General features: G+C 44.6%; 1 protein-coding gene and 1 pseudogene across 2 annotated transcripts; one reads left to right on the top strand and one right to left on the bottom strand.

Moving 5' to 3' along the window:
• Positions 1-338: 338 nt before the first annotated feature.
• On the top strand, positions 339-53606 carry LOC146204968 (long-chain-fatty-acid--CoA ligase 4-like). Of its 2 annotated transcripts, none has more exons than XM_084586737.1 (17): positions 339-440; positions 1348-1485; positions 4502-4702; positions 10128-10305; positions 13199-13305; positions 21096-21231; positions 21949-22026; positions 23471-23540; positions 23639-23697; positions 26393-26457; positions 26564-26635; positions 30672-30811; positions 32048-32220; positions 34826-34900; positions 38002-38190; positions 43670-43948; positions 52305-53606. In XM_084586737.1, exons 2-17 carry the CDS (start codon positions 1369-1371, stop codon positions 53225-53227), a joined length of 2862 nt encoding a protein of 953 aa, XP_084442863.1. In that variant the 5' UTR covers positions 339-440; positions 1348-1368; the 3' UTR covers positions 53228-53606. The 2 variants fall into 2 exon arrangements, with proteins under 2 accessions (XP_084442863.1, XP_084442867.1); XM_084586741.1 differs by having other exon boundaries at positions 23642-23697.
• Positions 2010-2858, bottom strand: LOC146204969 (uncharacterized; annotated as a pseudogene).
• Positions 53607-58069: the final 4463 nt, after the last annotated feature.

The following is a 58069-nucleotide window of genomic DNA, read 5'->3' on the forward strand; positions in this document are numbered from 1 at the left end:
CCTCTGCAATACAGTACCGCGGGAAATGAACTGTATTCGGGTAAAAACATGAACGCGCCAAGAAATCTCTTACAGTGCTGTTGTTGTTGTCCTTTTTTGGACAGGTATATACCCACAACGAGGATTGGCCTGTTATAGTTCTTCATCCTTCAGTCGGCGCGGCAAGGCTACGCGCGGTCATTTTTATTGGCCAGTCACAGTGCTGTCATCATCAGCTTGCCGGCAGAGCGGATTGGGCAAACGCAAACGAGGACGACGAAGACGGCACCGGCTGTTTCCAGTCTGCGATGGCACGTCGCGACACTTGCCGGGTCTCTTGTACGGCGTCGTAAGGGATGCCGTCAAAATTGGAACTGGGGCCCAGTGTCTCAGCATGCTTTTGGCGTGACTGAAGCCGGTGACGATCCCGCCTGCCCCGTGGGAGCGTCTGTCTTCAAGCAGTGAGTCCTAAATTCGCCTTCACTTCAAGCATTAAAATGGAGGACAGGTCGGGTGAGAACGCGAGGGTACCCGTACCTGTCGCGAATCTCGTACTTAGAGCTCAGTTTCCAACAGTCGTCCAAGATTCTGGAAAGTTCCATTGGCTGTAGAAGCAGGTGTCAAACGCCCGCATTTCGAACCTTTTCCAATAGGTGCAGACAGCTAACGCTGTAACTTATGCCGTGCGTGGTGCAAACATTAATTCAACACTCAACATGACGCCGTCCAGGGAGATTTTTTTGGAAAGGTCAGATTCCAACTGAGCGCCTTTCTGTTGGCGAACTGCGTTGTTCCACACCCTTGTACTAAGAAACTGCAAGTGGAGCATGTCAACTCAGTCGCTGCATGGCCGAGCCGATAAACACAGCTGTCTCACGAAGATGCAGAGCTATCGGTTATCGCTGCAAAGCTACTTCACACGCGAGCGTGTCACCCCCATGGCAACTTTCAAGTAGAACGAATGCAACCGAAAGTAGGTGCGATGCCAGCCGTGGTGCATGCATGCCTCGTTTTTTTCCGAACACTAGCTTACGGCTGGAATCATGGTACACCTTAGAAAACGCTAGTTGCATGACATGAGATGGCAGTGCTGGGGACGAAATTGTGAATTATCGAAAATGATTTCATATGGCTCCTATTGTATTACAATGACTGAGGTAGTGCTCTGTTGTGGACTGTACATACCTCGCAATTTTCATTGTTCTCGAAATGATTTGATGCGTGTTCAAGAACGCGTCAATTTGTAATTCGTTGCTTGAAACACGAACGTTGAAGAAGCGTCGTTGAGCGGGACATATTTAAAAGTTTTATACACTGTGCCTTTTGTTGCCTTTTATTGAACTGCATGCGCCATTTTTGCAGGCGCAGGGCTTCCAAAAGTCTAGAGCGATGGTGCTAGACTTCGTTCTTCGGCTTATTGTCACTATCTATGACGTCATCACCTTACCAGCTTACATCGCCGTACAGAAACCATGGATCCGTGTCCGCAGACAGGCCATTACGTGGGTGAGTAGCGGTTTTGGCTTTTTTTTTTCTTTTTTTTGCACAGTATAGGTAAAATCACGGAGGTTTAACCCTACATAAACCTGATTATAACGATCGAAACCATCCGTCGCGTTATCTGCATGTTGCTTCGCAGATATCGGTTGGACGGGGTATTAGTCTCGGAAGCCGGCGTACATGCGCAGTCAAGACCGAGAGGGCTCCGCTGCCGCGCGGCGTAGCCAGTTTGTGGAGACGCAAACGTTAGACGATGTTAGATGATCCTGCTAGGCTCTGAACCTTTGGATTAGTACTTTCGCACCAGTAGACTGCAACATGTATCTTTTTAATTAGTTCGCAGGAAGGGAAAGGCGCAGTATCTGTCTCACTTGTTTCTGTGGGCACCTGAACCGTGCCCTAGGGGAAGGAGGGAGTGAAAGTGGAAAGAGATATAGAGGATAATGATGATGATGATGAAAAACATTTATTTTTTTTTTTATACAGGAAGGGTACGACAGTGGTCCTTAAGAGGCCGTCTCTTACAATTACTAGGTGGGCTCCCTCTTACGGAGCCCATTGGCGTCGGCCGCGGCCCGCTCGACCAAGGCTTATTGCGCCGTCAGGTCAGTGCAGCCGAGCAGGGCCGACTCCCAGTCTTCCCAGAAAGGGCTGGGCAAGGGGTAGATTGGTTTTTTTTTCACATGCCCACACCATGTGGAAAATGTCCGAGGACTTTTCCTCACAATGCGGACATTTCCCCGTGCAAGCGGGGTCAGTATTTTAATACTGCTGGGCAGAGTAAAGTTTTGGTGTAAAGGCGAAAGAGAATGCACTCCTCCGCCTTTGCGAGGCCCTTGAATGGCTTAGGATATATTGAATGGCTGTATTGATAGAATTTAATCATTTCTTTGAAAGTGTAGGAGGGATTGTGCTCGGAGTCCGGATCGGTGGTATACGATGTTGGTGCCCGGAGAGTGAGCGCGCGGACGGCGGCATCGGCCGTTTCATTTCGCTCGAGGCCAGTGTGAGCCGGAGCTCAGATAATCGTTCGATGCGTGGGGGCACCGAGATATTCGCTGTTTTGTAAAATTTTGTTGGCAAAGTAGGATATGCACACCTGCTCGATATTGTGACAGGTACCCCTCGAGTCGGTCATGATGACCCGTGAGTCCTGATCTGCGGCGGCTAGTGCGATGGCAACCTCTTCCGCGTGTGTTGCATTGTGTGCATGGAAAGTCATTCTGTTTATTACAGTGTTTTGGTGGACGACTGCGGCCGTGTACCAACTCCCATGGTGCGGGCCGGAGGCTTCTACGTAGCGTTTGTTTGTGTCCGTTGTGGCGAGCCAAGGCTTTCGCCCGCGCGAGACGTCTGCCACTATGGTCCTCTCTTGTCATGTTGGCCGGAAGAGGGCGCACATGTAAGGCATATCTCCACGCTGTTGGGATATGTGCGAGCTCTTCCGAATGTATTGAGTGGTGGATGTGTAGTCGGTCAAAGAGGCGGCGACCCGACAGCGTTTTAGACAGTCTTGCGTATTGGTTCATCAAGTGTGCCTCTCCCAGTTCATTGAAGGTGTTAACCATCCTCAGGCCAAATAGGCGCTGGTTGGAGGTATTCACAGGGAGGTCGAGGGCACGCTTGTATATTTTACGGAGAATGACTTCTAGTGCATTCTCGTCAAATTTGCGCAGGTGGAGGTATGGAGCCGAATATAGGACTCGGCTGGTTACAAATGCATGCACCAGCCGCAAGGCGTCTTTGCATCGTAACCCCCTGCGCTTGTTCGAAACCTGGCGAGGCCATGCGTCCCACCTGGTCCCCCACCTTACGCAATTTGGCCAGTGGTGTGTCAGCTGTGCGAGTTTTGTGAATAAAGAGGTCCAGCACTCGGATCGCGTCGTGTTCGGGTATGGATCCACTGTTAAGGGTGAGGTCTATTTTGGTGGTGCACTTTGATGAGGGGTGTATGTGCACAAATTTCGATTTGGTTTGGACGAGGAGCACTGAAGGCCGCAACGATGTGCGTAGTTGTCAGCAATGTCCACCGCTTGCTGCAGGTTGGCCTCCATTTCTTCTACCGAGCCGTTTTTAGCCCAGATGTGGATGTCGTCGGCATAGAGCGCGTGCTGGATACCGTCGACCCTCGCCAACTGAGCGGGAAGTCTCATCATAGCTAGATTGAATAGGAGGGATGAGAGGACTGCTCCTCGGGGGGTCCCTCGCGTGCCTAGTTCGTATGGGCCATGTTCGGTGTCCTGAATCCGGATGTATGATTGTCGGTCAGTGGGAAATTGCCCAATGCAGTTAAATGTGTTTTGGCCGCAATCTGTTTGGGAAAATATGTGTTAGAATAATTTCGTGGGTGACGTTGTCGAAGGCCCCCTTCAAATCTAAAGCGAAAAATACCTCGTCATTGAGGGGATATTCGATCGGGTTGAGATTGCGTTGAAGCAGGACATCCTGCTTCATCCCTTGTGGGGGCGGAACCTGAACATGGTGCCTGCAAAAACATTTTTGCTCTCCAGAAACTTACACAGCCTGTCGCGCACCATCGTCTCCATTAATTTTCCCCCACAAGAAGTAGGGGAGATGGGGCGGAGGTTGTCTGTGTTAATGACTTTACCAGATTTGGGAATGAAGGTGACCAGCGCCGTTTTCCAATCAATTGAGAGTGGCGTTTCCCCGTGCCAAATGAAGTTGATGTAAGCGAGAAGTGTGAAGTAAGCTGAATTGGGTAGATTGGCAAGTACTTTTGTATTGATCCCGTCCCGGTGCCGTGCCGTAGTGGAGGGCTACTGAGGAATCTCTACCATCTGGGGATCCGTAACGTGCGCTGCGATGCGAATACGTGTCCGGGCTGTTCTCGAGGTTAGCACAGTTCACATTACTGGCTTTCGGACAACAAACAATCTTGCATATACGAAAGCTGGCTTTGCGTGTTTCACGCAACACAGCAGAGGAATAGAGCACAGCTTGGAACATGAGCTGTCGGTGTCTGCTCAGTAGAGACACGGTCAATATACATACATCTGCGCAGGCTGGGCCAATGTCCAACAAGAGCGACTCACCGTTGATTCGATATACGCCTGACCCCATGAAAGCTTTGTTCAAAGGACTCGACACTGTGGATGCCTTCTTCAAGCGGGCTGTGGAGAAATTTGATACTAAGCCATGCTTCGGAACACGCGTTTGCAAGAAAGAAGATCACCAAAGAGTCGATGGCAAGCGAATAGTTAAGGTAAGTGCTGGCCATTCCACCGTTGTAGTGTTTTGCCTTCAGCAGTTGCGAAGGCACGTGAAAAATGCTTTTTTTTTTCTCATAAAAATGTGTGAGATATGAAATATACTCATTTTAAAAGTGTCAATACCGAAAAGCGTATATTGATGTTGTGACGTTTACATACCCGTAAATACGCGCGCGTCGCTGTGTTCCAATTTAGTATATAAAAAGCTTTTTATCGAGTACCCCGTAGTGCTTTTGCTAAAGCACAGTGAGACTCATTCTGTGGTTATCAGAGGAGTTGGAATCGTTCATTAAATCTGCTCCACTTGATTGGGTTGTCTGTCAAGAATTGCATAACAAGAAGGCGGCATAAACATCGCTCCGACGCGGTTGCCTTCCCTCGCCACTACTGCTTGCCTTCTTTTTGACTGCTTTGTGTAAAATGAAAAATAAATAGATGCAGCAGGCAATATAAACGAATTATTTGTTAAAGAAACACAAACAGTCTTTGACAGTGATGTTACACATTTATGTGATTTAACTGGCGCCACACAGCCATCAGAGATAAGTATTGTGTCGTTTGCCATGCTGATTGTATGTCCGCCTCCCTGTCTTCCTTTTGGCGAGCTGGTGCGAAGACACTTCATTTAATTTAGCAATACTGCGGAGTCTTTTGACTCCAAGCAGGGATGAGCAAGGATACAAAAAAAAAAGGAACAAAATATACACGAGATTCATATAAGAGCAAACAGATGATGCAAAAAAAAAGAAAAAAAAAAGAAACAAAGGTTTCACTTGCGAAAGGCACTCAAGTTATCGATAAATATTTCTATATTCGGGCTGTTCACTACATACATCGGCAGTTCATTCCACTCTTATTGTTTTGACAAAACAAATGAGTGTTTAACTGTACTGGGGTATGCTCGCAATTCTTCTAGCATTTTTCCATGATTAAAACGCGTACTTGCGCGCGAGACAGGAGTAATATAGTCATTGGAATTAATTTTAATCAGATTATTGTATATTAGGTACAAAAATTTCAGCTTTGCTTCAGTGCGCCTTGCCTAAAGGAATTCTAATCTAACAGAGTTGATCATGTCTGTAACACTATCTGTGCGTTTGAATCCGTTACAAATCAAGCGGGCTGCGATCTTATTTACTCTTTCTAATTTCGAAATATTATTGGCTGTGTAAGGGTCCCATAGACAACATGCATATTCGAGACGAGGACGCACCAAAGCCAATTTCACGTTTGCTGGGGCCTTGGACAGTTTACGCCTCAAACACTATAGTCTTGAGAACATTACCGCAAATAACATCGATGTGGCATTCCAACTCCGGTTATTACTTATCTGGACGCCATGGTATTTTACAGACGCCGATTCTGGTAGTTCTGCGCCAACTATACAATATGGATGTGTCAGAACAGTTTTACTGTACAAATTCTAAAGACCAAACATTTGCTAATGTAAAGAAACATGACCCATTGGGTGCACCAATTAGAGATATTCTGCAGATTACTGTTAAGCTTAATTTGGTCTACTGTGGCGTTAACAGTAGAGTATAGAACGCAGTCATCTGCAAGTGGCTTAACTTTGGGATCAACTATATTAGTTAAATAGTTTATATAGATCAAAAATAGGATAGGTCCCAGAACAGATCCTTGCGTCCGGCCAGATGAAACCGAGAGTGGATCAGAGTACCCACGGTCAACATTAACATATTGAAATCTATCTTCTAAGTAGGCTTTAATAAGGTCAATAATCTTAGGATTGATTCCGGCAATGTAAAGCTTTTCTATGAGTTTAGTGCGCGGAACCTTATCAAAGGCTTTGGCGAAATCTTGGAAAACAGCGTCCATTTGTTGTTTGGTATTAACTGCGATAAAAAAATCATGACAAGTAATCAGTTGTGATATGGTAGATAAGCCACGCCTAAATCCATGTTGCTCATTAGATAGAAAATGGCTGGATTTCAAAAATTCTGTCAAGGCTCGGCAAATCACATGTTCATACATTTTGCAACTAGTCAAGAGCAAGGAAATTGGCCGATAATTAGGTACGCAAGTTGGTTCGTTTCCATTAAAGATTGGTACGACACGTGCAGTTTTCCATTCTGACTGGCTGCGCACTGAGCTAAACTAACAGAGATAATGGGACAGCCATTCTGCATAACCGCGAAGAAAAGCTGACGGAATGTTATCAGGCCCACTGTACTTTTTAACATCAAGTTTCAAAAACAGATTAAAAATACCTTCGCGGAAGACAACAACATCTGACATTAAAGAGGAATAGCTGTCTGGCTTAGAAGGAAAACTCGAATTTTTATCAGCATACACCGATTTGAAATACTCATTGAATACGTCGGCAATGCTTTTTTAATCCCGTGACAGGTGAACCATTAACTGGTAGGGATATATTGCATTGTTTTGTGCCATTTATGCAACGACAGAACTTTTTTGGAGCCTCACTGAGAAAACGACTAAACGTATTAGTAAGAAAAGAGTCCATAGCTTGCTTGATATTACTTCTTAATAAGCTGCCCAGCATGCTCACATTTGCCTCATTCCGTCTACTAGAACGCCGCATCCGCTTTAATTTACATTTAGTGTGGATTATGTCCTACGTAATTCATGGGTTGTGTTTTTTTTTCTCACAATATTAGGGATATATACATTGTCAAGCAATCAAGGCATAGTTTTTTAAACATGCACCATAATATATTTACATTCTCCTCAGCCCTAAAACTATCAAAATGTGTCTCTAGAAAATCCAGGATTCCCACATCATCAGCTCTGTTAAAATATTTAGCAACAACGGGACGTTTTTTGCTTTCAACATAATCTGACAGGGAAAAAGCACACGAAACGAGATTATGATCAGATACACTTTTCAAGACATCAACAGAAATACACTTAAGGGCACAGCTACTGAACACTAGGTCAAGAATGTGGGATACAGGGTACAGATTATGGTTGGTCTGCCAACAATCTTTGTCAGATTACGTTCGAAGGTAATATGCAAAAGGAGCTCAAAATGACCAGAATTGGCACCCATAGCATCCTTGCGAAACCAATCAATATCAGGCAAGTTGAAGTCACCTCCTAAAATAACCTTCACTCGGTCGCCACGAAAGCGTTGAACATAGTCGCACAGGTCTTCGAGAAAAGCGACATCCGCGTTAGGAGGTCGATATACCACACCCACTGCAATAGTGTTGCCACAGCAGTCAATCTGACAAAGAAGACTTTCATGATTGGGAATCTCAGGCAGGAGTACAGCAGGTATATTTTCTGTAAGTACTATCGCGACTCCTACGCACGTCGGCCTATCGCGTCGCAAAATTCTGTAGGCGCGGGGGGGGAGAGAATTACACCATCAGGGATTTCAGAATGTAGCCAGGTTGCTGTCACAAACGTAACGTGAGGGTCCAGTTCGTAAATTAGCGCTTCGAATTTGGCTATCGTATTTGCGATGCTGAAATGATTCATGAAGGCCTGCTCTTATCGGTCCCTCATTTGTAATTCTTTCATTTCTGACATCGAGCGACTACACGTCTCGATGACGTGGTAGCCCTGCCACTGTCACCAGTTTGGCCACTAGAATCATTTTTTACGTTCATTTGATATGGCAAGCATTCGTCTTTTGTTTCTTCTTCGTCCCGCGCATACGTGTTCTCATTGATAAATAGCTGTCAAATTTTAGATACCTTGTCCTCGGGATTGCAACTATCTTTAACGGTAGACCGGAGGAGTTTCCGTACTTTTTAAATTCGAAGAGGGTAGTCCTCAGATAATGACGTTCCTGAACCACTCAGCTTTTACACATTCTTAAGAAGGTCCATTTTTTCATTAAAGTCGAAGAACCGTATTATCACTGTTTTAGGTCTAAAAAATAAGAACGCAGGATCTTGCTAGAAACTACGTAAGGGCAGGAGGGGAGCAATATGTCTCTCTGCACGTGCAACAGTATACATTGCGTTCTTCATTCTAAATATCACGTTCAATCTCGGAAAAACTTTCGTGGTCGAAAACAAACCGTGCGTACCGTAGACCAATGGCGTACACACTTCATGCACTTTTATTTTCATGGACTATGCTAATATAATATTTTTACATATATTTGCTTCAACGCACTTAACAGAAGAAACGACCCCTCGCACCATGAGGAATGGGTATCTGGTGGAAGAAACAGGCGTTATCCCGTGCGACTTGATACTCCTGACCTGTCCGCGCACTATGTGTCATGGGGCGCAGCCCATTATGGCACTGCTCATGGGGTCAGCACATTCGTACCTACATGACTGAAGGCGTTGAGAAAGTTTGAGCTGCTTGCATGGCGTCATATAGTGTGCCGATGAAGTGCGGGAAGTTTTCAGCGCAGTTGTGTGTGTCCCTAGTCTTTTGTCTTTGTCTGCCGGCGCTTTCACACCATAATGTTTGACAAGTTTTAGACAGCTTGGTGAATGTTAAGAACCTTTTCATCTGCTGCCATCCTAAAGAAAGGCAGATATCTGAATCGACATTTTCTTGGCTGCGCTATAAAATATCTCTAGCAGGCAACTGAAAAAGAAAAGAAGTGCGTAGTATGCTCGTGCACATTCAGCTCTCGAGGACGACCGCCGTGTTGGCTCAGTGGTTATAGGGAGCTCGACTACTGAACCCAAGGATGTGAGCTCGAATCACTGAGGCGGCCGCTTTTCAATGGAGGCGAAAAGCAAGGCGCTCATGGGCTGTGCGATGTCAGTGCACGCTAAATAACCATACCAGGTCGAAATTTCCGACGCCTTGCACTACAGCGCCTCTCATAGCCTGAATCTATTTGGGACATAAAACTTCATAAACCAAACCAAACCAAACTTTCGCGGGCGAGCTCAGAATACGTCCTGAATTCCAATAGGTGGTGCAGCATTGCATTTTTATCTATAGTGGAAGCAAGTAAGAGGCGATTTGAGGATTGATAGAAATTGTCAAGAGAGTAGTTTTGTACTGGGGAGAGGAAATAATCATGGAATTTAAAAGTACTGAGCACTCAGTGTATTACAAAGCTAGGTGACACTTCTCACCACCCTGTTAAAGAGGAGATATGCTAACAATTATGTATTATTTTATCGATATAGTAAACGCGTCTCACATTTTGTTTTGTCATCCCAACACGTAACAAAATACGACCTGGTTTCCTTTCTTAACTGATTCATGAATTCGGAATTATCTGTTGTTAGTAGCGCCCTATATTGAAACGTCAAAACGCGACACTGATGGATATTTTCAATGTAGGATGATCGTTCTTTACCTGTGTGGTCCGCATGTGTGGTCCGCGGTGTAATTCATTTTGGGTTCACGCGAGTTGAAGAGATGACAGTCAACATCATGAGTATATAGGGGTATGGTGCGCTGCATTCATTGGCTGCTTCGCAAGAGCGATTTTGATCTGTGCTGCAGTACGAGCTGGGTGAGTACCGGTGGAAGTCGTTCAGAGAGGCCGACGCCGTTGTGGATAAGATCGCAAGGGGTCTGACAGGACTAGGCCATTTGCCCCAGACACGGCTCGTCATCTTTGCTGAGACCCGCGAGGAGTGGATGCTCACGGCGCTCGCCTGCTTCCGCAGGGCCATAATCGGTAAGAACGCATGCCAGACCTCTTTCGTTTTGTTTTTAAGGCGGAAGCCTTTATAGGCTCACGAGTGTCCGTCCGTGCGTACGTGCGTCCGCAAGAAACGTCACACTTCTTCGCGAGATTCCGCGGAATACCGCGAGATTGTGACGTCATAACCTGGTGAGGTAATCGGTCCTGATCGGATGTGACGTCATTATGAAATCACATCCGCTCATGTCTGATAATCGAAACTGACGTCGTCATGACGGTGCATCCGGTCATGACCGATGATTTCACCGAGTGATTCACGCTTATACGAAGCTAACCTGATCCAGGCGTCCGTACTGCGCCTTTCATTTGGCTCTTCCTTGAACACCGCATCACACAAGCATACAGAAGAAGACAGAGCAAAGCAGGGATCAGCGGCGTTTCAAACAAAGGATTGCACATTAGTGGTCCAAAATGCCCCCCTAGAATTTTATACCAAGATACGTTCCTTAACTGAGCCGGCAAGAATAGACGGGAGTCTAAAGATGCAGCGGCGGTTTTCTCTAGAATTACTTTGCGGACTTCATGCATGGAAAATTGCCACAATTAGTTTCGGTTAACTCACCACTGTGGCTCAGTGGTTAGAGCGGTCGCCTAGTGTGTCGGCGGAGTAACCGGGTTAGAAACCGGTCGAGGCGGCCACGTTTCAACGAAGCGAAACGCTAAAGGCCTCTGCCTGCTGTACGATGTCAATGCGCGCTAAATATCCCCAGGTGGTCTAAACTATTCCGGAGCCCTTTATTACGGCCTCATAGCCGGAGATGCTTCAGGACGCTAAACCACATATCACTGTTATTTTTTTTTGCGCATGCGCTTGATATCAAGGGTGGACATGCGCGGCACGCAGCCATAGTATGAACTAATGGATATTAGGAGCGTCTCCATTGAAACGTAGTGGTGGTGGGCGCCTCTCAAATATTCAATTGTAATTGGCTCACGTTAACTGGGACACCAGGGTCGGCTTGCACGTTAAAGTACCAGCTATGTCCAGACTTAAGCGGCGTCTTTAGTAAGACCAGAGCTCTTTAAGACGGGTCGTGTTCCGAACGCCAAACGCTTCGGTTCGGCTCGTGTTTACCAGAGTGGCTTCCCTGAACGCCCTCAGCAACCACTTGCGGTATTTTTCATTGTAACACAATCTTAAGCCGCAAAACGTAATGGCACAGATTTTACACAGTGCAAGATTGACGTAATGTTTACATCTTACAGCGGGGACAGTGCTAGCTCATCTCTGTATTTCCCTAATTTCTCTACTTAGGTACCTGGTGTCCTTGTGTCTTAACTAAGACGGCACAAGAGTCGCAATCGTACAAGCGACTTATTCAAGTCAGAACTGAAGCCCACTCTTGACTCCAGTCTTAAGCGGCCATGCTAGTGGCCTATTCTTTAGACTCCAGTTACGTCTGGATTTAGCTAAGACAGTCTTAAGATCATTTCGTGCAAGCAGGCTCAGTTATACAGCACGCTCGCCCCTCGGCGATCTTTCCCGAAGCAAAGGGATGATACCGAAGCGGCGACTTTTATATGCGTGACGTTTACGCACAAAAGTGTTTGTCTGATGGCACAATCTGCCGCGCGGCACGCTCACTTTCGCTGCTGGTCGCCTTAGACGCTGCCCTCATTCGCGACTATGGCGTCCACAGCACCACTCGTGCATGCTTAGTGGCTCTTGCTGAATCGCTTAGCGATAAGCCCTGCGCCGGTAGCTGAAGTAGCCAGCATCCAACCATAAATGACGTATTTAAGAATGGAAGCCGATGGTGACTCTAGTGTGTAACATTTGCAGTAACAAAGTTGGTTTTGTATATGAGGACGAAAAAAACATGAAATAGCGCAAGGAAGACTGGACAAGAGAGCGAGACAATTGCGCTGACAAGCAACCAAATGATTTATTGCTCCAAGTGATGCAGCATATAAGGAAACAAGACCAGTAAATAACAAGGAAAAGGCAAACAGCACAGCCGCACAACCAGATTGAAATCATACATTGTTACTGGTCAAGATTCGTGCATTCTTTTGGGAGGAGAGCTCGTGTCGTCTAGCTTTCGTTCATTGTAGGCCTCAAAAATTAGCCTCGAGGTCTCGTCTTCATACCGGGCGATAATATCGGTCCGATTGAGATTTGCTACACAATTTTCACACTCTGTACAACGTATGGTTAGATGGTTTCTGCTTGACCTGTTCTCTACATGTTTCGTATGTTCAAGTAGTGAATCTTTTAACGCAGCGTTCTATCTTATTGATATAAAAACTGTCGCATGACTTCGGAATCTTATCTACAACGCCAACACTACAATAAACAATCTTCTTGTGGTTCTTCTGGTGAATGTTAAGTTATATCCTCACTGATTCCTCGTTCACTCGCTTGACTAGGCCGTTTGCACAACCCACTTTGTTCATCCCTGGCCGAAAAAAACAAAAAGAAAACCTAATGCCTGCTTTGCTTGAGATTTTTTTTTTTTTTTTTAACTTGTGCGAAATTGTGTGCGCGCACGGGATATATCCCGTGCACAAAGTTTCACATAACAATTAAGGGAAATGCATAAATTAATTCTCCGTGTGTGGCAGATGCTTTAATAAATCGTTATTGGAAATGCGTTAAAAAGAGTGCTGTGAGGCGGAAAATATTATAAAAAATTTGTCCATACCAATGACTTCCCGTTTTCGATCGTGCGACGAAGCGAATGCGTTCAATTCGCTTAAAAAAGCAACTTCAGATTTGACAAGAGTCTGCACAGAAAGGGATCGATGGAGGGGACGGTGGCATATAGTTTTGATCAAAAGTGGCGCAATCGGGCAGAAAAGCAAATAGAGCTTCGCAGTTTTCTGAACATTTGGTGAATAATTTTGTCTGTGGATTTCTCCGCAGTCTGCACCATTTACGCCACGCTCGGCGATGAAGGGATTGTTCACGGCATCAACGAAACAGAAGTGAAAACTCTCATTACCTCGGAGGAACTGCTCAAGAGGCTGGCGGTATGGTGCTGTCTCGCCTGTTTCGTTTCTTAAGAAAAGAAAAGAAAAAAAAAAACGCTGTAGAGAGTCCTTCGACGGACTCTTCTCGGTGTTCATGCCGGTACTGATGTGTTGTTCTAGCGCTATGGTGGTTATTACTGTCTTATGATTACTGAATTCTGTAAAAAAGGAATGTATCTTTTCATAAAGTTCAAACGCTGCATAACAATCAAGGTCAAAAGTACATATGCCGCAAGAAAGTGTGTCTTTTCTGCGCGGGAGCTGTGCTCACGCGCCACAAATAGTAGCAGTTGTTTCAGGCATTTATTGGGGTTACTGACGGTGTCGGTTCATCTGCGTCAGTGGAGGAGAAGTATTAATAGGGGCCTACGATTGAAACAGAGGAAAAAGAGCCAACAATAAAGAGCAAGGACAAGAAGGGATGTATACGCCACGACGACTGGCCATGGTGTACGTCCAGTCGTCATGGTGTATGTTGCACTTCTCATTCTTGACATATTTTGAGGGATTCTCCACTTTATTTATGTACCTGCTGGCCCAGATTTCCGCTCTTCTGCTTATAATTTCATGGTTGAGGTCAAAAGACAGCAGAAGCAACCTCAGGGGACTGTGATCTTTAAGGCCTTTTAGGGCGCTCTTTAAGACCTTTTCACGAACCTCGGAAAAAGCGGTTTGACTGGATTTTTAAGCTGGCCAGTCCTCAACTCTTCCTAGCGCTACGAGAACAGCTCAGCGCCCAATATGGCAGCGCCCTTTACCCCTTCCTCAGTCATGGCGACCCCTTGGTACCCGCGACAAGAACGACGCTCCGGTCCGATCGGTTTCATCGTCGCTGGTGCGTGCGGACATTTCCCGCGTACACGCAATGGAGGCTCGCTCAACGGGATTCTCGGAAGGCAGGACGAAACGGGCCAGCCGTGGGCTGCCGCGCATCCAGCGCAATCGCCCACCACACGCCCGAGACTGCGAGACAGGCGGCGCTTCAGTTATGTAAAAGGACGCACTGCACCGACCACCGCGTGTGTGCAGTTTTTTGTTACAAGACTATGGGAAAGGCAATATCCCCCCCCCCCCCTCCCCTTTCCCCCCCAGTGTTGAATGTGCTGCCGGTGACCCATAAGAGTTTGTTCGGGCGACTGACAGAGCAGAGCTTTCCTTATTCGGAAAGCACTCGTGTAAAGCCCTATTTCCCGCTAAACGTTTTTCTTCCTTTTATCCGTTTCATTGCAGTTTTTCTGCTTGACGAAGAAAACCGTCCGTACTCACGCTGCAAAGTGCGTGCATCCACGCCTGTCATTTCGGAAGCGTGGTTGCTGATTAAGGAATCTGTTGATGCTTGGCTCATTTGGTATGGTCGCCTTATAAAGGAGAAAGAAAGCCTTTCTAGGCCATGCATGGAGCGAAAACCTGTGCGCGCTGTGTGCGTGATTTGAGCGTCGCATCTGTGCGCTGATGTGTCACTCGCAAATAGCGGACGTGTGAGGAGGCAGATTCAGAATGAAAACGATTGATGGTGATAGGTAATGGATATGAGTTATAGACATCGGTAAAGTTAAAGACTAATGCTAATGACATAATGGTGGTTAATAATGACTGAAAATTACTTGTAACGACCAATATGTTTGACTACGACTTGTAATGACCACAACTGATTGAAAATAAGTAAAAATGCTTATCGATGAGTGATAACGATTGCAATGACTAGGCATGACTCATCATGACTACGAAATGACCAATATATCAAATGACGACTTGAATGACCACAACTGACTGGAAATGAGTAAAAATGAAATGCTTAGCGATGAGTGATAATGGTTACAATGAATAGGCATGACTAATCGTGACTACGAAACGACCAGCATGTCAAACGACGACTTGAAATGATAGCAGAGGAAGGTTAGGTTTTCGCCGTTCTCCTAAGGATGTTAGGCTTTCGACGTTCTCTTAAGAGACATCTAAGAGACCCACTAATTTTTTTAAACTCCTCACTCGCACAGCGTTTCAGCTCCTTTATGTCAAGCAAGTGTCGCAGTATGATGAAAAGACAGGACATGGTGGCTTTGGAAAACTGCATTGGGAACTCTTGAGGAGCAGCATTCGCCCGAACGACGCTGGCATCTTGAGGCAGAAATGATCGTGAAGAGCAACAGAAAAGCTATACGCCCCTAGGCATTTCAGCACGAAACGTGCGGCACAAACATTGACGTAAAAAACAAAAGCCCCAATAGAGCACAGGAAGAGCGAAGACTGGCACTACATGCCCTCGTTCCCGCTCCTGAAACGGCGGCGGCAGAGCCTGAAGCAACACTATCCCCTGCATCCGTTCTAGGCTTTCTTATTAACTGCTTATCCATTGTGTATCTTTCCTGATCATTCCCTCGGCTTGGCCGTGCACCTTGTAGTGACCAAGCACTTCTTTTGTCGTTTCTCGAGGCGTCAGTCAGTGCCAGCATAGTACTGTGGAAGCAGGCCGTTGGCGTTCGCCGTCATGCTTCTTTTTGTGCGCCATTTATTTTATTTATTTAGAAGCATACCGCCAGCCTTAGCTTCAGGAGTGCAATTCACACATAGGATCAAAGAAAAAGTAATTAATTTGAAATCCTGAATCCTTAACTAGTCGTCATAAAAACAAACTACCATTAGGTCGGGAAGCAATAAATTTGATTGGGAAACAGAAAAAAAAAATGTAAAAGAAAACGTGTTGCAACAGAAGAGTTTAAAGACACTCCAACTTGGCGCAACGATTTGAATACATGTGAGTAAACAATGCAGTGAACGCATTCAGATGTTCAGGACAGCGTGCGACACAATGATAATACACTTGTATACATTATACTTAGTGGCACGGGCAGAGACTCTTTATTTTTCTTTACTTTTGCATGCCTCACCATAGAATATGTATACTTTGGACAGCATCTGTAGACAGGGTATTCTACTGGCGAGCCATTCTACGAAAAAAAAAAATTATATAAAAACGGTGGCTTTACAGAAGTATCCCTTAATCTTTTTGGGAGTGATGGGAACGCATTGCACGCTGGTTAGAGGTTTAAATGTAAAGCGTTTCATCAATTTCTAATTGGTCACGACAAAGCAAGTAAAACAGTTTCACCCTTTCCTGGTAAGGAATTGAGGCAAGGCTTTCCAAATTTGCTTCTAATAAGAGTCAGGTTGGGTTGTGTTGCAGTACCTATTTACGTTGTACATTATAATAATAATAATTGGTTCATAGGATGGGAAAGGCGCAGTATCTCACACTTCTTTCTGTGGACATCTGAACCGCGCTGTAGGGGAAGGGAAAGGTGGGATTTAAAGTGGAAAGAGAGAAAGAGGAGCCGTAGGGGAGGGCTACGGGGAAATTTCGTCCACCTGGGGGTACAGACTTAACAGGAAGAGGTAAGCGCGGCTTGAGCTGCCGTCAGCGCCTCGAAGCCATAGTCATCAGGTGCGAAATGAAGCCCTCGATGCGCTTACGCAGACAGACGATAGCTGGAGTGCAGCTCGCTTTGACTGCCTTTTTCGACTGTGCCCGTTCGCCCTTGTTAGCGCACTTGTTACGCAAGCGTTTCTATGCGTTTTAATCACGGATGCGGCCTTGCAGCCTAAAATGCGCTCTTATCCTTCGCCTCGCGAGTTTCGTAAGAGTGCCGCGGGTCTAACAAAATAAATGTTATGGTCAGTGTCGTGCGCTTCCCAGTGAATTCCCTAAGAAGCCACACGTAATCATCATCAGATAGGATATACCCACTGCAAGCCGAATTCCTCTCCCATATCACTCCAATCAACCCGGTCCTATGCTAGCTGCATCCACTTGACCCCTGCGAACTTCTTAACCTCATCCGCCCACCTGATTTTCTGCTGCCCCCTCCTACGCTTAAATTTCCTTCCCTTGGTATCCAATTTGTTATCCTTTTCGATCGTCGGTTATCCTAGATCTCTTCGCACTACATGCCCTGTTCATTCCCATTTTTTCTTAATTTCCACGAGAATATCATTAACTCGAGTTATTTATCCGACCCACTCTGCACGCTTCCTATGTCTTAAAGTTAAACCTACCATTTGCCGTTCCATAGCTCTCTGCATTGTCTTCAACTTAAGTAGAACCCTTTTCATTAGCTTCCATGTTTCAACCCTATAGAGGTGAGAGGCAACTGTTATATACTTTCCTCTTTGCATGTGATATGTAACAGTCTACGTAAGGGTTTACTCTGCGCTCTTTGGCATCCGATTGTGCGTCATAATCTTGTTAGTCTCAGAGATGCAGTAAGCGTGCTTTTCATCGATCCCTTGCCTTTGGAGTCCGTAATTCAACAGCCGTTAGAATATTTCGATTTTATTTCATTTATTGTACCTTAAGGTTCCAGAAGGCATTGACCTATGCTGCCCTGCACTCCTAGTGTGCAATTCGTTCCTTGGGTTTAGTTAAGCTATTATGTTTCTACGCTTCATTTTATCACACAGACAAGGTTTTGATTTTGTTGTGCTTTTATTAAGAATTGCGCTATGCTATTCTTTACGCCTCTGAGCAGTGTAACGATATTTTACCAGCAGCTTACCAATACCGGTAAGCTGCTACTAGTCATAACCTGCGAGTATACTTGCCCAATGCACTCTATCTCAATCTTCCTAGTTTTTTTCTTTTTCATGGTCCGAATTATGTGATTACGACATATTCGTCTACAACTTCCAGTGCTTCGCTACATATTCTAAACTGCTGTTCCTTCCCGAGTACCTTAGTCTTCTACATATTGATTTTTAGGCCTACGTTTGTGCTTTTCCTGTCTAGGCCTTCAATCATTCTTTGCAATCCATCCCCTGAGTTACTTAGCAAGGCGATGTCATCGGCGAATCGCAGATCACCGGTGTATTCTCTATATACTGTTATCCCTAACTACCTCCATTCCAAGTCTCTGAATACTTCTTTAAGCTGACTGTGAATAGTACTGGGAAGATCGCTTCTTCTTGCATAACTCATTTCTTTATGGGAATTTTCACTCGTATTTCACACGTCACACGTATTTTGTCGTAATCAAGGAAAGAAAAAGAAAAGAAGCAGCAAGACAAAAGCCATCTAGAGCAGCCGTTAAGGTTGGATAACAAATAAAACTGTTGCATGAAATTGTATCTCGTACTTCCCGCTAGCTAGCAGGCGAACTGCACTAGCTTAGCAGGAAATTTCAGGTTCCTGTGTTAAATAACTGAACGCGTTGCCCGGGCGTGCGAGGCTACACATGCCAGCAAACCGCGAAGAAGCGCTTGCGTAACTATCGCGCTCTCTACGCACCAATCGTGCAGAGTCGAAAAAGTAGTCTAGGCGAGCTGCGCACCAGCTATCGTTAGCCGCCATAAACATACCGAGAGCATTATCTAGCACCCAATGGCTATTGCATGGCGGCGCTGACGGGCGTCTAAGCCACGCATTCCGTCATTCGTGTTAAGTCCATGGGCGGCTGTACCTTTTCCACTTTTGTAGCGATCCCAAGTAGAGACAGCGTATTCCAATATCGGTCTAATGTATGTATTATTTATGTGGAAAAGTTTTATGCCATGTGTTGATCTTGCCAACGTTCTTTTCGGGTAACCAAGTTTTTTCATTGTTTTACTTTTTCAATATATCATACTTGCTCGTTCCACCTGAGGTCGCTTGTAATTATTAATACAACATATTTATAACTTGATACATCTAAAGCGTGGTTGCCAAGATATACGTGAAGTTTGAGGGCTAGTTTTTGCGAGTGGCATTTATTGCGACCGTATTTTTTGTGATTTATAGCCACTTACTGGCACGTGGTTCACCATTTTTGTATTTCGGCCGGAGATGTTTAAATCTAGCCTTAGAACTACAGATTTCATAGCAAATTACACAGTCTTCTGCGAAAAAAAAAAGTTTTTCACAGGGATTTCACAGCAATGTCCTTAATGAAGAGCAAAAAGAAGAGTAGTCCAAGTACCGATCCTGACTCGACCGAAACAGGTCAAAGGAGTCGTTACCAACCTTATCGTTCTGACGACGACGTGGCAGATGAGCTTCTATGCATACAAACGTTTTCTTTTTCTTTCTTTGTAGTGATTTTAGCTTGAATAATAGTTTGCAATGTGACGCTGGATCGAAAACTTTTGCGAAGTTAAAAAGATAATCTCGACCTGTTTCTGATTATCGAAGGCTGAAGCGAGATCATGAGTTGTTTTGAGTAGCTGGGTTACAGTGGACAGGCCTTTTCGAAAACCGCCCTGCCGCATGTCAATAATTTCATAATTATCAAGAATCTTCTTGTGATCATCAAGTTAGCTTTTAAGATTTGCCCATTCTATCCACGGCTTGTTCTGCGCTGTTTTGTTCAGTTTTCCATGCAGTGTGCCCCCCCCCCCCCCTTTTTTTTTTCGGGCTGTTCTGTTGTTATTTATTTTACATGCGCGCGAGAAAGAGCGAGAAAGAACGTGCATTAATTGGATCACATTGAGCCAGGAGGGTTTCGTCAAGTCGCACATTGTGGCTTGTAATGCATTTCCAGCGTTCCAAGTCACCTGGATGTAAGAAACGAATCTTGCTGTACGACTTGGAAACATCTTGGGCTCTAATCTCACTACCAGGCAAGAATCTCCTGCATTCCTTAAATGCCCCCCCCCCCCCCCCCCCCCCAATATCTATCTCTCCTTGGCTCCTAACAGGGCCAGTTAACTTACTTTTCCTGCGTCAGTCGACTTTAATGGTTTTCAATTAAGCAAAAAATAAATGCTTCATCAAGTGGTTAGCCTCGACTAATAAATAGCCTTACAATGACGGGACGAGTTGCCGCGGCACCCCTAAAACTCAACTGGCAGTGGCATTAAGTATTAGTAGCATATATGAACTTTAACCATGCTAGAATGCTAGCTAGATATTTACTCGAGGAAAAAAAGGGAACCGCTCGCGCCGCAGATGCCTTGGCTGACGGAGTCCTGTTCTTTGCACTAACTCGACTTAGCGTGAGCTCGCATATGGTCCCCACTGAATGGATTCATTCGAGGAGCCAACCATACACACTCCTGAAATCTCCCCCTCGTGAAAGCGTGCACCTTGTGCCCCTACTTGGCACGCTTCACGTCGCAGTCGTGGGCGCCCTCCTATGTGAGCGTACTTTCTGACTGAGCGGCATCTCACTCATTCGCTTCTATATACGTTCGGCAGCGCTCGCGTGCTGACCAGCCACGCACCGCCGCGGAAGGACAATCGAGGCAGCGCGTCTCTGGTTCACACCGGTGAATGGCATCCGAATGAAGTGTTTTACGAAGAGAATAGGTGACGGTGAATCAAAGTAAATTTTGTCCGCTCGCTAAAGCAGTTGTAGTCTGCTTTGTTGCCTAGGCACGTGGTGTTTGCTTTAGTAGCTCTTTCGAGTGTGGGTGTTCGTGGCCCAAGTTTAATTACTTAGCCAGCGAACACTCCGCAGCGCGTGAGACGAACGTTCACGTGTTCGCCGAGGGTTATATGCTCAATTGCTACCATTTGGATGCAGGAGCAGTTTTACGAAACTAGCAGCTTTTGTGTAACGGCTCGGTATTTCATACACGTGATCCGCCTGCTCGACTCGGAATGGGGCTCAGTTTTTCGAACTGTTTTGTGGGTGTTGACAGAATGGCGAAAGGGTTATAAAAAGTGATAAAGGCGCCAGAAGAGTTTTGTTTGAGACCTGAGGCTGTAACCCACCGTGCAAACGAGCTCCACTACATGAGAAGAAAATCGCTAAGGACAATGCTGTTTGAGGTGCCGCAGTGTCCTGTGCTTAATTCCTGTTTTCTTTTTGTTCACGCAGGTGCTGGCACCGAGGCTGCCCAACCTAACGCAGATCGTGTACATGCCGGCGAGGGGTGGCACGAAGCCTCAGCCGCCAATGGGCTCGATCGCTTTGATACCATTCGAATCGCTGCTAGATTCGAAATTATCAGGAGGTCTGCATCTCTATTTATTCATACGTTGAAAAGTTTGTCGCCACGTTCAATGATGGTTCTCACCTGACATTTAAATGTTTCATGTCCCTTTTAAGCTGATTATGATATGCTCTGCTGCCTTCACGGCATCATGCGATCGCTGACTGACGGCGAGATGCCACAAAAACAACCTTCTCTATGAACTCAACAGCGTCCTTTGAGGAAGACAACCTTCAGAGCACTGCAGCGCGCTTTCGTGACAGTGTGTAAATTTGAACCGAGGCCTCAAAGATGGCGATGCAAAACGCATTCTTGTTTCTGCCTGACGTATTTCTTCACCGAACTGTGTAACGACAGCCACCCAGCGCACGTTCAAAGACAAGTCTTTCATGACACAAATACAATCACTGGAATTTCGCTATATGTAGTACGTAATATAATCTATCTCATTCTTGTTGGGTTCGCAAGATTTGAAAAGTAAACGTCATCGGTGCTGCGACAATTCGCAGGCTCCTGAATGAGATGAGGAATCGGACTCCACGTTGTCAGAAACACAACGTCATTTTAGCCAATCTGACGCCGATGCCATAGGCCTGTGAAAATACAAAAAAAAAAAAAAAAACTTCTGTTCCAAGAAGGGGCAAAAAAAAAAAAAGAAGTGTCATGTTCTTCCAATTGGCCGAATGCTCTACGTTAGTAGGATTCATTGTGTATAAAGCTTGCGTTCCTTCTTTCCAGACATGCCCCCGGTGACAGTGACACCACAGGACGTTGTGATCATTATGTATACCAGCGGCTCTACAGGCCAACCCAAGGGTAAGCCGGCTTTCGTTTGCCATCCTAAACTTCTCTTCGGGTAAAGCTGTTGTTCGTTGCGAATAGACAGCTAACTTTTTGAAGGAAAGAATAGCAAAAAATGATCTAAACGGTGCCTTAATGAGGAAGCTAGGAAAGCAAAAAAATACTATTTGCAGCCTACTATGCTCTCGAAACGCCTCGATTTTCCGGCGTGAGATTCCTGATTCCAGAAAGTTAGAAAAAAAAAAAAAAGAGATAGAGCTTAAGTTCATGACTTTCCCGTAACAAAGTGCCGGGTGTCACAAGGCTTGTATAGCACTTAACGCGAACGTGGCACTTTTGTATACATCCGGTTGTTATTTCGAAGCGGATCACGCGGCGTGGCTCGAAGACTGCAGGCACACTGTATAACTTCGCTAATTGCACCAAGAACACGGGATTCAGCTTTATCCTAAATGATGCTCTTACTTTCAGTGCCATTTTGGTTGACTGTGCATTTCGAAAAATTCGCTAGGTGTTAATGGTTCTGGTGGTCTTGGAAGAGCGGCGTCATTCTCATGACACTGTATCCAGTACTGTACGTACTGTATCCATAGCTAACATTGAGTCCTTGCAGAACCGTGCTGCGCGTTTTATTTATTCCGACTACTCACATACTACCAGTGTCACTGCCCTAAAAAATCGCGCCGAATTAGAAAACTTGTCTTTCCGCCGCAAACTATCACGGCTAGCACTTTTCCATAAACTGTATCACCATATATCACTCCACCACGATTTTTTCCTATCACCATCAGCCTTCTTTCCACGGCTCGACCATCCGCACAAAGTTAAGCGCATCGCGTGTCGTTCATCTGCATTTGCGAAGTCATTCATACCACGCACTATCATAGAGTGGAACAATCTACGAACACACATAGCCATTGAATCTAACGACTCCACATTTCACGATCTCATCCGCAGCGACGTTGACATTTGAAATATACTTTTTTTGGCAATACGTACACGCTGTAGTACCTTCATTTCTGTTATGCCTTATTGTTTTCTAAAACCTATACTTTGTATTCTATTGCTTTCTATAGCCTGTTTCCTTATCCTCTGGTGCTTAATTATTTTCCCATGTTATATTTAGCCTGTTTATTGTTCATTTGTTTTTTAATAATGTTTCTGTTACATGTGTGTTTTTTTTTGCACGGACCCCCCCCCCCCCCCCCCCCCCCTCCTATGTAATACCCTCGAATGAGGGCCTTTAGGGGTATATTGAACAAATAAATAAATAAATAAATAAATAAATAAATAAATAAATAAATAAATAAATAAATAAATAAATAAATAAATAAATAAATAAATAAATAAATAAATAAATATTAAGCTTACCTTAACTACTGTGGTTTATTATATTGTGTAAATCGACCGCGATATTGCTTTTCTTGTGAGCAACACAAAATACCTTTTTTTTTTGCAGGGGTCATACTAACCAACGCCAACGTGGTCGCCTTCATGGTGGGCGCAGCCAGTATATTACGAGAGTTTTCGTACGCATCATTTTCTTACAGTTATTCTTGGAAATTTGCTTGAATAACGGAGAGAAATCTACGAAAGCGAATTCTATCTTTTATCTCTCTTGTTTCAGAAGTGGTGACACGTTCATCGGTTTCCTGCCTCTTGCCCACGTGATGGAAATCGCAGTCGGTATGTCCATCCAGAAGAAAGCTGCCAGGGAGCATCTTTGCATGTGATATGTAACAGTCTACGTAAGGGTTTACTCTGCGCTCTTTGGCATCCGATTGTGCGTCATAATCTTGTTAGTCTCAGAGATGCAGTAAGCGTGCTTTGCATCGATCCCTTGCCTTTGGAGTCCGTAATTCAACAGCCGTTAGAATATTTCGATTTTATTTCATTTATTGTACCTTAAGGTTCCAGAAGGCATTGACCTATGCTGCCCTGCACTCCTAGTGTGCAATTCGTTCCTTGGGTTTAGTTAAGCTATTATGTTTCTACGCTTCATTTTATCACACAGACAAGGTTTTGATTTTGTTGTGCTTTTATTAAGAATTGCGTTATGCTATTCTTTACGCCTCTGAGCAGTGTAACGATATTTTGTCCCAGTCACGTCGAGTGGCATTTTCCTCCCTCATCCGGGACCTTTTTTTCTTAATAATGTTTCTGCCTATACCCATCTGCATGATCAAGACCCGAGTGTTACTAGGTGCGGATGTGGGCTCGCATCGAAACTCCAAGGACCACTTCCCGTCACCCTCAGTTCAGATCTAACAAGCTCGCTCGATCTGCACTTCAGCATTGCACGTCACAGCTGGAATTACCACCGTTATTTATATGCATGCCGCTGAAATCCGGGAAAAGTCCAGTTGTAACAGATTTGTTAAATATTGCACTCTGCCTTCGATCCAAACCCACCGCGATAATCCTGGGTAAGCGTCAGAGCCTGCGAGCACAATCGCGCTTATTGTTGCGTTGAAAGAATGGGACCGTTGGATTAAGCTGTGGACTGTTCGCCTGCTGCACCCGCTAGTTAAAGCTATCGCAATCGGTGGCCTCTCATTTAGGCTTTTGTGGCGTGAGGGAAGCCTAATTTGTGAATTCGGAAAGCGAAGCTGTCGCGACAGCCTTTCCGCAGGTTTTACTGCAGCGGGGCACAAAAGAACCAAAGTTCAAGGCATGCGCACAATGGTTTATTCGCTCCCTGAAGGAATCTGCCTGTGGCATTGTGCTTGATGCGGCTGATGTACTGAGCTCAGTTATGGGAACTCTGCAAAGTTAGTCGCCATGACAAGAAAGGCGGCTGAACAAAAGCGGCTGTTGTTTTTCGACGCTTTCATCTTTCTCCATTCAAATGTTTTTCTGCTTCCTGTGGGCTTTGACCAATGGGATGCCCTTGAATGTGGAGGGAAGCAAAAAAAAAAAAAAAAAAAAAAGATGCCCGCTATAAATTTCTGAATCCATCACCTAGCTTTACAGAGCTGGTTCCCAGATAAAAGTGAAACTAATATTTCTGATATTACTTGCGAAATTTGCGAGCGCCACAGCAAAGTCGCGCGAACGGCACATAAGCAGCTGCGTCAATATTTGACTTAGTTTGCTTTGAAGCACGTCGATCGAGCACTCCAGATAAGTGTGATCGACTCCACGCACGGCGATAACTTCAAAAGTAACTCTTGTTTGAATTGGCAACTGATGCAGCCTTAATATAGAAAAATTTATAAAGCGTTGGAGCACTTTGGCTAATAATGATAGCCAACGACATGAACGCCGAGGTCAGAACAGTATTCGCGCCTAGATAAGTTTTTGCGTTAATTGCGCTTCACAAAAGTTTCCGACAATGCAGTGCCTTAATCTTTGCCTGGTTGGTTGTATGGAGTTAGAATTATGGGGTTACTCTTGAAATAACGCTTCAAAGGGGGCTGGACGCAGAAGTCGCCTTCTAGCCCCAGAGTGCCAGCCCAACAGTCAGAGCTGTGGCCCCAACCTGCGGCGCGAGAAGTTGCTACTGCGGCGGGTTCGGGCCAAATGGAACAAACACGAGTTGCGTACTCAAGCAGGCTTTATTCTGCCCGAGTACACGACAAATTGCAGCACTCAAATATAACCGCCGTACCGTAGCGAGCGAACGTCCCGTCTCGCTGGCGTACTGGGGTGAAATAAAACGACAGAAATGGGGAAGCACACGCGAAAAGGGTGAGAAGAGCGTTTTGCTCACCTGATGTCTCTTCGCGCTCACGGGCCGCAGCAGTAAGTGCGTACGATGACCGGGCGACAAGAGAGACAGACAAGAGAGATATGACCGTGGAGAGGAGGTCTACAGGTTACGCAGGGAGCAAAGCGGCGAAGTCGTGGCTGCGTCGCTGCGGGAGACTGGGATTAAGTGGGAGGCAGCCGGTGTGGCCTCCTCTCAGATCGTCCCTAACAGCGCGCGCGTTAATTCGCAGGTTATTACGCGTGGCTTTTATAATGTGACCGGGGATTCATGTGCATCACCACAATGTAATTGGTTGTATGCAGAATTTTTACTTTTACGGCGGATGGGCTGCTGTTTCATAGCAAACGCTGTACAACTTTCCTTGAATCGTAAATGCTTACTGCTTCTGTAGTGTATGCTTTTCACGGCTTGTTGGGTCAGCTACGCTAGTTTTTTTGATCGCAGTGCGATTAACGGCTGTGGTTTTGTAGAGCCGTAAGCACCTTGATGTAAATGGCGCCTCACCAAGCTGGTATATTTAACGCTTTACTTTGTTCAGCTAGTCTTTGCAATCTTTTGCTGCACAGTCAGGTTTGTAATCCACGCTGACGTGTTGTTTTAGACCCCTGATGAGCGCTATATATTCGGTGAACGTTTCCATTTTTCTTCTTTATTTACTTTTATTTTCAGAGTTAACCTTTATGTCACTCGGCGTGAGAATTGGTTACGCAAGCCCCCTCACCCTTACTGATCAGGTAAAACTGCCTATTATTATTTGATTTGGGGCTCCAGGGCACTCTATCGTATTGAAAACAGAACTATGTTTAGAGGGTGGCTGATACCTCATTTCTTATTGGCTAGGGCACAGCGCTTATGCCCGGGGTCCCTGGAGATGCGCCTTTGCTGAAGCCAACCGCCATGATCGCTGTGCCGGTGAGTGTCATGTCTAGCGTCTATCACAAAACAAAAGTGACAAGTACGGATTAGAATTATAATTTAAATAATGACCTCTTTTACACTCCCCGCCAAATTGTGCTCTTCCGCCTTTCTTTAATTCCTTTGTTGCGACCAATGGACCACCTAATGGGAAATCGTTCACTGCTGGTTACTCTTCACGAACGACATAGCACAATAAATATCTCATTACTAATCTACGGTTCGCTCTTGCTGAGGTCAGGAAACAGGTTAATCGAAATTCACTGGCCCCTCTTTTGGGCTGGTGCTGAGTCGTAGACAACAACGAAATATTCAGGTGCAGTTGACTACAGTCATGTGCGCTTAATGCTAGGCATCTCTTGCCCAATGTTGTAGCGAGAACCGCCGAATAATTCACAGCAGAAGTGGATGAATAGCACGTAGTTACGATCGTTTTCGTTTGCCATTGAGCAAACATTTGAATGAATCAGTGCAATGAATCAAAGTAGATTACTAGTTTCATTTAAAAGGGAAGCGTCGATGCGCATTACTTTTCTTCTTTTGCAAGTTGCCCTGGCTTCCTCAAGGGCACCAGAAAGGGTTGTCATATATCATCCGTTTTAAACGTCTCATCACTTTATATCTTTGTTTTACTTTCAACTGGTGCAAGATAGCTACTTATTGTCTAAGTTTGCCTTTCTACACCGCACGATAAAGCGCATTCAGTTTTAAGAAGCGATGGCTTTGTCAGTCGGCAAAATATGTAACCAATGCAGGCGCTCTTTGAGCCAGCTGTGAAAAATGCATGCGAAATAGCACTTAAATATTTTAATTGGACCAACTCCTGGGCCAGCATCCTATAAACTGTCTTGGGCGACATTAATACCCGGAAACACCTCCTTGATAAATGTTTACGGGCACTGTATAAACTTCGAAATATGTTTTGACTTAAACAAAAAGAGTAAACTAGTCGCAGAAAACTGTGGGCTTGACTTAGTCTCAAATATATTCTTCCTCTATTCACCGTGCAAGTCGGATGTGAGCATGCCATGTAACCCCACTTGGAATTTTTGTTTTTAGAGCGTTTACGAATCCCGCAGAAAAACGCGTCGTAACGCAAAGCAAGGACAACCTGGTTCATCGCCGCCACACCACCATCGACATTCTCGTTGTCATCAGTCGCGACTACGCCCACTGCAGGACAAAGGCCTCCTTCCAATATCCCTCCAAGTAACCCAGTCCTGCGCCAGCTGCGGCCCCATAGTCCCCGCAATCTCATCCGCCCAACTGACTTTCTACCTTCCATTCTACTACGCTTGCGTTCCCTTGGAATTGACCGGTTATCTTTCGAATTTCATGCCTTGCACAGGCCCGTTTCAGTGCGGAAGTGCTACTAAACTCGCAGGGCGGATTTGGCCGATGTCATTTTGCAGCCTCTGCCAAACTCCGACAATGCTAACCTTAGCCAATGTGTAACATGGCCATCGGTGGCCATGGATCACCACCATTAGACCACGATCGACCGCCATCTGACCACTCCAGATATTTGACCTTAACCTTAGACCATGTGATCTGTCCTTTAATCTTGATCTTTGGCCGAGACATCGACGAAACACTACGTTGATTTTGAGACCAGCGCGTTCGCACCACATTCTGTGATTAGTGGAGCTATATCTGGGCTAATGATTTTTTTTTTCACGTAAAATTAATTCGAGCTTGTGTCCTTACCCAATCTGCTCTCTTCTTTTCTCTCAAGCCATATTTATTTTTTCCATTCCAATAACGCAAGCTGCCCTGTTCTCAATTTGACGGTCAGGCATATTATACTGATTTATTAACGCTACTCTGGTACAGCAGTTGACAAACTGCTGTACTGGAGGCGTCTATGAGATTCCGTTGACATACGGGAAGGCCTATACATAGGCCAAACTGGGCGTTGTGTTAATGACCGGGCAGGGGATCGTTTGCGGGCGCTACGGTGTGGACGAAGCAATTTAGCTGAACATACCGCAGACTTTAGGGCGTGCGAGAGACGGCTGAATGAGACTAAGATGTTGGGCAGGGGTAGTGACACGGCGAAGAGAACTAACTACTAGAAGCATATCATATTAGGAAGACGGGGAAGAGTGTGTCAGCGAAACATCGATAAAGCATTTGAAGGCAGAAATTGGTTATCTTGAACGTGTTTTGTGAAAAACCGTTGGATCGGACGTTGTTTCCGCGTGTGTCTTCACTTCCCTATATATTCGTTGGCGTGGCCGCAAATGAAATAGATGAGGGCTAGCGCTGGTCCTGTCTTTTTCTTCGTTTCGTGTGTGTTTTTCAGTGCGCCTGTTTTTTCTCTTCCAAAGCTATGCACCATCTAGCCCAGATAGAAGTTTCGTTAAGGAAAACAGTTGTTTCGGTATCTTTTGCTCACGTAGTTGTAGGTGACATGGTGCTTCCGGCCTATTTTAACCAGAATAGGCCACTGTTAGGCACGAAAGTTAAAAATAGGCATTTATGGGCCCTATAAAATTATTGTTACACATAATGTCAACTCCTAATTCCTGTTCATATGTAAAAATTATGCGCTTACGATGAGCCTAAAAAATAGGAATTTGCCTGAAATCCGATCTCTAGTTACCAGCTAAACGTGTGCACGTCTAATTTTTCAGAATGTGGTCGCGTACAAATTCAGATTTAAGCAGCTGACGGCCGCAGTTTTAGACGTGCGGGGGAACATTTGCAGTGCCGTGTGGCCAAAAAGCACGAGGGTGCAGTCACGTCCAATATAACAATGTGAAGCACTACTTATGCCCATTTGGTGCGTAGGTCTGAAGCGGTTTCTCTAGTCTCGGGAGGCTGATCCACGTTGCACGAAAGGTCGTTTAGAGGCTTTGGAATAATATTGAGAAAAACTACCTTCTCGTTAGTTAACCATTGTTAAAAATTATCTTATTCCGGCATGAATTACGCAGAAAAAATGACAGAATCGAGGACGTACGTGCAACCCCCGACATATTTATACGACCCAAGAGATTTGCTTTAAATCTGTGTCGCGGGGCTCCCTCCCTAGCATATATAGACCAACATTTGGTAAGGATGAGCACACGAGGCCCTTTCGCTTTCGAAAATATAGCCGTCGAGAATTCAACAGAACTGGGCGCGCTGCAGAACTTGGAAGCAAACCCCTTGGTATGAATAATTTTGACGTGGACTGTATCATTCTAGTACGTCCAGAAAATATGAATGTCGTACTCAATTTGCCGGACGAGGGCCTTGCGCTTTTTACTCTGAACTTCTGGGAATGATATAATGAACGGCGTTCATCCCTCATGCAAGGGTTACTTAGGTTTCAAAGCTTTGCTCCTGCAGATTCTCGAACGTTCTGGAAAAAGTGCTGGGTCATCATTGGCGCTTTTAAACTGAAGTGCTATCGATGCTTGAGTTTCCGTGCAATGACGTGGACGTAAATAAATACGAACATGGAACTTGCTGGAAACTCCACGAGCGTTCGTACTGACTGCAATTGGTCGGCACCACCGAGATTCTAACAAGGCCTTTGCATCACTTTCTCTCCCATCAGCGAACGTCACGACAATCGGATGAGCGATAAAGGATCAGCCACTGAATCTGTGCTTACAGGCTTGGGTAAAGGGGCGAGATGACATCATGTGACTCGACTCAGAATCGTGCTCGCACCTTCATTTGCTGGTACTTTATCGCCACCCGCCTGTCATGACGTAGGCTGCTGGGGTGCGCAGGCCTTGCCAAGACCTCGGTGGCGACGAATTGGGGCTGCAGCATATGCACCGAAAGCTTCATATATGGCTGCTTTGACTGCAGTCGTGAGCGGTGTCTTAAGAAGTGAAGAGGGTTTTCAGAGCGGCCTTGTCATCATTAATCATCCGTAGCGCCAAGATACGCTCCGTGTGGCGCAAAAGTGGTATGGCTAATTTTATTTGGCAATAGCAGTGGGCCCATCTTGCGGTGTAAAACCTCCCTTTGCTTTTTTTTTTTCCTCGTGGAAAAGGAGTTCAGCTTCCCTCTGTGACGTGCGTACTCCTCGCAGTTGCTGCTGAACCGCATACGCAAGGGCGTGGAACAGGCCGTGGCGGCCAAAGGCCCATTTACCAGGGCCCTTTTCGCCTTCGGCATGACCTACAAGTCCTACTGGAAAAAGAAAGGCTTCACTACGCCCATCCTCAACCGGTATGCTCCAGTCGTTGTAAAAGTTGCAGAAAAACACTGCAGCAACGGGTGCTCTTTCCTATTTCTCAAATGTGCACGAAACAGCAGCGGTCATCTTGTGTCCTCTGCTACTTCAGAAGAGCCACGCTTAATACAGTCGTATGATATGATATTGGTTGCGGAATGCGCTACAGTTGGGTCTTTTACCGTTGTTTGGTCATGGTAAGTACCCCAATGGCTTGTATTTAGTAAATGGTTCGGCACGGACTGCGCTCACTAGTTTTCTGGTTGAAACAAAAACAAACTGGTGCGGGCGAAACGCTCTGCGGAAAACAATGCCTTAAGGCGAAAGCCTTTATTGCCTCATGAGTGGCGTGGGGATGGCAAAAATTGTGTCTACGCCAGGACTCGAACCTTCCGTGCACCAGACGAGTGCGCTGACCAGGACTCCGAGGCTTCTGGCGAACCTGTCCCTAATTCACCTTGTCTAGCGTAACGACGCTGGAGGGCGTTCAGGGAAATAAAGAAATATGAGAATAATAGAAATAAAAACTAAAAAAAATATAGAAAAAAGGCGGGAAAAATAAGAATAAGAAAAGAAAAATAAACAATTATGACGAGGCGTCTAGCATCGCAGCAGCACAGCAGCAACGGTCAGGCTTTCGCATTTCTCCAGTGCAGGTTCTGCATTGCTCTATAACGTTTTGGTTCCCAGGCGCTGCCCTTTTGAAAGAGCAGTTGTGACAATTGCCACAATGCTAGCACTAAGCTCGAGGTGACGTCGAAACAGCTGGCATGCCTGAGGTTTATGAGTGGTCTTGTGGCGAAGAACGAAGTCGAACTACCGTCTTCGCCAAAAGTCAGGTTTCCGTGGCCAGGAAAAAAGCAAGCTGGCAAGCTGGCGACGAGGTGGCGAAGCTGAGGTCACCAGCCGACGTTGGCTGCGACGATAACTTGTGTGATGCAAACATGGACACTGCTATGCGCTGTTAGTTTCGCAAAGTCGGTACGCAAGGTAAGAAAAGAACATTTTCAAAACGAACTGCTGAGAGGTAAGTGCTGATTTGAAATTCAGTGGCTACAGTCTGTTAATATATCATTGCTCTGCTGTATATGAATACAAACAAGAATGCCCATCTAAATACAATGATGAACTTTGAGCTGGTTAGATCTGTTTTGTACACTGCCTTGAAATAAAAGAGAGGAAGTGCTTAGCGGAGCAATGGAACTAAAGAACATTTGTTCATGTGCATGCAGAGTTGTCTTCCGGAGCACAAAGAAAATTCTTGGAGGCCGGCTGAAAGCTATCGTGTCCGGTTCTGCCCCGCTGTCCGAAGACACGCAGGAGTTTCTGAGCAATTGCCTCGACTGTCCCGTGATCCAGGGATATGGCCTCACTGAGACCACGGCGGGCGCTACCATACAAGACAGTACGGGCGACCGCATTGCCTCTGCTGCGTTTGCATGTTTGAGACAGTGCCCAGTCAAGCATTCTTTGCGACAGCTGCTGAAGCAATTTTCTAACAAAGCTAACGCCATTTTAATTGTTCGAGGATCAATATTTTGCAGCGCGAGCTCTTTCATTCCAAGTGTTTCACGTTCATTACGTCTATGTGCGAGGAGCAGTGAAAGAAAAAAAAAAAAAGGCGCGGAGGAGGAGACATGGAGGCGGGCAGGGGGAGTCGTTGCGCGCACAAAACTTTCACTAGAGTAGGTGCTAGGTCACTCGATATGAGCAAGAGCACTTCAGAAGGGGAAAAAAGGAGAGGTTTAACGGTGGTAAATCTAAAGTTTAAATCTGATGAATAACGTGCGAAAGCACTGGCTTGGCGCAGTTTATCTTGATAGATGGAGGTATGTAGACGACGTTCCCGCTGTGGTCCTACCATCGCCGGCTAGATGCATGCTGGTGAGGAGGACCGGGATATATGTTGCCTATATTGCCAGGAGAGATAGAGAAACAAAGCCTTGCCGTAAGAACGTGCCTGCTTGGTCTAGATGCAGCGTGTCTATGCCTGTGTCACAAACACTTTCGATGATTATTGAACCCGATTTGCATTGACGTTTTCATAAAGGATTGAAGCATCCTGTGCTACGCGGGCGTTTTGAATGACTATTTATTGCGAAGTTTCCTTCGTATATGTGCGTTAGGTGGCGCCAGGCGTGGTGCCGAGAGTATAAAAATACTTTAATATAAACAAGTATTATGTTCTAACAATGTTCTGTCATGCTTTTTATTACATTCCTATGTTATATTTGAGGTTTATTCCATTCATTCGGCTACAAGCCAAGGAGGCTCGGGCTCGATTGCCTTGAAAGTTTCCTTGTGACAACCTCGATTTGCATTTAGCTGAACGCGGATCGAGTTAAATGAGGATTGGAAGTGTTCGTATGACAGAGATATCAGCCACTGTAAGGCTGCATCCAGATTTCACTCCCATCTCAATAGGGAACCACGAGTTGGCAGCGCCTGCCACTTTGGCGGCACAGGGAATGGTGAGCTGGTTAGACCTCGTGAACCAGTGCTTTCGCACTGAAAGGAAAATATCTGTGTATGGAAACAGAGCACTATGGAAACACAGTTGTTACAAAGTAGGTATATAATAAGACTGTGGAAGAGTGTGATGGCTTCCGGCTTGATACTTGCTATTAACATTAGTTAACTTCTTCAAACGAAAGAATACTGAATACTACGATAGGGCGCGACTCGTAACAGCTCTCAATTGGTTTCCAGCTAGGGCACACCTTAGTTGTTTAAGCCTCGGTTACATTTAGCTGCGACGCCCGGTATACATTGAATTGTGCCTGCCACAGAAACGAATTCTCAACCTCCCTTCCCCTCCTCCACTTTCCCGTCAATTGGTTAGAAACTTTGCTTATCAGTAACTCACCATTATCACTCACTGGACAACCTTCCATAATGGATATATAAAATTGTGTCCATGGTATTCGCTAGGCGGTTAAAAATTCTCCTACCAGCCCTTTGGTGTATTTTAGAGAAACCTGACGTTTTGGAGGCAGCTCGGCTCCTTCTTCAGGGGCGACGCAGGGCTTGTTACATTAATCTATATGTAGAGGAAAGGAAAGACGAGGAGGGGGCGAATAATATTCCCCTTTTTTCGCCACTCCTTCCTTAACATAAAGCTTTATGCAACATGTCTTGCTCCACCCCTATAGAAGGAACCGAGCCGGCTCCGAAACGTCAGGTTTCTTTAAAATAGAAGGAGTGGTGGTAACATAAATTTCAAGTTTTACTTAATTACCAACCCAATACACTGGCGAACCTGTCAAAATGTTTAGCTTTCAAATCTAAGATGTCGCCTCATTGCTGGTACTTGCAAATCATTAAGTTGTGCACCTTTACAAATAATGGGCTTAGATACTTTTGCAACATTACCGCTCAGTTTTTAAGGAAGTTGCATTCTTATTGTTTAAATATTTAATTGGGGCTACGCACGGTTATTCCATTTGTTCTTAACAAGTCTGAAACCTTAGGGAAAATAACATTGCAATACATCAACGTTCGACAAAAACAAGAAAGGTATGTTATACTAATGGGATTTTTTCGTGGTCTAAGGGGGCGTATTTTGGCCGCACTTTACAGTCATTAAAGTGATTTACAACTCCTTTGAATGCGCGCAATATCTGCCCTTGTAAAATAGATCATATTGGTGATTTACAGTTAGAAGGCCGTGTCTAATATGAATGTGTGCATGCGGGGGTAGATAGAAGAACGAGCTGTATTTCAGTGTGCAAAGCAGGTACCATTGTTTGAGACTAAGGGTGATGCGTGCGTTGCTGATTTCGCTGCATTACAACTCAGCAGTAAGAAATTTGTCCTCTGAGCTGACTTACGAATCGATCGCATGTTACTTGGGTCAGCACTCAAAATCTGGCTTGTTTTTGAGGTAGAAAGATCAACCCACTAACCTTATCATTATGAGATACGATAATGTTAAAAAAAAAAAAAATGAACCCCTAAATTGTGCAAGACACTGTTCTTTTTTTTTTCTTTTTCTTTTCTTTTTTTTTTAGAATACGACCTCGATGTTGGTGTGGTTGGACCTCCTCTGAACGGAACACAGATTAAACTCATTGACTGGGAAGAAGGTAAGCTCGTTCCTCGACGACACCCAACATTTTGGCTTTTCTGAATGTACGTTTAACGAGGCCCGGTTGGGTTACTTACGTGCACGATGGGACTTAAGTTATGTCAGCGCACAGTCGGCAGAGCTTGTAGGTTAGCACTTCGCAGTGCCACATAGAAATGCTCGCAGATGGTCGGACTCATTAGGTGAGCAATTCTTTTATTTCTCTCGCTCCGAAAGCCTCGGGCTTTGGCGTGTGATAGTGATTTGAAAATAGGTGCACGGGAATCCGGAGTATCAAGCAAATCTTTGAATATCCGCTGTGTTAAAATTAACTATAGACCGAAAACCAGTGTTGTTTTGACTTCTCACTTCGCCGCCAAGAGCCCTGAAATATCAGTTTGTGGCATAGGCAGTGTTAAAGTGAGAGTAACGTTGTTCTCTTCTCTGTACTGCACGAAGCATGCATATTTGCGAAAGGTTGTTGTGCCATTCGCAGTATGCTTAGCTGGAGTCTTTGAGGCATAGTATGTCCTCTTCTTCCTGCGTGTGCGTTCTTCGCGTGAACAACGAAATAAATTTCGCCTCTAACTTTGAAATTAACTGATAGTATGGTACCACGCAAATTTTTAGGATACAGTGTCCGTTTCAAGGGCGTTAGTTTTCTAACTGACTTAGGCACTACAATTCTTTTGTTTTTGCATTTAAAAGTGCGCGTACAGTCGTCGTGGTCTGCGTTTACGCTACATGGGATAATCAAGAATTCTCTTTCGAGCTTGATTTGTTAGCACTCTGGCAAGTCGCAGAGGTATGTTAGGTCCCTTCTTTTTTTCTTCTGAAACTCTTTCAAGCTTAAAATCTTTCCAAGCGGTGTTGGTTGCTCACTTGCGGTAAAGAAACAACAGCTTCTGTCTTACGTAAGCAGCGAAGAAACTTAAAAATGTTATTCCTGCTCTGCGTGCGTGCCTATACCGAATTCTGCTTCAATATAGTTGCATCACTTACAGAAAATTCTTTTTTCAGTCCTATCTTGCACCTCATCTACTCTAATGCAGGCTGGCCTTCCTTTCTTTTCCAGTGAAATTTGCGCAACGAGAAACGAGTTTAGCATATTTATGTGTATGTAGTCCTCTAAAGACCTCTTTTGGCATTGCAAAGGGTTAGTGAACGAATAATAGAATAGTCAAAGCTTGTTGCATCAATAAGAGAAAAACCTAGGCTAGAGGTCGTGACTAGTTAAAAACTATATTATTTTTATTCCGCTATGAATACGTGGTAAAATATGGTTGACTCAAATTCGTCATAAAGGAAGGTCCGTCCACTCATAGGTGACATCTAACAGAATCCGTCGCATGAACTTGGTCACTGTTTGGCCACTGAGTTATCTCACTCGCTCCTCTCTTCGATCTCTCTCCAATTCCGAGTCTGCGTCCTTTTCAGAAGTGTCGTTATCTCTATGACCTTGAGCCATTTGATTGGTGGAAAGGCTGGAATCTGAAACGATATTGACATCTGGTCACTTTGTTTCCACAAATCAGATGACTCGAGGTCAGGGAGATAACGACACTTCTGAAAACGATGAAAACTGGGAATATGAACCCAGGTGTCGATAGGCACGCGCCTTACTAATCTAAGTGAGTAATTTTGTGAAATCAATAAACTTGTGCCCCAGGATAAAGATACAAAGTGGAAAGACTGAGCAGTGAATGTTCTGCGCATATGCAGTCCCAGCGCTCATCGTACGCATGAGCGCCCGACTGCTACCGCTTTGCCATTTTTTGGTGGTTTTCCTTTGCTTATTCCAGCTCTAGTTGTTTGTTTTGAATTTAACATCAAGGTACCAATTTGCATCATGTACTATAATGTTAGATGCAGGTCAAAAATTATTATTGATTTGCCTCTGAACAATGTCTATTTTTCCTCAGATGAAATATAGCTTTGGGAGTCGACCTACATTTATGTGGTTGCTAAGACTTTGTTTCATTTTTTTTTTTCGAAAATAAATTCAAGGCTGTTCAACACACACTCGCACACTAAGAGGTCATGGGCATACACGCTTCCTTTATTACACCCCATGGCAATTTCAGGCTTAGTATTCGAGGCAAGCAAACAGCTCTGTCCAACAGCTTTTGTACAACTTTCTAAACATTTTGAGGGTGAAACGCAAGAAGAACCTACATTCTTATGGACAAAACATTGTACCTCTGATATAGAGAGGTATTTCACACTTTTATTCTTTCTGTGGAGGATCTTTGGTGTAAAATTTTATTTCTGGCTGGCATCTATGTTCACGTTTGCTTCCTCAGTACCCAGTACCTAAATGTGCAGTACTAATTATATAAAGTAGACTCATTGGAACTGCTTATGCTCTTGGTATGACTTGTAATGTGCTCTTACATAGGGAGACTACAAACCTGTGTTTACAACACATCGCTTTGCACTAGGTTCGCGGCGCGTAAACAGTAAACGAACCTCGACTACACGACACGAACACATTCCACTGTTCTCGCTCCGGCGTAAATAATGAGTTGGACGAAATCGAATTCCCAATGATGGTTTCTACCTGAAAGCCTCCACAGGAAAAATAGGTTGATGGTTGTCGCTTCTGGCGTGCACACATTACTGAGACCACGTGCTAAATACTTCAATCTATAATGAGACAGAACATTTTTGCATGCAAAAAGTGCAAAGAATGAGGACCCATTGAAGCATAATTCGTGTCTCATATGCTCATATGATGGGTAGTTGATGTAAATGAGTTCTGTTTCCCTGCGATTGTACGAAGTATTTTCTCCTTGCGGAAATGCTATCTACTTCCAGTGACTGAACTACTCACTAAGAATTAGGTTTGTGTTTCAAACAGTGCTGTTAAAACTTCGAAGAATAGACAGTTATGTCGCAATGCCTACGTTCTTTTCCTTAGTTTGTACCTGTACCAACTTAAAAAAACGTTCGAGCTCAATACCGGACTTAGACAGAAGTCATCGATGATGGATGGCTATAAAATTTTTCTGCAGACTGTCTTTCAGGTATGCAGAGTAAAGATTAAACTCCATGAAGCTAAGCAAATAAGTGGAAATAAACAGAAAGTTTGCAAACCAACCGTCCTGGTGCATCTTCCAGGCGGCTACCACGTGACCGACCGGCCGCACCCGCGTGGTGAGGTAGTCATCGGAGGCCCCACTGTGGCGGCCGGCTACTTCAAGAGGCCAGAACTTACTGAAGAGTGCTTCAAGGACGACGGGAAGGTGCGCTGGTTTCTCACTGGCGACATTGCCGAGTTGCTGCCGAGGGGCCAGATCCGCATCGTTGGTACGTTATGAATCCCGTACATCACAGTGTGCGCCTCTCTCAGCAGACCACACATGAATGCTCTACCACTCATAGTCGTAAATTCCCTTGCAATACCAGGATTGTAAGCAGCCAGCGATTTCGCTCTCTGTTTATTTCGTTAACATGTCGCACCGTTGAAGTTTGGCGGACAACGACGATTACACACTACCTGCACAACAGAAGTATCCGGGCTCAGCCAAGGGCTATTGTCAAACGAAAGCCACGCCTTTGGCATTTTTAAATGGAGATCTGTTGCGGGCACGATCGAAAAGAATACTCTGTAATAGCACACAGAAGAAATGGGACACTTTTTTGTCATTACACTTTTCAGGGCATCCAGTTCAGTGCACTTTAAAGAACCCGAGGTGGTCGAAATTTCCAGAGTCCTCCACTACGGCGTCTCTCATAGCCTGAGTTGCTTTGGTACGTTAAACCCCACAAACCAAACCAAACCAGTTCAATTCGAAAAGGGTCTAGATATGCCAAATACGTCCCTGCTATGCCAGTGTGTCAGGCATTATGGAGATGGATCTAACACCTTAACCACCATTTAAGCAAAAACGCCGAAGGAAGCATGACTAAAGCCAGAGGGCTTAGAACAGTAACTGAAACTTGTCCTGGGGAGGTGTATTCACCGACGCTTCCCTTGAATAAGGGAGGGGATAAAGTTATTTCTGTTATATCGGTGACGCCTGATGGAATTCACTTTTCGGTTATTTTACTACTGTGTGGTGGTCAGTAATGGTTTTCGCCACAAAGCCACACGAATGAGTTAATTTCAGGTAGCCATTAAGGCACGAAATCATACCGTTCAGTAAAAAAAAAAAAAAAAAAAAAAAAAAAAAATGTCACTCACGCAAACTAAACCAAGCCAGTTAAATTCGAAAAGGGTCTAGATATGCCAAATACGTCCCTGCTATGCCAGTGTGTCAGGCATTAGGGAGAAGGATCTAACACCTCAACCACCATTTAAGCAAAAACGCCGAAGGAAGCACGACTAAAGCCAGAGGGCTTAGAAAAGTAACTGAAACTTGTCTAGGGGAGGTGTATTCACCGACGCTTCCCTTGAATAAGGGAGGGGATAAAGTTATTTCTGTTATATCGGTGACGCCTGATGGAATCCACTTTTCGGTCATTTCACTACTGTGTGGTGGTCAGTAATGGTTTTCGCGACAAAGCCACACGAATGAGTTAATTTCAGGTAGCCATTAAGGCACGAAATCATACCGTTCAGTAAAAAAAAAAAAAAAAAAAAATGTCACTCCACTCTACACCGAAAGTTGTGCGTCAGTGTGGATGGGGAAGAAGTTAAGCTTGCGCAAATTCGAATAATGTTTAATAAATTGGTTTCAATGCAGCAAAATCAGGAGAGCAGAAAGTTGGTCGAGTTGGTCGACATGCATACTGAAATTTTTGCGCGTAGACACAAGGAAAAGGGAGGAAAACAAGGACGAGCGCCAACTCAAACTAAAGTTTATTCAAGACACAAGCTCGAATAAATAGGAAGAATCAACAAAAACAAAACAGTGCTGACAAGAAGAACATCAGTTGTTATATAGTGAGCTGGCCAAAAACCCAAATTCCCTATCAGAGAAGTGGACGGAAGGCTGACTTACGCACTTAGCTCCACTAATACACATATGGAAGGCTTTGATCCCTGCGTCTAATATGTAATTGTTGTATTATCCAAGAGTGGTTTTCATTTTATCTTTTTCTTATCAATTGGGCCGCACGTGCGGTTTGCTTGGACAGGTTATCAAGGGAATCTCCACGGAGTAATCTCCGATGTTCGCCCAACCCTTCGTTGATGCATCGTCAGGTTTGGCCGATGTACAATGCACCACAGCATAACGGCATCTTGTAAACAACTCCCCTGGCACAAGGAATAAACGGGGCTGTATGCTTGGTACCACACATTATTTCGTCTTTTTCTTTTGCAGCATCATCCTTCCGGCTCTGCGCATGCGAACAGATTGCTGCCAACATTCGAGGGGCGGATAACACCACCGGAACGTGGTAACGCCCCGCTACACTCTTTAGTCCATTGCCAATTTGTGGACGTAAGGTTTCACGGTAACACCTCGGCGTTCTGTTTCCCGAGGTTTAGGTCGCGGCCCTGCCTTGACCTGTCTCGCCAGCCTCCCACACACTTCCACGATTACATGCTGAGGGTACCCACTTCCTTTCAATCTTTACAGCTGGTACGCCATACTTTCACTGATTGCTTGTGGGCAGGACTTGGAGATGGCGGCCTTAAGACTGGAAGTGACTATCCCATTCTTTATAATTTTGGAATGGTCGGATGAAAAATCGAGTAATGATTTTCTGGCCCTGGGGTGGTAAACCCAGCATACATATTTCGGATGAAAATGTAAAGGCAATTCAAGAAACTGAAGCTTGCCGTCTCTAGGTATTTCTACAATGAAATTGAGACCCCCGTGCTTAGCAACATTTTTCTAGCCAAGGTATATAGAGCCATAAAGCAGACATCAGGTGAGCTCATTTCAAGGATATGTAGATATGTGGACGACTATTTAGAGTTGTCTTCTGACCTGAACCAGCAAGGGACTGTTGTCAACGTACTGAAACTTTTTAGGGAGTGTGAGACTGGTCTCAATTTTTCTGTAGAAATACCTAGAGACGGTAAGCTCCAGTTTCTTGATTTGTCTTTACATTTTCGCCTGAGACATGTAAGTTGGGTTTACCACCCTGGGGCCAAAAAATCATTACCTGATTTTTTATCTGGACATTCCAAAGTGATAAAGAATGGGATACAGGTAATGGCTAACACGATATGAAGTAGCACTGAACAACGGTAGAGGGGAGGAAGCCTCGGTTCGCAGGTCGAGGCAACGTTTCGACAAGTAGACATGTATTCGCCTGGGCGAAGACAGACGAAGACAAGTCCACTTGTCGAAACGTTTGCTTGACCTGCAAACTGAGGCTTCCCCTCCTCTACCCTTGTTCAGTGCTCTTTCATTAAAAATGCGATAGTCACGTCCAGTCTTAAAGCCGCCATCTCCAAGTCCTGCCTACACGCAATGAATGAAAATGTGGCGTACGTACCAGCTGGAAATGTTGAAAGGAAGTGGGTACCCTCAGCATGTAATCGGAGAAGTTTGTGGGAGGCTGGCGAAACAAATCAAGATAGAGACGCGATCTAAGCCTCGAGAAACAGAACGCCGAAGTATTGCCGTGATACCTTACGTCCAGAGATTGGCACATGGAAAAAGAATGTAGCGGGGCGTTACCACGTTCTGGTGGTGTTTTCCGCCTCTCGAAAGTTGGCAGCAATTTGCTCTAAGGTGTGAGCCGGAAGGATGATGGCGGCAAAAGAAAAAGACGAAATAATGAGTGTGGTATCAAACACACAGCCTTGTTTGTTCCTTTTGTCAGGGTAGTTGTTTACAAGATGCCGTTATCCCGTGCTACATTGTACATTGGCCAAAAGGGACGATGCGTCAACGAAATATTGGGCGAACATCTGATATTACTCGGTGGAGATTCCCTTGATAACCTCCCTAAGCATTGCCGCAAGTGCGGCACAAATGATAAGAAAATGATCAAATGCAAATCACTCTTCGATAAAACAACAATTATATTTAGGCACGGGGATCAACATGTGCGCCAGAATATGGAAGACTTCCATATGCATATTAGTGCGTAAGTCAGTCTTCCGTCTGCTTCTCTGAAAGGGAATTTCGGTTTTTGGCCAACTCACTAAGGTATCCGGTGTAACACCTGATTTTCTTCTTGTCAGCACTGTTCTGGTTTTGTTGACTCTTCCTATTTATTCGAGCTTGTCTCTGGAATAAACTTTAGTTTGAGTTAGCATCCTTGTTTTCCTCACTGCTCCTTGTGTCTACGCGTAAACCTTTCAGTGTGCAGAAAAATCCAGTTTGTCCTGATTGTCGCACTCGATAACTTCACTATACAGCCCAAGGTACGCATTTTAACGAACAAAGTACGTTCAGACGGGGGAGAGCAGGATAAAAACACGACGGTTGAACGATTTCGAACCATGGCTGGTGGAAAACAGTTGGCGTATAGCACCATGATTAGACCTAAGTTTGAGTACGCGTGCATTGTTTGGGATCCTCACACACACACATTAAAAAAAAAAAAGTAAAATTAACGCCCTTGAAAGAATTTAATGCAAGGCTGTTCGGTTTACATTTTCTAAATATCGCACCACTGGCTCACCTATCCTAATGTTTCAACGTAACATACAGTCCCTTGAATCTCTGCGCAGAATTAACAAAGGCTAAGATTTCTTTATCTACTAAAAAATAATAAATTGTCAATGGCTCCTTATTTGTACCTTAAACTGGCAACGTCTAGGGCAACAAGAAATGCACACGCCAAATCATTAACACCTTACTTTGACAAAATTAACATCTCAAAATTTTCTTTTTTTCCCGCGCACCATAACCGAAGGGAATAAGCTACCGTTGCCATCACTTCTTGATTGATACCTTAGAAAAGGCCGTTCACTGACTTGCTTTTTTCTACATCTCGCTTTGTGCTTGTCTAAATTTATTTTCAGGTTTTTGTAATTTATGTTTTGCCCTTTGTTCTGCAATTGTTGCCCCTTATGCCAGGGCCCTTCACTGGGCCTGCAATATTCTTAAATAAATAAATAAATAAATAAATAAATAAATAAATAAATAAATAAATAAATAAATAAATAAATAAATAAATAAATAAATAAATAAATAAATAAATAAATAAATAAATAAATAAATAAATAAATAAATAAATAAATAAATAAATAAATAAATAAATAAATAAATAAATAAATAAATAAATAAATAAATAAATAAATAAATAAATAAATAAATAAATAAATAAATAAATAAATAAATAAATAAATAAATAAATAAATAAATAAATAAATAAATAAATAAATAAATAAATAAATAAATAAATAAATAAATAAATAAATAAATAAATAAATAAATAAATAAATAAATAAATAAATAAATAAATAAATAAATAAATAAATAAATAAATAAATAAATAAATAAATAAATAAATAAATAAATAAAACCGCACAATTTTTTTTCTAGTCATGACACGTGGGAAGCAGGTAGCACGAATCACCTGTTACTAAAACTGCATCAGTGATAACTTTCTTGCGTAATGCTTTTCCGGCTGTATTGCTCCGTTTGTGTTCAATTTGCGCCCGCGATGGATAGAAGCAGTACTTTTTAGGGGCATTGAAGCCACGAAGAAGGTCGGCCTCTTGGGTGTCTAAGCATGCAGCCATGAAGTGCAGGCGCTCTCCACCTGTTCTGCTGTCGGGACGCGCCCGCAGATGATGAGGAAATTTAGGTATAGTTATCGTAGCTGCCGTGTTACTAAATGTTGTGCGGTAACCTCTGTACTACACAAGTCATTGCTTTCCGAATGCGCATTTTGTTGAACGTGTGCGCATTATTCCGCCGGCACTTTGCAGACCGCAAGAAGGACTTGGTGAAGCTGCAGTACGGAGAGTACGTGTCTCTGGGCAAGGTCGAGACGGTTCTTAAGACGCATCCGCTGGTGGAAAACGTCTGCGTGTACGGCAGCTCGCTCAGCACTTTCACCGTAGCCCTGATCCAGCCAAGCGAGAGTGCGCTGTGGGAGTTCGCAAAGTCCGTCCCTGTTCCGTACTACAAGTCTCTGGCGTCTCTATGCGATGACCCAGTTTTAAACACCGCCGTTACCAGCGAGTTGACGAAACATTGTCGCAAAAGTGAGTTTGCGCTAGCCTCGCGCACTTTTCTTTATTTTTGATGAGCAGCATGAGAGCGCTTATATAGCTAATTAGTACATAAAGAACTGCTCGCGACCTGAAGAAGCGTGATTCTTCAGGCTGATTGGTTTAATTTAAAAATATTAAAAGCGGGAAAATTATGTGAGCGACTGTGGAAACAACGGCATTGTTAGCGCTGTCGCCTGACGCTCTTTCTCGGAATCGCGTACTTTTCACTGTTCTTTATGATTCCGATAATTGTCAGCGACGCCATTAGCGACGTTATTGTGGTGTCACCGGTGTTACTCGGAGTCCCGCTGGGGCACCTTGTGTGACGAGGTGTTGGTGATTGGTGGCACCACGGACCCCTAGCCCTCATCCTTAGGCTGTCATCTGTACCGTGACGATATATTGTGAGGTGGAGGGTAGAAACTATAAGCGGGGGCGGTCGAGGCCGTGATCAAGTGTCGGCCGATGGGCAACTCGTCTGACTGCCAGACGAGGGCCTCCGGTACCTTCCTTTGTGTATGAGGGTGAATCAGAGGTGGCACAATTTCAGGCGCCCTTACTGTATACATGCCACGTGGAAAAGTCGGAACCTAATCGGCCTCTGAAAAGGGGTCACATTGAAATGAAACTGATGCCAAAGAAAACGGAAACATTTACAAAGTTTTTCCTGATCCACTCACTGCCACATGAACCAATAGCTGACTTGTCTGCTTTCGTCATCGCCAAAACGATAAAAAAAGCTGCTTAACTACAAAGCAAAGAAACAGAGAACAGGAGACCTTCTGGTTGAAATAGTGACAAAAGGGCAAAGTAGTTACTTGCTATCGCTACAAAATGTTGGTGAGTTTGATGTGCAAGTGACTCTTCCCCGCATTTTCAACCAGACAAAGGGTGTCATTTCGAAACAGGAGCTACAGCAAATTATTGATGGAGAAATCGAACAAGAATTCTCTGAACAAGAAGTGATTGCAACCCGCCGAATCACCATCACACGTAACGACACAAAGACAAAACACATTGTACTTTCAACAGCACAACCCTACCAAAGTCCATCCACGCAGCCTACATCAGTTATAAAGTCTGCCTTAGATTCCGAACCCTAGGCGATGTTTCAAGTGTCAACGCTTCGGACATAGGTCTTTGGTTTGCCGGGCAAATTTACTTGTGTCACGTGTGGAGAAAATAAACAAATAAATAAACAAACAAACAAGCAAGCAAGCAAACACACCGATGACAGATTTTTAACGCAGACCGAAATGAGTAAACTTCAGCGGCACACATGGCGCGTAATTCGTCGTGCGTAATCTGGAAAACGGAAAATGAAATTATCGCTCTAAAAGCAACCGAAAAGTTCATACTCTGAGGCAAACAACTCTCTTTTCAACACAAGGACATGTATTCTGAAGCGGTTACAGGGAGACCGCTACCGCCTTCGGTCACGGTCAGCACGCAGGTCAATCCGATGGACCTAGTATCGACATCCTAGTCCCCACCTCGTCCACAGAAGTCAGTGGCACAGTTCACAGGGCTAGAAATTTCGCGAGATGATCACGTGACTAATGCCAGAGGCCGTCAGTCGCCGCTTCCGGTAGCGGCCTTCTCGGCGACAGACACCCAGACAAGCACTGCGGAACTGGACCGGTCGCCCCATCCCACCCCACTGCACTGAAAAAAGTGCACTGAAGAAACTCTTTATTAGGCTGACTCGCACCCGAAAAACAACTAAGCGATTCGGTGACGGCAATAGCAACAATCGTGCTCGGCGGTCGTCGAACAAAGAACGCCCGTTTCACTCGTCAGCACCCAATTTAAAAGCGGCGTAGAAACATCTAGATAAAATCGCGAACAGTGACTAGCATAACCAGGAACATGGTAGAAATGCAAGCGCATGGCTGGAACCCTTCGAGATACATCTCGAATCATCTGCCGCAACAAAGGAAATGATAAAGCCGCGTCTCGCGACAACGAGCATGAACAAAGAATACAGAAGTGATCCGCGCGCTAGAATCACGATGATAAGACCGCATGCGGACGGCTGTTCAACATAATAAAGATTTGAATGGTTCGCGGCAATAGCACCCACAGTTCTTTGCCTACAAGAAACAAACCTGGGGTCACAGTACACAGATATCTTGAAAAACTATGACACTTTCCGAAAAGTTCGAGTACAGGCTAGCAGACTGTCAGGAAGCGTCGCAATAACAACACAAAGCGACGTCCCTGCCACAGAAATACCGCTGAAAACTAACTTGGGACAGTAGCTGTAAACATTATTAGCCGTGAGATAATTACAATATGCTCATTGTGCATGAGCACCACACCTCACAGTTGCCATTCAGGGCTTAGACGACCTTACTGAACAATTGCCAAATCCATATGTGATAGTTGGGGTTCTTAACGCTCACTCTTCCTTTGTGAAAGTGAACGTTCTGATTCAGGAGGCCAAATTATAGAAGAATGTATACTGTCAAATAACGTAGGCTTATTGAATACGAGAAATTTTACGTACTGCAGCTCCAGCTCTGGAGAAATGAGCTGAATGGACTAAGCCTTTGTATACCCATCGGTTTTTAATTATTTTGATTGGGATGCTTTAGATGACCCCAGGAAGAGTCATCATTTACCAACAGTTTTAACATTATCATCCTCTGCACCCATCATCCCTACGAGGCCACGGTGCTGAAAAATCCACTTTGCCCATTGGTCAGTTCTTAGTGGAAATGCCACTTCACAAAAAAAAAAAAAAACAATATTCTGAACACCTTAGTATAGAAGTATTAAATGAAAAGTTCCCAGCATGTATAATAGCAGCAGAAATAGCAGCCATACCGCAAATCTCAGAACACTCACACAAAAACACAGTTTGGTGGACAAATTAATGTAAATTACCCAAAAAGAGTAAAACTAAGTATGGGACACATTTCGCAGATTCCCCAACATAGAGAAGCCTTATATAACTTTAACAATTCCAGAGTTACAGCACGGAACATCAGACGATACGCAGAAAAAAGTTCACGAAAAAAAATATGTGTGCTTTATAAACAGCTCAGTTACATCAAAGAAACTGTGGGAACAGGTTAACAAATTCACTGGCTACCATACTCTGTTCACATTTCCTACGCTTACAACGCCTACCAACATTTTGGGTGATCATTTTTTTTTTTTTCAAGTGTCCAGCTCATCCAATTGCACACACACATTCATAAGCGCAAAGCTATAGCAGAAATACAAAAACTTTCTTTCAGAGCAGGCATGATAGAATCAGCTTATTGTGTCGCACGAACTAAACATAGTGTTATCTTCAGGTAAAAAAAAAAAAAAAAAAAAAACACTGCACCGGTCTCAGACAATGTACGCCACGCCATGTTTGTCCACCTTTCTGAAGGCGCCGTCGAAGCAATGTTGAGATTTTTTAACGAAATGTGGATAACCGGAAAGGTGCCTGAGGCATGGAAACCAGCAATCGTAATACCCTTCCCAAAACCTCACAAATTATCAAATAGCCCCAACAGTTACAGGTCAACAAGCTTACTAGTTTTATAGCGAAACCATTTTAAAGTGTTATAAACATAAGTCTTCCTTTATACTTGAATCCCAGCGACATTTAGATATACATCAATGTGGATATAAAAAAAGCTTATTCGACTACCGATCACCTCGTTCGCATTGAGAATTCCGGGAAGCGTTCATACACAAGCAACACTGTATCGGAGTCTTCTTCGACTTGGAAAGGGGTTATAATACACGTGGAGGTTCGGTATCCTCCGTGACCTAGCAGAACTATGTATCCGCGGCAGTCTACCGAGCTGTTTGAACAACTTGCGGGATAACCGTACATTTAGAGTCCACCTAGCGGCAGCTTTCTCCAATGCCGGTCCTTACTAAAGAGAATGGCGTACTACTGGGATGCATCCTCAGCACGACTCTCTTCATAGTGAAAATGAATTGGATAACAAAAGTCATCCTAAAATCCATAATGTACTCAGCTTATGTAGATGACCTGAATATAGCATGCACCTTTTCCAACCTGTCTACTTGCGAGCGGCGGACACAAAACGACAATAAATAAACTGGCTACCTGGGCAGATAAAAGAAGATTTATATTTTCTCTTCAGAAAACAATAGCGTTTTTGTTCTCTTTGAGAGGAGGCCTAGCTACAAGCAGATCCCACACTGTGTCATAACCGAACCGCACTACCACTCAAACAAGGACATACATTTTTAGGCGTTGTTTTGGTAAAACAAAAAAAAATCCAACATTTTATATAAACAACCTAAAGAAGAAAGCTTTCCAGGTCCTCAATGTCCTGAAATTACTGTCACGAAAACGTTGGAGGTGTGAGAGGACATGCCTGTATCTAATGTTCTCTCATTCATTCAAGTTTCACTATGGATGCATTGTATACGGCTTAGCTAGACTGTCCTACTTGGAACGCCTAGATTCAGTCCACAATCTTGGTCTGCAGTTGTCATCCGGTGCTTACCGGAGATCCCCAACAGTGAGCCTTGATGTGGAAACCCCGGGCGATAAAACCACTACTCTTGAAATGCTCAGTATTGCCACAAGACATGAACCACTCCCTCCGTGGTACGCTCTCCCCGCTCTTTTTAACCTCCCGCTAACACACATTAAAAAAATGCATACTCCGCATGAACAGACAGCGTAAAAATACCTGACACTGAAAGAAAAACAAAAGAATTGCATTGCATTAACACAGATGATTCAAAAAGTGACGACTATGTTGCAAATGCAACAATGCAAAACGAAACAGAACAAACAATTCGACTGCCTCAGTGTGCGTCAGTTTTTGCTGCAAATTGTTCGCTGTTTGTGCTGCCGTGGAGGTAATGAAGAATAAAAACATCAAAAATAGCATAATCTGCCCAGACTCTCTAAGTGTCCTCACGGCATTAAACTCTAAAAATGCAGTTGAACCTCTATAGTAGGAAGCGCTATACACAATATAGTAAAGATCACCTTATAAAAACGTACTATAAATATAATTTTTTTTTTATATCCCCAGTCACGTTGTGATTAGGGGCAACGAGAGAGCAGACGAAAGCGCTGTAAAAGCCAGAAGCGGAAATAAAACAACTAAATATGTCACACGGGGATTGCATGGAATTGGTGCGCAGCAAAGTAACATCTAAGTGACAGGCTGCTTGGAAAAATGAAACAAACAAGCTGCATTCTATTATGCCCATGTTAGGAGAATGGAAGTCATGTCAACCCAGGAAAGTTCGCCGGAGTAGTCTTAACTCTTCTACGTATATGGAACACTCATGTTGCACACAATTTCTTACTAAAAAAGAAATGCAAACCTGTTTGTGAATTCTGTGGGTATGAGCTCTCTGTAAATCACATTTTAACCACATATATGAAACTGGAAGACTTGAGGGAAAATTGTTTATTTTGCAGTAAGTGCATCCCATTTCAACCAACACTGCATTTTTGGAAAACACACACTTGTCCATTTTTCACATGTGTTAACGTTTCTCAAGAACGTAATTTTTTTATGTCAACTATAATTATTCAGACATCTAACCTTGGGTTTGGCGCATGATACCCTTAAGGGCTTACGCGCCACAAAACTCTATATAACTAATTTTTGCTCTAAAGTTCAACAAATGAAAAGTACCGTGCGCTAACGCTTAATAGTTTCTTTTAAAACCAGATTATAGAAAGGCTGCTGTGCTGATGCGCTTTGCCGGCACTTTTATTTTGGTGAGCTGAAAACTTATTTTTGCTTTTAATTGTCGCTGCGAAATTAAGAAGATTACATGAGCTCTTAAGTTGGTTCCAAAATCGTCAGAGAGTTCATGGGAACACATACGGGGAGGGTCAGCTTGCTCGATGCATTGAGCTGGGTAGCTGCATGCAAACGCAATGACGCAGAACTGTAGGAGATGGTTGACTGGTTAGGTTTACGAGTCTTAATGCCCCAAATAGACTCAGGTATGAGAGACACCACAGGGGAGGGAGCGGACAGGAACCGTATTACTTTTCGTGGCCTTTATGACCCCGTCTGCACACTCGCGCTTCCTTCACTGATGCTATATTCGGGCACAACTCAGGAAAAAATCAATTGGCAGTTCAGCTTAGCTAAGCAAGAATACAAATGCAGAAGCAAGTTTGGCACTCGTTTGGCTAAGTTTCGCTCCATTTAGTTTCGTTTTGACACGCCTTTCCACTTTTAGATAGGCTCTTAACGGGTGTTTTAGGCTTTCGTTAGGATGAAGAAAGCCTAATTAATGTATTGAGTGAAACTTTATCAGAGAAGGTGAAGACGACAACATCCGAAGTGCAGCGGGACAGATTGGCAGCTTATCATGAAGAAACTGGCTACAGAGAATGCGCGCTGGTCTAACACAGCAAAGCTGATCTCTTTGCCTCGACCTGGTGTCGAAAACTGTCGGTTTTCGTTTTTTTTTTTGTTTTCTAGCGGTTGCTCAAAGGAGGCTTCACAGCCTCCTCGGAGAAATCCAAGAACGTGAACAGTAAGCCAATGGGGCCGACCGATTTGCAGTGATGTCTTGGATAATCCTCTGCACCTGCAAGCGCGATGACGCAACGCCATACAAATCGGTAGACGCCGTTGACGGAAGGGCATCCATTTAAGGGCATCTACCGATTCTTAACGCGACTGCGTTAAAGCCTCCGTTCTCTAGAAAGTCTGGCGCTATCGGCGGCGGCGTTCTTGGCATTGTGAGCGAAAAATCACGGCCACGGCTCTGACAGGTGGTAATTGGCAGGTGACGTGACCGGGCACTGACCGGTCGGTAAGTTTTGTGACGTCACGAGACCGCATAGAACAGCGAGAGCTACCAACTCGGGTGGCTCTTTCGAAGTGGGAATCGAACTCGCCGAGGAACCTTGGATGCCGAGTCACACACGCTACTACGCCATGTGGTTGCTTAACATGGTGGCTTAACATACTGCCCTGAACGTACTGTTGACAGTAATGACTTAAGTTTCCGATGTGGGACGAAAATTTGCTTTTAATGCTTTTCTTAAGCAATAATCTAATAATCTTAAGCAATAACCTTTTCTTTAGAAAATAACTGAGGCAATTGTGGAATATTGTAAGATGCTGTTTTGGAACATATAGACTGAAATAGTTGAAGCTTCCGTTAGGCAGCAAAAAAAAAAAAAAAAAGAAAAAAATATATGCATTGGTTCGGAAGTTTAACCAGAGCTCACAACGACTAAGACTTCCGCAGAAAAGCGACGGGGATAGCTTTTGAAAATAAATACCAGAAAACTAGCAATTTGCCGAGGGAGAATCTGGCGATACATTGCTTAATATCTTGAAGCTATGAAATGTGTGAAATAAATTACGTTCAAAAACTCTTCCCCAGATAATCATATGCATTCGTATATTGCATTTTCCTACTGATGACAATGGTGAACTAGCGCCGCGTATCACTTCGTGAGAGGTACGAGAGTTCTAACGTATGAGCCGTGGCCCACGGTGAGAGAGTTGTTCCTGGTTTCGAAAGAACCATCAACGAAATGTGCGATGCGCCCGATCGAAACTTGACACCGAATTAAAATCATCTGGAAGCATTCTGAACACGCAGTATGCGATTCGTCCTGTCAATCGAATAGTAGGAATGTTCGATTCGAATATTCGCACATCCTTATATAAATGCTTATTATCTGGGTGGAACGACCTTGCTTGCTCCGTCATCTGGCCTCATCCGCCCTTGTCAAGATCAACATGCGTGTGGTATTCAGAGATATATGGTTGCTGGTGGCACAAAAGTAGACAGTAAAATATGATCGCCGTTTCGATACTTTCTTTGGGTACTGTCGGCCGCGGTGGCCGCTTTTCGATGGAGGCGAAAATCAAGGCACCCGTGTGCTCTGCGATGTCGGCGCACGGTAAAGAACCCCAGGTGGTCGAAATTTCTGGCGCCCTCCACTACGGCTTCTCTCATAGCCTGAGTCAGTTTAGAATGTTAAACCCCATAAGCCGAAACCGTAAATTGCATTGTGACACTGGGAAAAGAAGCAGGAGCAGTAAACAGGTCCGTCTGCTTTTCGCCTTTCCTCTGTGTACATTGTCACTAATGCGTAATGAACAAGTATTATGAAAAGTACTGCGAGTCGAAGTCAGTTTACTAAACGTGTCCCATCTGAGAGGTGGAACAACGTAAAAGGAACTTAAAAGGGACAACACTCCTAGATGATTGGTAGCAGCTGCAGCTGCGCTCCGTGCATTGTTATGCCCCTCGAGTGTTCGAAACTCTTACAGTCTACCAAACTGAGCCTAGTCCGGGACGCTTGCTTTTCGCCGCCTCGTTCAAACACTTTCGGGCCACCTCCGTTTTTTCCTCTGCGCAGGTGGCCTCGTAAAATTTGAAATTCCGCTCAAGTACAAGTTGTGCAAGGAGGCGTGGACCCCCGACATAGAACTGGTTACAGCCGCGCTGAAGATCCGGCGCATCCAGCTTCAGAAGTTTTACAAAAAAGACATCGACAGCATGTACCAGGGAGTCTCGAACACAGGCTCGTCGTCAGATCTGCAGAGCCCGAAGAGCCAAGACGAGGGATTGTGCTCGGGTCCAGGATCTCCTAAAACCATTCCAGCGTTAGCCGAAAAGCCAAAGTGGCAAGTACAGCTACAGCTGCAGGGGCACTCACAGATACAGCCACAGACGCAGGAGCAGACCCAACTGCAGTCGCAACTCAAAGCGGAAGTTCATACGGAAAGGCAGCCGCAAGAGCAGTCACATGAGCAGTCGCAGTCACAGGGGCAGCCGGAAGTGCATCCGGAAGTGCAGCCACAGACGCAGCCGAAGCCGCAAGAGCAACCGCAGGAGCCGTCACAGGCACAACAGCAGGCACATCCTCGAGAGCAGTCGCAAGAGCAGCCGGAAGTGCTGCCACAGACGCAGCCGAAACCACAAGAGCAGCCGCATGTACTGTCACAGGCTCAGCAGCAGGGGCAGTCGCACGAGCAGTCGCATTTGCAAGTGCAACCGGAAGTGCAGCCCCAGGCGCAGCCGAAGCCTCAAGAGCAGCTACAGGAACAGCGACAGGAGCAGACATTGGGGCAGGCGCATTTGCAAGCGCAGCAGGAAGTGCAGGCCCAGACGCAGCCAAAGCCGCAAGAGCAGCCTCAGGAACAATCACAAACACAGGGGCAGGTGCACATGCAAGACCAGTCGCTCGAGCAATCGCAAGTGAAGCCGGAAGCTCAGCAGGCAGTGCAGCCGCAAGATCAGTCACAAGAGCAGTCGCATCCGGCTGCCAGCGAGAAGTAGCGATCCGTTCGGGCTGCTGGCGATAGCTACTTCAGCCAAGCAACAGCAAGGCTTCCCAGTGCATAACATTCACTTGTGGAAGCACTTACATAAGCAAAAGCATTAAGGCCTCCCCACGCATAAATTTCGCTAGTGGAAAGCACTTACATAAATACATGGTCTGAAGACCGTTCTTCAAAACGACGTGCGCGTGAGGGCGCCTGAAGGCTCCCATATCTAGAGTCACTGGAGGTATCTGTCGCCCCGCAGAGTTTATGTGAACTTACTCACATGAATTTAGCCTAAATTCAACATCCCGATTTTGTTTTTTGCTTCGGTGTTATCGCGGCTTAAATCACGAGATTATCAAGAAAATAAATGGTTTGCTAACGATTGGATAAAGAAGGCTATTGTTTGTATTTACAGAGTTCTCGCAAGTGGTCTTGCGGGCTAAGGCGAGAAGTGTTAAACAGCAGCCATGCCGGGGCCCCTGAGACACCTCGTGTGAGTGAAGCAGCATATTTGCATATTATGAGAAAATAAAGTTAATCGGTCGCGTGAAGAAGGGTTTACCTTCTGAAGTAAGCAAGGCCAACCTTGAGATATGAGATAAAGATAAATGCAGCTTTGTGAGTGAAGCTGCAGCTGAACATGCTACATTTCAGGCTTAACTATACTCAGGCCAAAAATTACGTTATTTAATTGCGTTTCACGGTTTGTTCTAATTATACAGAAGTAGTTTTACCGCAACAAAGCACTTCTGTATTCTTAGTAGTATGTATGAACGGAGCACACTGGTAGATAGTTGGGTTAGTTTGTAAATATAATTTGAAATGAGTTTCATTTCATAGCCGTTGTGCCCTGTTTTGCTTTAGTAGAGTTTGGACAAACTATTATTGGCTATTATTAGCGACAGCCTACAATGGTCGCACATATCACTCTGAGGAGGCTGCTTAGCGCTGAAGCGTTCTGTATTTACCGTTGCACGATCTTCATAACCCGAACTTCGTCCGAGATGGTAGTTCAGAATTTGCCTCCTTCGACAAAGAATCTTCCCTCTGTGTGTGTGTGTGTGTGTGTGTGTGTGTGTGTGTGTGTGTGTGTGTGTGTGTGTGTGTGTGTGTGTGTGTGTGTGTGTGTGTGTGTGTGTGTGTGTGTGCGTGTGTGTGCGTGTGTGTGCGTGTGTGTGCGCGCGTGTGTGTGTGCGCGCGTGCGTGTGTGTGTGCGTGTGTGTGCGTGCGTGCGTGTGTGTGTGTGTGTGTGTGTGTATGTGTGTGTGTGTGTGTGTGTGTGTGCGTGCGTGCGTGCGTGCTTAGTGTTTTAAAGGGGAAGGGGATACGTATGTCGGTTCATGGCTTTAAACGACGTCTTGCTCTGGAGCCATTTTCTGGGGTTTCAGTATTCCGGAGTTCTGTGCCTTCGGAAGGGGCGGAAAGCATCGGATATTTTTGTGCGTATAGAGCACGAGAAGAAAATTAAATGAAAAATCAAGCACGAAAGTTATTTGCTTTTTACTTTTGTTTTGTGGTGGTCACAAATTCATAACTAGCTTTTCTGCTAAATTTTCAGAGTCACTTAAGCCCCGTCTTTAAGGGTTTGACATGGCAACGTTAACGGCTCTGATCTGCTACCGACTCCTAGCGCCCGAATTACCACTACTTTTTAGCAATGTGTTCTAACATCCAAATATTATTTGCCGAATTTGATTTCCTCAGTCACGTGATGAGATCAGTGTGAGTTGACTGCGACTGAAGACTGAAATCTAAGGTTTGACGAAATCTCGTGAAAATGTAGCCGAAACATCTACGTTTTTTCGTTTTTTTTTCTTCAACCTTTTTTATCAGCGATACTTTCCTTTTACAAATATATTGTATTGCGCTGTGTATTGAGAAGAGTAAATACGAAGCAATTTTTTCTTACTATTATTCAGGCTTCTGCCTAATAAAAGACGAGTGTATGACAACTGTTGGTTGGTGAATTAGCTTGACAGTTTGCGTAAAACCTAACCCAGTGATACTCCACAGTAGTAGGCGCATCAAGCACACGTTTTACATTATAGGTCCTGTTTGTGTGGTTTGTGTGGTGCCTGTAAAAGCAAAATGGTTGCTGTCTCCGTCATAACGCAGTTATGCTTTAAAATTTCAGTATGCGGATACGAAACACTATTTGATTGCGCGCTTTTTCTTTTGTAAAGCGTTGAAGGCAACGGGACTGCGTATCAGGGTGAGTATGATTCATGAGCAGCAACTCAAAACTACGTCGTAAACCGGCGAATATTGCGAGTCTGTAAGCAATTTTTTATAGTGGCTGCGTTTCTCGAGTTTGGGTGCGATGATACTTTCGATCATGTGAGGAGAATGACTTCATTTATTTATTTATTTTTATTTATGAAATACTGCGGACATGTCGCATGTACAAGCAGGAGAGGGAGGGTACATAAGTGACAGTATATCAGACATCAGCAAGCGCAAAAAGGCCAGCAAGAGCAAGCAATTATACAATCTATGCATTAATTTCGAATAACACAGCAAGTACATGATGCAATGAGACAAAATAACAAAGTGCACAGCACCAAACAGCTACAGTACATCAATCAAGGAGGGTGAAAGAATTCAGAACTTGGGGGTAGAGCATTCCATTCAAACACTGTTCGTGGAAAAAAAGAGTATTTATATGTGTCGGTGCGCGCAAAAATGGGTGCTAGACAGAAGCTGTGCTTATGGCGTGAGGGTCGCGTGGAATCTTTGGCGATATAGTTTTCGGGTCGGATACCTGGTCGAGAGAAATATAGTGACTGCAAGAATCTGAGACGTGCTTTCTTTATTCTATCTACCAGTGGTTCCAATTCTGCAAGCTGCAACATAGCGGATGGAGAGTCGAGGCGCCTATACCGATTGAAGATAAAGCGAGCCACAAGGCGTTGTATTTTTTTTTTTTTGAGGTTTTGGACGTCGTTTGTTGTATAGGGGTCCCATGCGTTGCAAGCATATTCGAGGCTCGGCCTTACTATAGACTTGTACGCTTTTAACCTGAATGCACTAGTACAGCTGGCCATACGAGATGATGCCAGGCGTCAGCGAAAGTCTATGAGCTGGTGGGGATCTTTCAGAGCTATGGCAGAAGCCACGGACGCAGTTCACATGTAGACTGCTAATAACGGGAGCCACTTTTTCGCTACATTAGGCGTCGAGCGCTGCGCGAATATTGAGCTTCACCGCCGAAAGGACGGCCCACACAGCCAGACACTAACTGTGCTATGTTTCGTCACTGTCACTGAGAGCCACTGCGCGGTGAACTGCGCAGTGCGCACCTGTGAGCCTTTTGTTGTACCAACTACCACTGCCAATTTAGTTAACAATTTCAGCTCTGACAGTGCGACTGCACTTCGCACCTACCTTCAAGGACATGCGTAGTTGCAGTTATAGTGGCGCCCGTCCCTGGAACTTCGGATCCATCCCACCACAGACTTCTTTGGGGATATCCGTGACCCACATATCAAGCATCCCAGGGTTAGCCGTGGCTCGGCATGATGTAGCTTGAATAAAGTATTTCCATCTCTCTCGTTAATCTGAAATGCCTTTCTACAAACATGGTGCAAGAATGTCGGCAGATGATGCTTGGACCGCTTTTCTCGGCAATCGAATAATTCAACTTGACGGCATATTCTTTCCAAAAACTGAGCACAGCTGTGAATACCCGCTGCCACCTCTGGTGCGCATGTATTTCTATTGACCCTGGCCGGGTATTAATTGGTGATCCCATGAATGTCTACATTTTCACGCTTCTCTTTCTGCGCTATTTTCTCTACGACCAGCCCCGAATTCTTGTCTCCTATTTCCTCTTAGATATCGCGGTATTTTCAGTTTCAGCTGTGCCAATTACCCAACATTTTATGTTATCTACTAACATACACCCACCAAACTGTATCTATACCAAACGTATACCAACTAATATTTTATATTGCCATGCACAAACATATCCCGTCATGAGCATATACCGACTTGCCCAACTTTCTTTACTAATAAGCATCATTTATAGTACAGTGAGCCTTTCTCCTCGTTCTAACTTTAGCCTCAAAAATCTGGCTTACATCGTGGCGGCTTTAGCTCTTTGGTGGTTAACATGATGTGTACATCCCGTCTTTCCTGTAAATAACCTCAGTTATAGCCAGCGCCTTGTCGTGTCTCAGTTTTCCTTAAGTCCGTGTTTGCTGCGCAGTTGTTCCATCATGAACATGTAGAAAGTTCGCTAGCTTTCTTTACTAATCAACATTATTTCTAATACAGCGGGGCTTTCTCTTTGCTTAACTTTACCCCAAGAATATGGCTCACATCACTGCTGTTATAGCCCTTTACGTGTTTTTAATGATGTATAAAACCTGTGTTTCCTGTAAATAACCTCAGTGGTATTCAGCGCTTGTCGTGTCTCAGCCTTCCCTCCGTCCTTGATTTGCAGCGCTGCTGTTCCATCCTGAACATACACCAACATATACCAACATCGGAAACATATGCCAGTTGCAGTTTTTGCTTTTTTTTTTGTTTTTCTAAACGATCTGTTTTTGGTCGTTCCATGGGGTTTTTGTTTTCTTCTGTGGTGTCTTCTTACATCTCGGCTTTCGTCCTTGCGCATCGCTGCACACGCATTTCACACTAGTTCTGAGCAAAGCTGATTATGTTGTGGTAGGGCACTAACTGCAAGCTAACCGAGCAACATACAAGAAAGCCAAAAGCCAATACTGGCGCCAAGGGAAGCAAAAGGAATGTTTTTGTGCGTGGGTCAACGTGGATTAGTAATGTAATGATAGAAATAACATTTTAATTATTGTTATCTAACTTTAATGCCTTAATTAATGTAAGCGGAGTA

This window comes from Amblyomma maculatum, chromosome 1 (assembly GCF_055883805.1).
Source record: "Amblyomma maculatum isolate TAMU_Amacu chromosome 1, ASM5588380v1, whole genome shotgun sequence".
NCBI lineage: Eukaryota > Metazoa > Arthropoda > Arachnida > Ixodida > Ixodidae > Amblyomma > Amblyomma maculatum.

Bases quoted from the DNA above. Each gene is read 5' to 3' on its own strand.
- LOC146204968 (XM_084586737.1), top strand. From the start codon at position 1,369: ATGGTGCTAGACTTCGTTCTTCGGCTTATTGTCACTATCTATGACGTC. The intron at 38,191-43,669 runs GTACGTTATGAA...GGCACTTTGCAG, and splicing joins GGGCCAGATCCGCATCGTTG to ACCGCAAGAAGGACTTGGTG. The intron at 43,949-52,304 runs GTGAGTTTGCGC...TCCTCTGCGCAG, and splicing joins GACGAAACATTGTCGCAAAA to GTGGCCTCGTAAAATTTGAA.